The 60,948-nt window shown below is 47.7% G+C and overlaps 1 protein-coding gene across 1 annotated transcript; it reads right to left on the bottom strand.

Annotated features, from left to right (window-relative positions):
- Window positions 1-231: 231 nt before the first annotated feature.
- LOC146007304 (transient receptor potential cation channel subfamily V member 6-like) lies at window positions 232-46,793 on the bottom strand. Its single transcript, XM_083145650.1, has 14 exons — window positions 46,780-46,793; window positions 43,757-43,854; window positions 42,223-42,345; window positions 41,331-41,471; window positions 38,062-38,160; window positions 37,809-37,981; window positions 35,158-35,304; window positions 26,879-27,091; window positions 26,003-26,089; window positions 22,670-22,746; window positions 21,988-22,153; window positions 17,563-17,629; window positions 3,223-3,491; window positions 232-342 (listed from the first exon to the last, which is right to left on the bottom strand). The coding sequence occupies exons 2-14, from the start codon at window positions 43,842-43,844 to the stop codon at window positions 232-234; spliced, it is 1,761 nt and encodes a 586-aa protein (XP_083001776.1). The 5' UTR covers window positions 43,845-43,854; window positions 46,780-46,793.
- Between the last annotated feature and the right edge of the window lie 14,155 nt (window positions 46,794-60,948).

Below are 60,948 nucleotides of genomic sequence, written 5' to 3'. Positions count from 1 at the left end.
GCTCCAGGTCCTACATGTGGAATGGTCCTACATGCTCCAGGTCCTACATGTGGAATAGAGCACCACCTGCCACCCGTGGGACATCAAAGCTGCTGCTGATAGCATCCCCCACCCCTAGGAGGGGAGAATGGGTAAGGGCCCCAGTGCATTGCTTTGCCCAGGGGCCCACACTGCTGTTAAGACGGCCCTGCTTCCACCAACTAAATGCAGGTGCAGTTAAACGTAGAGTACTCACCTTAAGTACCAATGGTTACCAAGGCCATATTTTGATCCATAAATACCAAGACGAGGCCAAAAGCATTGTGGAATCCTGCTCTCCAACATCACAGTAGTTGCCGCTAACTGGATTGAAAAAAAAAAAAAAAAAAAGAAACATTTAATAGTTCTTAAGTGGACTGGAAAGCACCATGCTAGTACATGCACATGTGTGTTTGTCATCGATACTAGAGCAGGGGTTCTCAACCAGAGCCCTCAGGGCATGCTAGCAGACCAGGTTTTACGTATAGCCAAACTTGAGCACAGATGACTTAACACAGTTATTTTGATTGACACCATCTGTGTCCAAGCACACTAAAACCTGGACTGTTAATTGAAAGTCATCATGTCAACACTGTAATGTTGAATGGTTCTGAGTATCAACATTCAGGACGTTGATAACTTTATTGACGTTTGAAAAATGTGGACAATATGCATGTTGGCATTATGACCATGTAGGGTGAGATAGTGTTGGTCGGTATTCTCAACATGCACAATGTTGACAAGTTAAACATTGGGACATTATGTCAGTGTCGACAGTGAATGCTGACTTGTAGACCCTATCAACAATCATGTCATATCATTATCAATGTTGAAGTGGTATACCAGGGTATCTGAATGTTAAGGTCAACAGTGCCTAGGTTTACAGTAAATGGGAATGGAAATGTATGATGAGCAAAATGAGCCACACAAGGGCACTTGGGAAAAATATAAATTGACATGAAAAGCTCATGACGATGGTTTCAAGTGTTGAGTAATGTTTGTTGACCTTTCATCTGTATCAACCTTGTGTCTGTTGACCGTTTTATTGTCAACCTTATATACCATTTCCATATATCAACCCCCCCCCCCCCCCCCCAAAAAACAAAAACAAAAAAAACAATGCTTTAGAAATCCTATGGGAATCATTATCAAACATGTTTTCATGTTTTGCATCAGAAAATGATAGAAGGTTGCCCAACAGGCCTGTGCTTGTGGTCATTTTCCAACCAAACTAATGGGTACCTGTAATAATGAAATGTTCAATATATATTGGCCATGAAGCCAACATGTCCATCTGGCCTCTTAAATGTGACCAAATTGGACATTTATCTAGTCTACAAGAACTCAATGTGAGATCCACCCACATTCAGTTGGCTTCACTTATCAGTTCCTTCAATTATGTAGAAGTAGAAGAAGAAAGAAGAAAAAAAAGAAAGATGATGATAAAGAAGATGAAGACGAAGAAAGATGATGATGATTATGATGATGAAGAAGAAAAGAGAAAGATAAAGAAGAAGATGAAGAAGTAGCAGACGATGAAGAAGAAGAAGTAGAAGAAGAAGAAGAAGAAGAAGAGGAAAGATAATAAAGTAGAAGAAAAAAGCAAGATAAGAAAGAAGACAAAAAAGAAAAAGATGATGATGAAGTATAAAGAAGAAGAGGAAGAAAAAAGAAGAAGAAACAGAAAGATAATTAATAACAATACGAAATGCTCATATAACAGGCAAGCTCTGGTTATATTCAGGTATGGCCCTGTTTGTACAAATGGAGCCACCTATATTCATCCTGCGGATGAGCCATGTCTTTTCGTCTCCCCGTCTCGGAAAACGGAAAGTCACGGCGCGCCTGCGGGATCAACGAATGTGGCTCCATCTGTAATGTGCTGCACTATAGATGATGGTCTATATTCATTTGCTATAACAAGTACAGATTGAGTCTCCCATATCCAAACTGCTTGGGATCTGAATTATTTGGGGTTTTGGATTTTTCCATATTTCTGAAGTTTTTTTTCTACCATAATTAGAATGAAATAGGACCCAGGTCTAAACAAAGGACGCATTTATGTTTCATATACACCTTATACACAAAGGGCCTGATTGTCGTTGGCTTGCATAGTTAACTGCTTTGTGAGCCATGTAATGCCGCTCATCGGGAGTGCAAATGACCTTTGAATGATTTGTATAGCGCTCGCTAATCTAACTCATCCGGTAACGTCAGCCGCCCACGTCCGGAAGGCAGGTGCCCCCCATTTGCATGGGGATGCCCAGCGTTTTCCTGGGCACACCCAGCGTTTTCGGTGGTAGGCCAGGAAATGCTCCCTGAACGAACGTAGGAAGGAATTGGCTAATCAAAATCACCTCCAAAGCCTGAAATCATTTTATATAATACTTGAAATGATTTTGTATATTAAACAAAGTTTTGGTGTACATTGACCCATCTGAAAGCAGAGGGGTCACTATAGAATCTCAGTCATGCTAAAAAAAAATCTGTGTTGGAAAAAAATTTGAACTACGGATGTGGGAGACCCAACCTGTATTATAATGTAAGGTGCTAGTACGAATGACACTTTACGAATGAATGTGCTGAAAGATGTGGGGAGAAAATAACTCACAGCTAAATCTCCCAATGCTAAATAGGGAGAAGCAAAAAATTGCCTTCTCTCCAGATAAAATGGGAGGAAAATGCAGTTTTTAGCTTTACTGAGCAGAACCCTTAGATTGATATAACAAGCAGTGACATGAGTGGAGAAGTGGGCCAATGGAGAAGTTTCCAATAAGCGACCCATCATCTGCCTATCACTTTAAAAAATGTTCTCGATAAATTTTACTTCGATACCAAGTGGTTACTTTGGTCATGTCTTCCTTTGGTCCACATCTCCACAGTTTTCACTGCTTGATACATTTCCTCAATAGTTAGATGAAGCCTTAGACCAGTGTTTGGCAATAAGCGGCCCTCCAGCTGCTGAGGAACTACACATCCCAGCATGCCTTGCTTTAGTTTTGCTATTTGACCATGCTGCAACTGATGCAAGGCATGCTGGGTTGTGTAGTTACTCAACAGCTGGAGGGCCGCATATTGATCACCCCTGCCTTAGACTAAAAATGCTCATTGCTATTTCGTCATTTCATTCAAGTAAAGTGTGTCTGTTCCTCTAGACCTCACACTACATAGCAGAGAGAGGCAGGATCACTCATTGCGTCTTACCTGAGCCCGCCAAACCTCATCCCTCTCCTGGGCCACCCGCCAATGGGTGTCTCCCATCATGCCAATTAGCAGGTTCAACATTAAGAGGTTTGCGATGATAGCAAAGGGGAAGTAGGCCAAAGCGTAGCTTAATGGGAGGTAGACGCTGTAGTTGGCCGGAGAGTTGATGACGTTGACGAAGAGTTGGTACGTGCTGTAGAGGGATGTGGAATAACTGGCAAATATCCCAAACTGTGTAGAGTCCTGAGTCATGAACACTACATATAGGGCTGAAATGAAAATGAGAAAAGGTTATTAAGGTTGTGATGAGGAATATCACTATCCAGGATTGTGTCTGGAATCATTCACACTACGGGGAAGAGCCATTAATCTGAAGTTCATCATCTTCACAGAATAATTTTACCACCAAAGAAAGGTCTCTGTGCTACCTCCTCATGCCAGACCCCCTGCTGTCTATTTTGAAGGCTGGATGATCTTTACAAATTGTTTTATTAATTGTGAACAAACTGTCTGTTGTTCTAATAAAATAAACAAGCAAAAAATGGCATGTACATACACAATATAAAATACAACAAATATAATAAAATATGTTAAAACACTCTGCCTGCTGGATCTTTATATATTAACTTTGGATGAAAGAATGGTTATTTATTTGAATGTCTGGTATAGTTACCACTCCTTGGATGCTGATGTATAGCACTGGACTCAGTGGTTGTCCTGTCGTGGGAAAGGTGGAACGTGCAGTACCCGATAAATCGAAATGTTGCTCCCAATTCTGGGGGAGTGGAGGGAAGCTGTATTGTGGGAAGCAGCGAAAAGCGTTGGGGACCCCACCACCATTTGGACTCTGCCTTGCTGGACACTGTCCCAATCCTTGGACCTACCCCAAAATCACACCATATTGGGAACCATCAGGAACCATTCCTCCCCAGGGACCGTGGACCATATTTCAACTGTCCGAAACGGTGACCCTCAGTGAGGACTCTTCCCCCCCCCCCTTCACCAGCAATTTGGGAGGCATTTCACCCTCCAAGCCCAGACGGGCCCTTCACCAGGCTGATCAGGAGCCACCATTTTCCCCCTTCCATCGGGATCATATTTCACAGCCCAAACATCTACCAGTGACAAGTATCGCTTGGAAACACCTCCAGTGGCCACGGAACTTTTCCCATCATTCCAGGCTACCCACTAGAGAGGATTCACCATCATTGGCTGTGTGCTCCCACCATCATCTACCACCAGCCCACTGGGGCCCCACCAACCAAACCCTTCCCCCTCACTCCCCCAGAATTGGGAGCAACATTCCGATTTATCGGAATACTGCACGTTCCACCTTTCCCACGACAGGACAACCACTGAGTCCAGTGCTATACATCAGCATCCAAGGAGTGGTAACTATACCAGACATTCAAATAAATAACCATTCTTTCATCCAAAGTTAATACATAAAGATCCAGCAGGCAGAGTGTTTTAACACATTTTATTATATTTGTTGTATTTTATATTGTGTATGTACATGCCATTTTTTGCTTGTTTTTTTTATTAGAACAACAGACAGTTTGTTCACAATTAATAAAACAATTTGTAAAGATCATCCAATCTTTTAAATAATTTTTTCCCCACTGTTCCAATCAAGCGATGCCACAGAACTTTGTTCCGACCCCCTGTTTTTCTTGTTTCCATCGGGCCTAACTAACCCGTTAGTGCAGCTGCCTTTGCTCATTTCAGCGCCCCTTGGAGGACACTCCCACACAGTGCCCACCTACCCTTGTCCCTATTTTGAAGGCTGTAGGCATGGTTGAAGTCTTATTTTGAGGGGCGAAAACACATTGGACCCATTATAAATACATGCGGCATTGCTTGCATTAGCCATTATGGCGCCATATAACTTCCCCATGCAAAGCATGTAACAGCATCCATATTTTGAAGAACACTGTGGGGAACGGCACTGCAAAACAAATTTGAATATGCTAATGAGTGTATAAAGGGTATTTTACATGACTTTCACCATTATATTGCTCCTGGACAGGCCATTGGACCATATAAGCTACTGTACGTTGCCTTTTAATTTAGTAATGATATAAAAAGCTGCTGAAACATACTGTATACTGTATATAAAACACTGTCAGTGTCAGACTGGACCAAATAGGGCCCAGGCTTAGGGGTGTGGCTAGCTACCAGAGGGGGTGTGGCTCTCCACCACAGAGACTTGTATAGAGAGTGCACCCCTTGATAAATAAATACAGTAAATACTGCTAGTGCATGCATGACAATATATAAAATTATTAACATCAATGCACTGTAGAAAAATACACCATAGTCCCTCTCTGCTGCACTGACAGCAGCCTGCTGGCCCAGAATTAGTGGCGGTCTGGGCCGGGGGGCAGGGTGCTATGGCGGCTTTATTGATTAAGGTAGTAAGTAAGTGCAAGTAAGGGCATCCGGCATCCCCTGCCAAATTTGTCACGCGCACCTCCGGCACCCTCCGCTGCTGAGAGACGAGTAGAACAGCGGCGTGCAGTGCCACAGGCTTACCCCACCCCCCCCCGGCGGCTCTCGGCCAATTCAAATACGGCACACCTCCTGAACCAATAAGAGCTCTCATACCAGCAACCCTGGCGATTGGCTGCCGGGCACGAGCTCCGACTGGCTCACGATTCGGGGCCATATTTGAAATGGCCGAGAACCTGATGCTGCCGCTGCATGGTGCTCTGCCTCCTGCTCCTCTGTAACACAGAGCAGATGTTGCTCCTAACTACCACCCACATTCAACAGTGCTGTGCGGGTTCCACCTAACTGACTGATTGCAGAAAGCTTCAGCTGGATAGTGGCAGGGGCGGCACTTTGATGTCACTCTGCCTTTCCACAGACCATTATTCCGTCCACCCCCTGCCCATATCCAGCCTCTCATCTCCTCCTACTCATACGGGGCTGCGGCTGCCCATCTCCTCCTGCTTATACCCAGCCTCCAATCTCCTGCTGCCCATACCCAGCCTACCATCTCCTTCCCATACCCAGCTTCCAATCTCCTGCCCATACCCAGCCTCCCATCTCCTCCTGCTCATACCTAGTCTCCCATCTCCTCCTGCTCATACCCAGCCTCCCATCTCCTGCTCATACCCAGCTGCCAAGGAGGAGGAGCAGCCGTGCCCAACCAGAGAGAGGGAGGAGCAGCAGCACCCAGCTGGTTAGAGGGGGAGCAGCAGCGGCACCCAGCTGTGTAGAAGAGCAGCAGTAGCTCCCATCCAGGAAGATGGAGGAGCAGCAGTGGCACCCAACCAGAGAGACGGGGGGCAGTGGCACCCAGCCAGGAGATGGAGGCCTGTCCATGCTGGTAAAAGGAGACCTCCTCCACCCCCCCCCCCCCTCAACTCACCCCGTCATCTCACCCTCTCTCACCCCCTGTTACTACTCCCCCTCTTGCCCCCCATTACACTTTCACCTCTCACCACCCATCACCTCACCCCCTCTCGCGCCCCATCACCTCACCTCTCTCCCACTGTCACCTGGCCACCTCTCACCCGCCATCACCTCTCCCCCATCACCTTGCCCCAACACCACACCAAGACTCACCCTCGTCACCACACCACTATCATCTCATCATGTCACCTACGTCATCTCACCACATCACCTCGCCCCCCCCATCATCTCACTCCCTTGTCATCTCTCCCACTCAGTCTCTTTCCTTTTTTTTTTGCTCTCTCTCAGTCCCCTTTTCTCTTTCCTCTGCTCTATCTCTGTCATTCTCTCGCCCTTGCTGATCCTCCTCTTTCTCTCTTCCCCTTTGCCTCCCTCTCCTATCTTTCTCACTCCCCTCCTCTTTTTCTACCCCACAATAGGGGGTGTTGTCGGATTGGGGAGTTTCAGTCACTACCATTGATTAACACCTTGGACTGGTGCTGGTCTCAAGAGCTTTCTTTGCCATCCCTTAGACAAATAGGGGTCATACCATTACAATAAATATTTATGACCTGTTTAAACTTAGCAGTGGTTGTCCATGTTGTTATTTATAGAATAAGGTGTGTTGTGTGAGTTATTTCTAGGAAATTAACAGTTAAGTAAAGGTATAGGCCAAACAGCATAATTCATTAGGCGCCTTAGTGCTGTACAGATTAATATTACAGTAATATCTGGTGCCACCAAGCGTAGTTAGTGCTGTATAGATAAATATTACAGTAATATCTGGTGCCACCAAGCATAGTTAGTGCTGTATAGGTAAATATTACAGTAGTATCTGGTGCCACCAAGGGTAGTTAGTGCTGTACAGGTAAATATTACAGTAATATCTGGTGCCACCAAGCGTAGTTAGTGCTGTACAGGTAAATATTACAGTAATATCTGTTGCCACCAAGCGTAGTTAGTGCTGTACAGGTAAATATTACAGTAATATCTGTTGCCACCAAGCCTAGTTAGTGCTGTACAGGTAAATATTACAGTATTATTTGGTGCCACCAAGCGTAGTTAGTGCTGTACAGGTAAATATTACAGTATTATCTGGTGCCACCAAGCGTAGTTAGTGCTGAACAGGTAAATATTACAGTATTATCTGGTGCCACAAGCGTAGTTAGTGCTGTACATGTAAATATTACAGTATTATCTGGTACCACCAAACGTAGTTAGTGCTGTACAGGTAAATATTACAGTATAATCTGTTGCCACCAAGCGTAGTTAGTGCTGTACAGCAGGGCCGAAACAAGGGTTTTCGGCGCCCGGGGCAAGGCAGTCTTTTGGTGCCCCCCCCCCCCTTGTCATGCTGCTGCGCGCCGTAGGTGCGCCGAAATTTTCGGGGGGGGGGGGGGGGGGCGCCCGGTGCGCGTGACCCCCCAGCCCCCCCCTAGTTACGGCCCTGTTTACAGGTAAATATTACAGTATTGTCTGGTGCCACCAAGCGTAGTTAGCGCTGTACAGGTAAATATTACAGTAATATCTGGTGCCACCAAGCGTAGTTAGTGCTGTACAGGTAAATATTACAGTATAATCTGTTGCCACCAAGCGTAGTTAGTGCTGTACAGGTAAATATTACAGTATTGTCTGGTGCCACCAAGCGTAGTTAGTGCTGAACAGGTAAATATTACAGTAATATCTGGTGCCACCAAGTGTAGTTAGTGCTGTACAGGTAAATATTACAGTATAATCTGGTGCCACCAAGCGTAGTTAGTGCTGTACAGGTAAATATTACAGTATTATCTGGTGCCACCAAGCGTAGATAGCGCTGAACAGGTAAATATTACAGTATTATCTGGTGCCACCAAGCGTAGTTAGTGCTGTATAGGTAAATATTACAGTAATATCTGGTGCCACCAAGCGTAGTTAGTGCTGTACAGGTAAATATTACAGTATTATCTGGTGCCACCAAGCGTAGTTAGTGCTGTACAGGTAAATATTACAGTATTATCTGGTGCCACCAAGCGTAGTTAGTGCTGTACAGGTAAATATTACAGTATTATCTGGTGCCACCAAGCGTAGTTAGTGCTGTACAGGTAAATATTACAGTATTATCTGGTGCCACCAAGCGTAGTTAGTGCTGTACAGGTAAATATTACAGTAATATCTGGTGCCACCAAGCGTAGTTAGCGATGTACAGATAAATATTACAGTAATATCTGGTGCCACCAAGCGTAGTTAGCGCTGAACAGGTAAATATTACAGTAATATCTGGTGCCACCAAGCGTAGTTAGTGCTGTACAGGTAAATATTACAGTAATATCTGGTGCCACCAAGCGTAGTTAGTGCTGTATAGGTAAATATTACAGTAACTAGGTGATTCATCGCGCCCTACGGGCGCTCTTCACACCGTCGTAAGGGGCTGCGTCCCCTTAATTTGTGAACGTTTGTATATGAGAAATATGGTTAGAATTGTATGAAAGATGCCTGTATTGCAACTTAGGTGTCCGCGAATCGCGGGAGGGGGGGTCGCGGAGGGTGCCGCGAATTGCAGGAGGGGGGGTCGCGGGGGGTGCCGCGAATTGCAGGAGGGGGGAAGGGTTGTGGGGGGTGGATGCTGCAAATCGCGGGAGGGGAGGGATTGCAGAGAATCGCGGGGGGGGGGTCGCGGAGTGGGTTGCCGCAAATCGCGGGAGGGGGGTTACGGGGGCGGGGGTTGCGGCGAATCATGGTAAGGGGGGTCGCGGGGGGTGTGCCGTGAATCACGGGAGGGGGGGTCACGGGGTGGGGTGCCGAGAATCGCGGGGGTGTGTGTGTGTGCCGTGAATCGCGGGAGTGGGGGTTGCGGGGGGGGTGGGGGGGTGTGACGCGAATCGCCACAAGAAAAAATCAACACAGAAAGGTCAACACATGTAAATGTTGACATAAGTGTGGCACTTCATTGGTGTCCATGTCGACACATGAGAATGAATATGAAAACATTCAAAAAATGAAAAAAAAAACTTCAAAAACTCATGTCAACCTTTTTCATTGTCGACCATAGCCATGTCAGTGTTTTCCATGTGCAATTTAATTCTGGAGCTGCCGCGAATCGCGGGGGGGTGCCGCGAATTGCGGGAGGGGGGGTCGCGGGGTTGGGTGCCACGAATCGCGGGAGGGCGGGGTTCACAGGGGTTCCGGTGGGGGGTTGCCGCGAATTGCGGGAGGTGGGGGGTCACGGGGGGTGCCGCGAATCGCGGGAGGGGGGGTTGCGGGGGGGTGTGACGCGAATCGCCACAAGAAAAAATCAACACAGAAAGGTCAACACATGTAAATGTTGACATAAGTGTGCCACTTCATTGGTGTCCATGTTGACACATGACAATGAATATGAAAACATTCAAAAAATGAAATAAATCTTCAAAAACTCATGTCAACCTTTTTCATTGTCGACCATAGCCGTGCCAGTGTTTTGCATGTGCCATTTAATCCTGGGGTTGCCGCGAATTGCGGGAGGGGGGGGTCGCGTGGGGGGTGCCGGGAATCGCCGGAGGGGGGGTTGCGGGGGGTGTGACGCAAATCGCCACAAGAAAAAAATCAACACAGAAAGGTGAACACATGTAAATGTTGACATAAGTGTGGCACTTCATTGGTGTCCATGTCGACACATGAGAATGAATATGAAAATATTCAAAAAATGACAAAAAAATGACAAAAACTCATGTCAACCTTTTTCATTGTCGACCATAGCCATGTCAGTGTTTTCCATGTGCAATTTTAGTCTGGAGCTGCCGCGAATCACGGGGGGGGGGTGCCGCGAATTGCGGGAGGGGTGTCGCGGGGGTGGGTGTCGCGAATCGCGGGAGGGCGGGGTTCACAGGGGTTCCGGTGGGGGGTTGCCGCGAATTGCGGGAGGTGGGGGGTCACGGGGGGTGCCGCGAATCGCGGGAGGGGGGGTTGCGGGGGGTGTGACGCGAATCGCCACAAGAAAAAATCAACACAGAAAGGTCAACACATGTAAATGTTGACATAAGTGTGCCACTTCATTGGTGTCCATGTCGACACATGACAATGAATATGAAAAAATTAAAAAAATTAAAAATAAATCTTCAAAAACTCATGTCAACCTTTTTCATTGTCGACCATAGCCATGTCAGTGTTTTGCATGTGCCATTTAATCCTGGGGCTGCTGCGAATTGCGGGGGGGGGGTGCCGCGAATTGCGGGAGGGGGGTCGCAGGGGGGGTGCCGCCAATCGTGCAAGGGGGGGTCGCGGGGGGTTTTTTTTTGCCGCGAATCGCGGGAGGGAGGTCGCGGGGGGGGGTTCCGCGAATCGGGGGGGGGGTCACGGGGGAGGGTTTGCCGCGATTCGCGGGAGGAGGGGGGGGTCGCGGGGTGGTGGTTATGCCGCGAATTGCGGGAGGGGTCGTGGGGGGGTTCTTTTTGCAGCGAATCGCGGGAGGGGGGGTCGCGGGGGTGTTTTTGCTGCGAATCGCGGTAGGGGGGGTCGCGGGGGAGCGGGTGTTTTTGCCGCGAATCGCGGGAGGGGGGGGGGCGCGGGGGGGGGAGGTTTTGCCGCAAATCGCGGGAGGGGGGCGCTCACCTGGTGGCTGTGGAGTAGTAGTGCTGGGCAACATGGGAAGGCAGTGGGTGTCTGGCACTGTCTGTGGGCTCACTGGGCTGGTTCTCTGTCACATACCTCCCAACATGACCCTCTCCAGGAGGGACACAATGCTCTTGTTTCTAGACTTCCCCTTAATGTATGATTGCCATCACCTGTTTTAAACAGGTTAATTTCTCAGAAAGGTGTTCAGCACAGATGAAGGCAATCACACATTAAGAGGAAAGTCCAGGAACAGAGCGTTATAGACACAGACACCCACTTTGAGTGACAGATGTAGCCAAATATATAGGAGATATCTTGTGCCACCAAGCGTAGTTAGTGCTGTACAGGTAAATATTACAGTAATATCTGGTGCCACCAAGCGTAGTTAGTGCTGTACAGGTAAATATTACAGTATTGTCTGGTGCCACCAAGCGTAGTTAGTGCTGAACAGGTAAATATTACAGTATTATCTGGTGCCACCAAGCGTAGTTAGTGCTGTACAGGTAAATATTACAGTATTATCTGGTGCCATCAAGCGTAGTTAGCGCTGTACAGGTAAATATTACAGTAATATCTGGTGCCACCAAGCGTAGTTAGCGCTGTACAGGTAAATATTACAGTATTATCTGGTGCCACCAAGCGTAGTTAGTGCTGTACAGGTAAATATTACAGTATTATCTGGTGCCACCAAGCGTAGTTAGTGCTGTACAGGTAAATATTACAGTAATATCTGGTGCCACCAAGCGTAGTTAGCGCTGTACAGGTAAATATTACAGTATTATCTGGTGCCACCAAGCGTAGTTAGTGCTGTACAGGTAAATATTACAGTATTATCTGGTGCCACCAAGCGTAGTTAGAGCTGTACAGGTAAATATTACAGTAATATCTGGTGCCACCAAGCGTAGTTAGCGCTGTACAGGTAAATATTACAGTACTAGGTGATTCATCGCGCCCTACGGGCGCTCTTCACACCGTCGTAAGGGGCTGCGCCCCCTTAATTTGTGAACATTTGTATATGAGAAAGATGGTTAGAATTGTATGAAAGATGGCCTGTATTGCAACTTGAGTTATAGGTGAAATGTGTTAAATAGAGAGCATATGATTTGGAAGGGGGTGTGTATTGTTTTGTTTAATTAAAAAGCAGTTACAGAGTACATTGATAGTGTGGATGGTACAGTGACATTTGTGGGTGTGTGGGGGGGTGTGTGTGCATGTTGTTTAGGTGTGTGTGTGTGCAATAGTATAGTAGGGTGTTTTTGAGTCAGCGGCTCCCCACTGGCGGAGGTCACGACACAGGAAAACAGGAGGCTGGGTAGTGATAGGGGTGTGTGGACATAAGGGGGACTAAAGAGGAGGGTGGGAGATACTGTGCAGCTTCTGCCAGTGGGTGAGGGTCCAGTGTGGCAGTACAGGAGTACAGGATGGTGGCCCTGAGTCAGTGTCTCCTCCTACTGGGTGGGAGTTAGGGTACATGAGAGCAGGAGGCTGGGCTATGAGGCATGATAGGGGCATGTGGGCAAAACAGCGTCAGCGACTCCCCAGTGGTGGAAGTTACGGTTCAGGAGAGCAGGAAGCTGGGTAGTGATAGGGGTGTGTGAGTATACGGGGACTAAAGAGGGGCTTAGGGGTGCCGTGAATTGTGGGAGGGGCATGGGGGGTGCCGTGAATCAAAGGAGGGAGGGGGCGCAGGTGTCCGCGAATCGCGGGAGAGGGCGGGGGTCCGCAAAGCGTGGGAGGGGGCGTGAGTTGCGGGAGGGGGGGGTTGCGAATTGCGGGAGGGGGGGTGTGCGGGGGGTGACGTGAATCGTGGGAGGGGGCATGAATCGTGGGGGGGTGTGCGGGGGGTCCGTGAATTGCGGGAGGGGGGGGAACGGGGCGCGATAAATCACCTAGTTGGTTATATATTCTTGTAGAAGGATGGTAGGATGTTGCTGTCATTCAGAATGCATTTACATAAACAGTAATAGTAGCAGTAAAAGATCTGACTTAAAACACCTACAGTAAAACAGAACAGGTGTTATATATTATACTAAGAATTGGTTGATGATGTGTAGGTTGACGTGCACATAGTTGTCACATAGTTGTCACTGTAAAAAAATTGCTACAAGAAAAAATCAACACAGAAAGGTCAACACATGTAAATGTTGACATAAGTGTGGCACTTCATTGGTGTCCATGTCGACACATGAGAATGAATATGAAAACATTCAAAAAAGAAAAATAAATCTTCAAAAACTCATGTCAACCTTTTTCATTGTCGACCAAAGCCGGGGTTGCCGTGAATCGCGAGCGGGGGTGGGGGGGAGAGGGAGGAGGTGAGGTGTGTCCGCGAATCACGGGAGGAGGGGTCGTGGGTGGATGCCGTGAATTGCGGGAGGGGGGGTAGCGGGGAGGGGTGTGGGTGCCGTGAATCGTGGGAGGGGGGGACGCGGGGGGTTGCAGTGAATCGTGGGAGGGTGGGTCGCAGGGGCGGGGGGTTGCCGCAATGACGGGGGGGGATCGCGGTAGGGGGGGTCGCGGGGGGTGGGGGGTACCGCGAGGAAGGGGGGGCCTGGGGGGTTGGCACAAATCGTGGGAGGGGGGGTCGCGGGGTGCCACGAATCGCAGGAGGGGGTGTATCACGGGGTGGGGCCGCAAATCGCGGGAGTCGCCGCGAATTGGGGGGGGGGGGTGTGCTGTGAATCGCGGGAGGGGGGTCGCCGGGGGTGCCGCGAATCGCCACAAGAAAAAATCAACACAGAAAGGTCAACACATGTAAATGTTGACATAAGTGTGGCACTTCATTGGTGTCCATGTCGACACATGAGAATGAATATGAAAACATTGAAAAAGTAAAAAATAAATCTTCAAAAACTCATGTCAACCTTTTTCATTGTCGACCATAGCCATGTCAGTGTTTTGCATGTGCCATTTAATCATGGGGTTGCCGTGAATGGGGGGGGGGTGGAGGGACACATTGCTCTGTTTCTGGACTTTCTTCTTAATTTATGGATTACCATCACCTGTGCTTAAACACCTTTCTTATCAATTACCCTGTTTAAAACAGGTGATGACAATCATAAATTAAGATGGAAGTCCACAAACAGAGCATTCTGTCCCTCCTGGAGAGGGTCATGTTGGGAGGTATGGAGGTGTGGGGCGCTCACCTGGTGTGTCTGGTGAGTAGCTGTGTCTTTGCTGTGTAACATGGAGAGGCAGAGGGTGTCTGTCTGGCACTGTGGGCTCACTGGGCTGGTTCTCTGTCGTGTGAGTCAGTCATGTGAGTCAGAGGCTCCACCCAGCGTTACAGCTTCAGACACACTTTGAGTGACAGATGTAGCCAAATATATAAGATATTATCTGGTGCCACCAAGCGTAGTTACTGCTGTACAGGTAAATATTACAGTAATATCTGGTGCCACCAAGCATAGTTAGTGCTGTACAGGTAAATATTACAGTATAATCTGGTGCCATCAAGCGTAATTAGTGCTGTACAGGTAAATATTACAGTATGAAATATATTATTATTATTATTATTATTATTATATAGTGCTGCCGAGTGTCCTTAGTGCTGTAGAGGTGAATATTACAGTATAAAAATTATTATTATAATATTACAGTAAAATACAAACAAACCATACAAAACAGAAACTTAAGGGGGTTATTCTGATTCACTCGGAAAGGCACAATCACTCTCTAATGTACAAAACCATGTGCACTGCAGGTGGGGCTGATGTAACATGTGCAGAGAGAGTTAGATTTGGGTGGGGGGTGTACAGGGCCGAAGCTACCACTAGGCAGCATTAGGCAGCTGCCTAGGGCGCTGGCCGCTGGAGGGCGCCACTTATATATCATTTAAATGAAGCAGAGCCAGCTGGTCCCAGGAGCGGCCGACACTTTTCTCTCATCATCATTAAAAAAAACTTCTGCGGTTACCTTGATTTGCGGAAGGCAGGAGGGGGACCTGTGGCTGCGGCGCTGTAATACAACTGGCGCCTCAATTAGACACCAGCCGCCCGCCCAGCCTTCCCTCACAACACCGACCACCCCTGCCTCTCAGAGTCAGCGCACAACATTGCCGCTGTGGAGCCCGCAGAACAAGCAGGGAGCAGGGTCTCCCTGTCAGCCGCAGTGGCATTCCATCCGCAGGAGGGGAAACCCGCGGTGCTGTACTAGAACTAGCGCCTCAATCAGACACCAGCCGCCCGCTACATCATTCCCTCACAACACCGACCGCCCCTGCCTCTAAGAATCAGAGCACAACATCGGCGCTGGGGACCCATGCAGAACAAACAGGGAGCAGCGTCCCTGCCAGCAGCAGTAGCATCCCATCCAGCTGAACAGTAAGACACGGCCCCCACACAAACAGTAAGCTAACTTTCGATGTAGAGATGTGGTCCTCGCAGTAGTGGCCCGTGACTGCCTGTGGGGGTGGGTTAAAATCTATGTGTCTATAATGAGTCACTGAATGGCTGTATGTATATATATATGTATATAAATGTATGTGCGCGTGTGTATGTACATGCACACACTCGATTAGTAATGCTTCCTGTATGTCTTTTTCCATTACCCCTTCACCCTTCCATTTTCTATTGGTGCCCTCACGGAATAAATAAATAATTGGGGGGGCGGCTGGCGTGAGGTTTTGCCTAGGGTGCCAAAGACCCTTGCACCGGCCCTGGGGGTGTACTTCAAACTGATATTTGTCATTGCAGTGTCAAATAAAGCAACCAGTAACCAATAAAACACCCAAATCCTCTCTCTGCACATGTTACATCAGCCCCACCTGCACTGCACATGGTTTTGTACATTAGAGAGTGATTGTGCCTTTCCGAGTGAATCAGAATAACCACCTAAATCTCAAGGGGTGAATCAACCTATGTCCTATGCTTGTGTGGCACCCCAGCCTAGCCCTAGTCCCAGCAGCGGGACCTTAGGGGTTTATCCCTAGATCAGTGTGGGCGCGAGAAAACGCCCCCAGGCTGAGTGACAGCACTGGGGACGTATGAGAAGAGGAAGTGCGTGGAGAGAGGGGATGGGGCAGCACGAGGACGGGGGAAGAGAAGGTGCAGCGTGGAGGAAGGAGCTGTGAAGGGGAGACTGAGCGGCGGCGCGGTGATCAGCGCGTGACCCCCGCCGACCCCCAGACACCCGCGGGATCAGGGACGCGGCGCATGAAGCGCACGACCCCCGCCGACCCCCAGACGAACAGGAGAGGAGGGGAACGACGGGGAGAGACAGGAGAGAAGGAGCCCAGCAGCGCGGAGTGGCTGGCTGAGTGAGGCAACGCTGCACTAGCAGCGCCCCCACTAGCGTGCCCTCCTGAAGAAGAGGACCATCAGCAGTCATGCCAGATGACCGGGGACTCGATCGTGACGGGCAGGAGCCTGCACCCAGTAGCTGACGCCAGGTACCCCACTTGCTGGTGACCCCAGATTCTGCCTCCAAGTACCCACTCCCTGCCACCAACGTCAGGGGACACTAAGCAGGCAGACCCTCACTGTGCCCAGCACCCAGCCAAGACCCCGCTGTGCCCAATGTCTTGGACACATTACCCTCCCCTAACACTTGGGTAGCCCTGCCTCTATTTGGGCCCGTTCGGAACTGCCCTCTAACAACCAGCGTGGGACCCTGTTACACGGCCGCCCCACTAAGCAGGGGAGTTAGCCCCCTAATTGTATCCGGATCTGGAAGTTTCTCTTAAGTTAAATGGACCCTGCTGTTCTGCATTGGCAGTAGAGAGGGATCACACTGCCATCCTGTGGCCTATGTTCATATTGCCAGGAGCCAATTCATATCCTTATTCAAAGGTACGAAATTCACCCTTTATCCCGGGAACAGTGTCCTAGAGTGTACACCTAGGAGGGACTCGTTCAGGACAGTATTAATTAGATACGTTTATGGTTACATCGTGTGTCTTGTACTGCTTGTACTTTGTCTACATTATATGTCATGTATACCGTTATCCCATTTATTAGGGGGCTAGACCCACATAAGGTTTGTAGCATTGCCGAGTGAAGGCATCCGCTTCCCCGAGCCTGAGTCCTGGCCTGCAGGAAGTGTGCCTACACTCTCCAGTGACGCGGAAGCTCCGCAGCTTATTCGAATGAGAGAGTTTGTCCAGTTGAAGTAGTAACCTGCTAGGCGGGCGTAATGTCGATAGTGTAGAGCTAGGCTGATTAGGCCGATTATAAGTTGAGGTACAGTGATGATTGTTTACTCCTTTATTTTCTCTAAATAAAACATAAGTAGTTGTACCTATTGGGCGCCTTGCTTGAGTCCCTGGGGCGGTGTGTTCTCTACGGCCGACACAGCGAAGAACCGGCGTGGAACCAAGAGTATCCAGCGACTCAAGGTATTTATCTACCCCCACCCGCGGCGTATCACACTTACCCGTTCCAAAGCCTAAAATCACCACGATCATAAGCCAGATAAACCGCAGGAGGTCTCCAAACATCATCTGAAAAACAGAAACAAAAAACACTCAATAATGCTGCAAACCTACCGGTATATACAGAGAAGGAAAATCATCCAGAAAAGCCCTGCTCTAAGTATTCATGAATTAAGAAAGCGCATAGTCACAAAACCAGCCAGTACCCCGATACGCTCTAACCTTAGAGGGTGACCGTATGTCCTGTGTACAGTCCCTGCAGTAAAAAGTCCCCCTGAATATTCTCTGTATTGACCATTAATGTATTTGTTTATAGTAATCAGTGGCGGTTATTACCTATGGGTTGCAAGACTGCAGCTCCCCCCCCAGGTAAAATCCGCCACTGTTCCCTAAATAAGTGCAGCCCGGTGTAGTCTGTGAGACTGCACTGGCTTCACTGTGACTCACAGTGACTTCCTACTGGAAGTCTGACCTGCCAGTCACCCAAGGTCATCCCAGTGGGAGGTTTTCCCTCCCTCCGGGATTCCTCTATGGGCTGCTACGGCTGCAGCCCATAGAATCTGGGGTATGCGCATGAGCAGTACCGAGGCTGATTCTGCACATGCGCTGGTGCCTGTCATCTGCAGTGTACAGGTGTCGGGACCGTGATTAGACGTCTATGGGCAGCGCATGTCCAGTACCGAGGATGTGACTGCGCATCGACCACGGCGGGGACAGCAGCAGCAGGGACCGGAGGAGGCAGGGATCAGCAGTAGTGGCATCGTGGCCAGCGGAAACCTCCATCATGCACTGAGGTAGGAGCCGCCACTGATTGCATCGCAATCTTCGGCGGTGCTAGGCTTCCCCGGTAGCTCAGGGACTTCGGCGGGGCCAGATCTGCCCCCCTTGCATGACAGTGGTGGCCCGGGCACACCCCCTTTAGTGACGCGGCAGCCAGGGCCTGCCCCCTTTAGTGATGCGGTGGCCCGGGCACGCCCCATTTAGTGATGCGGTGGGCCGGGCACACCCTTTTAGAGATGTCGGCGTCCTGGGACCGCCTACAACGGTGACGTCCGCCCCCAATGCGCCCTGCCCCCAAAAATTCCTAGAGGGAACACTATAAGTCATACCCTTTATCAATTTTGTTGCTCTTCTCTGAACCCTTTCTAGTTCTAGTCTTTTATATGGAGCGGTGCCCAGAACTGTGCACTGTATTTAAGATGAGGCCATGCCAATGATTTATATAATGGCAAAATTAGCTTGTTCCTGCCTCTATGCCCCTTTTTATGCATACTAATACTTTATTGGGTCTTGCAGCTGCTTCTTGACAATGTGCACTATTGCTAAGTCTAAAGTGAATGAGCACCCCAAATCCTTCTTCATTAAATATTCCTTACATTTACCCCATTTCATTTATAGATTGGATGCTTGGTTTTGGTTCCTAAATGCATAACCTTATATACTTCATCTTCCATTTGGTCTCCCAATCATTCAAGTCCCTCTGTATAGATATTACATCCTGCTCTCATTTTATTACCTTACATAGTTTAATGTCATCTGCAAAAAATGGAAACTTGCTCCCTAAACCATCACCAAGGTCATTAATAAATATAGTAAAAAGCAGTGGACCCAACACAGAACTTTGAGGAACGCCACTTAAAAACTTTGACCAATTTGAAAATGTTCCATTTACCACAACTCTCTGTTCCCTATTCTCCAAAGCTAATGACCAAAGTACAAATGTTGATTCCTAGACCCAGCTCCCTTATTTTGAAGAACAACCTCATGTGTGGCACAGTATCAACGGCCTTTGCAAAATCTAAGTAGACCACATCTACTGTGCTGCCTCGGTCTAAGTTCCCATTAACTTAATCATAGAAGCCAATACAATTAGTTTGACATGACCTGTCCCTCACAAATACATTCTGATTACCACTATTAATCTTACTGCACACCAAGTAGTCCACTATCCCTTACTACACCCTCCAGTAGTTTCCCCACTATCGATGTCAGGCTTACAGGTCTATACTGTAATTTCCTGGTTGTGATTTACTTCCCTTTTTAAACAACGGCACCACATCTGCTAATCGCCATTCCCTTGGTACTGAGCCCGATGAATTTGAATCTATGAAAATAGATAACGGTCTATCTATTTCTGAGTTTAGCTGCATAAGAACCCATGGGTGTATGCTTCTGGAACTGGAGCTTCATTTATCTTAATTATAATTAGACATCTTTGGACTTCTTCTACTGTCAATCAAGTACTAAAATAACGGTACGTCAGCATTTCCATCTTTATGTATTATTCCTACCATTTGTTCCTCTCTAGAAAAAATACTAAAGAAAAGAAAATATTTAATACAGGTGAAGCCACTCCGGCTCTCGTGTCTCTGTTACGCCTGCACGCCTTATTCATGGCAATGGACGCACAAGTCTTTGAGATGCTCACGTGTCCACATTTACCAGTGCGCCAGCCGCCAGGAATCTACTGCCGGTGCGCTGAGGAACTACATAAAGGCAGCTCCATCTGTACCTCTGCTTTTTCCTTATTGTCATTAGATACATTTCTACTGTCGGGAAATATCAGCACCGATTAAATACCCCCTTAAAGTTCAAACAAAGTAGATAGATAGATAGATAGATAGATAACCACTCAGAAAAGTCTTAACTATTTATGGGCCAGTTGCATCAAAGGGAGATGTGGCTGCTAAATGAGCGTCTGATGTTGGGATTCACAATCCGGTAGATTCTACCCATAAGCTGCAGCACAGAACCTAGATCACCTACAGGAAACAGACCAGTCATTTAAATGACAGCAATCCCGAGCAGTACCTTGACACACATGTTAGATATTAATGGTTTGCATGAGTGTAAGGGGACTATAGGCAAATCTCATAAAAATGACGTGTTACTAAAACATTTCCAGATATGTTCTTTAATTAAGTTAGACTCTCTCCGACCCTGCAAAGCCTCAAACTTATACTGCATGTAGTGGCCGCTGGTAACTTCCAGGTAACTGGACCACCCCCTGCATTTGCCTATGTTTATGGTTCCACTGGCCCTGGCAGGTCACGTGCTGGTAAATACAAAAACTGGGGGACCCCTTGCGAATAATCACTTGTATTACTCTGTCTCTGTTAAATACGCAGTAACTATCCTTACCATGCAAAGCAGGAAGAGTCTAATTTGGGAGAGCTCAAGTGCAGCCTCCTACGGCGGTGCCCCCTTCTCTCTGCCGGGGCATGCTGCGCTCACCACGCTTTGGGCTCGGTGGCTCTCTGCGCTTGCCACACTTTATAAAATCAACTGCACGCCGACGTGGATAGGGGGGTATAAACAAGTTGAAAGGACGTGTACCGTGGTCCCTCACGCGCTACCGAACCCCTAACCCTGTCCCTCTCCCTGATGCAGACACAGGCAGGGTTGCCGTACCCTGCAGCAATAATTACTGAGACACACAATATGGAGTGCTTCTCCGCCGGCGCCCGCATGATCCCCTCTCCGCCAGCGTCCGCCAGCGCAGGGGATCTGGCGGTTACCGGCGCTGTGTGAGAGGCACTCACTAGGCTTGCCAGGGACACAGGGGACAGAGCTGCAGCTCCCGGGGACAGTACAGTGACTACGCTGCCTGACGGGGACACTACGCTGACTACGCAGGGCTGCCGCAGAGTCACTACGCTGACTACGCTAGGCAGCCATTGGGCTACGCTGAAAACGTAGCATAGTGGGGCTCCGTGAAACTACACAAGTACCCGTATGCCCTTGTGGGTTCGCTCCACGTGCCACTTGTAATCCATGTGGATGGTAAATCAGGCAAAAGCAGAAAAACACGTGGAAAGAAACCCCTAGAAAAACGTGGGATTTTTTAACTTTTTGAACCTGTCAACCTTAAGCACCATCTACCTTTTAAATGTCGACCTTTTGACCCAACCGACTTAACATATGTCGTCCAAATGGTGTTGACCTGTCGACTGTCTAATAGACACTTTTGGGGTAAATTTACTAAGATGGGAGTTCTACTGAAGATCTTCTCTATTATCTTCCAGAAGGTGCTAAATACATCTTCATTAAAACTCCCATCTTAGTAAATGTTCGCCTTTCTATCTATCTGGATTAGAGATGTGCAGGCTCTGATTTACTCTGATTTCAAAGCAGGATCTTATTGGCTATCAACTGTCAACAACTGTCATGTGATTTGGGATGGCCAATAAGATACCCATCATAGTTATAGCTGCTCACATGTTCAACCAATAGCACAGGGAGAAACACTAGAACTCCTAGGTTTATGCAGAATGCAACCAATCAGGGCAACAGCTGCTTGGCTAAATCCTAAACATCCCCCACACAGATTATGTATAGGGGGGATTATAAGGCAAACTCGCTGCTCCCCACAAGTCCCAGGTTGTCTCACGGTCTCGTCATGGTTCTGCTGCACTGCCGACACTAACCTTGTAAATCATGACGGTGAAAGGTCCCAACATCTCAAATCCACGAGCAAAATATATAGCATAGCACCAGCCGAACACCAAGGCTATACACATGGGGACCACTTCTCCATTCGTGTTGGTGAGCCTGAAGGCGAGGGTGAGCAGGACTGAGCAGCAGAAGATGACCCTGTAAACATGGCCGACACACGAGCAAGTCATGCAGTCAATGCAAACTCAAACAGAGAATGACCGTAGGGTTGGGTACAAGAAGTTACGGCAAAAATTTACTCCCTCTTCCAAAACCATAGCCTCCTCCCACACACCGCGACGGCTCTCATTTGGGGTTCAGTGTCTTTCTCACAGATGTCTCTATATCATAGTATACTGCTTACTCAGCAAACGTGGTGCAATCCACAAAATGGCTGCCTCCATATCGGGAACCAATTGAGGGGGTAATTCAGACCTGCATATATTCACTGCCTAACAAGCACTGCCTAAAATCCTGAACAGCATTTGATGCCACATATTGTGGTCCCGAGCATTTCGGTTTACGGATACTCAACCTGTATATACAGTATAAATGCAAGCATTGTTCAAGTACAACCCAAGGATAACATTGCTCCATGATGTCGCTGTAAACTGATAATGACACAATATACAGTACAATAGGAGAAGGGTAAATTCATTGAATAACAATACTCACAGAATGAAGTGAAATAACCCCCCTGACACCATGTCCTGGAGCAAGGAGATGATCCGGGAACTTATCAGTACCGGGATCTAAGGAACACAATAATCAATGTTAGAGTTATCATTTCTCAGCAGGTTCCGGATCATACTGTACAGTCAAGAGGGCGTCAAGTCAAGAGGGCGACCCCACGTGGTCAACATGTGGTTACAGGAGGTTTTTTTCAACTTTTTCATCATTTATTGTCCATTTGGCTACAATTCTGAATAGTAACCTGTGCCAAACGCAATGGTAGTAGAGCGAGGCACCTTTCCCGAAACGTTCCAGAAGAGGGGACACGGTACACTCATGGGGTCATGTGGTTTAACATTTTAAAAAACATTTTGACCATTTTTATGTTCACCATTCCCATGTTGACATTTTTATTGCGTCGATATTTCGTAGCTGTTGACCTTTTGACCATTGCATGTCCACCATATGAGGTCAAATTATTGACTGTTGACCTAATTATGGTCGGCCCAATTGTCCACATCCTTCTAAACCTTGGGGAGGGCATTTCAGTAGCGTTCAGTGGCAGTGACCCATCAGCTCTGCTCCATTAATTGGAAAACCACTGAAGTTGGCTAAGCATCGATGGTCAACCCTAGTTGACATCTGGTAGGCTGGTCTTCTTTTCGAGGAGTACTGTCCAATAAGATAAGAGAGTTCTTGCAACTCCCAGAGGAAACAGCTGTTTCAAAATCCTTCCTATGCTGTCCGCAACTGGGGTAATTTTTCAGAACGATACTCATTGAAGATAGGATGTTGCCCATAGCAACCAATCACAATCGAATTCTTATTTATTTTGCACCTTCTAGAAGATAATAGATAGATCCTGAATGGTTGCCCATAGCAACATCCCATGTTCAATAGAACTCACATCTTAGTAAATGCCTTGCGCATATGTTGTGATAATTTTGTGATGTCGATAGCAGAAAGGATTTGGGAGGTTATTCAGAAATGATCTCTGGGCTGCTAAATTTTTGAATTACCTGCGATCAGGTATACGCCGCACGCCAGAACTAAATCCTGCCCCCATGCAAGCAGTTCACTATTGAATGATTTTTCCACTGTGTGCAGTCTCTGTGTAGCCCAGGACTTACTTGGCGGCTCCATCTGTATCAGTCGGATCGGAGGCGGAGCTGACATCACAAGAATCCCAGTAAACACCTGGGTCCCTGCTGCCTCCCCCGTCACCGGTCCCCCTCGCCACCCCGACCCCCCCTAACCCCACCCCGCAGCCGAGAGACTGGGATGCGCGTGCGTGTAAGACGCATGCGCTTCCCAGTTTAACAGGGACGTGCAATCAGGGGAGGCAGGGGAGGCAGAGCCTCCCCTGTCATAATGATGAAAATAATAAAAAGAAGATATTTATATATCTTTCATTTCTACCTCTCCGGCTGCCTCCCACCTTCTTACACTGCTGCATGTGAGGGTGAGAGGCAGTGGGAGAGGTGCCTCCCGCTGTTAACATTAAAACTCGGGGCAGCGTGGGGCGGGTAGGGGTGGGCAGGGGGCAGGGTGCAGCAATGGGCTGTAAAAGCCCATTGAAAATAAATGGGGAAGCGGCACTTATACTGATGCCGCAATGACAGGGGCACCAGTATAAACGCACGCCCCCAGATGTGATTGGGCCAGCAGATCCAGTGCTGGATCCGCTGTCCATTCACATACATGCAGGGCCATGGAGAGGATGCAGCAGCGCGGGCAGCGGGGAGTTCGGCGCCGCAGGGAGAAAGCCGATGTCACTCACCCGTCTCACCGCCGAGAGGACTGGCTGCCGCCACTGCCGAGGACAGGTAAGTCCGCTGGGTGGTGGGAGGGGAGGGGGGGCGCATGTACCGGCGGCCGCTGCATATGTAGCACCGCCATGTCCAGGGGGGGGTTGGGGGGTGGTGGTGGTGTGGCCAGTGCCTCCCCAGGCAATGACCTCACCGCACGTCACTGCAGTTTAATGGCGTCCTTGTCCCTCCCTTGCAGCACCTGGGGGGCATTACTGATTTGATTGAGCAGCTCTCACATGTTTGTTTTTATATGCAAGAGGCATTTGTTGGGACTTGCATTTGGAGGGCATGCTGGTTCCTGTAGTGCCACAAGGAGGATTTAGGGGTAACTTCTGATAGGCTGGCTCTCAACTTAGATATATCGGTAAGTGCTGTTATCATGTAGCCTTACAATAGACAATTACTGTATTTGGCCCAGAATGGGTGCTGTTATCATGCAGTGTAGGACTTCCGGTATCAGAGAAGCCTTGACGAGCCCTGGAAGCTTATCATATCTTTTGCAAAATATATGTAACTAAGATCTCTGAATTGCCTTCTAGGTACTTGTTTCCTAGAACGGCGCCCAAGATTTTCTGTCGTATGGCATCTTATGCATTGTATCGCATCGTATGCCATATAGCCGCATGCGATGTAATGCAATGCGATGTGATTTAAGCACCCTATATGCGTATTACTTTACATGTATTCCGCGTCCCCTCGTGGGGCACGCTGCGCTCGCCACGCTTTGGGCTCGGTGGCTCGCTGCGCTCGCCACACTATCTAAAATCAACTCCGCGCCGACGTGGATGGTGGGGGTATGAAAAGGTTGGAGGACCCATACCACCACCCCTCATGGGGTGGAGTGGGGGTGCTTTTAACATTGTAAGCACCACTTACGGTTACGGTGCTTATACAATTAATAATCTTATAGGGGGGCCATTTAACATTGAAAACACCCATTAGGGTGCTTATACAATTTTAAATCGTATACCATTGTATATGGCATACAATGTGATGGTATACGATTTAAAATTGTATAACATCGGCTGCCATCGCGTAACATCGCATCGCATACCATTGTATGGCTTATGGTATACGATGCGATGGGCGCCGTGCTAGGAAACAAGTACCGCCTTCTATTAGATTGGTTATTGAAATCTTATTACTAATGCCCTTTGGTGTGCTGGGGGTTAAATCCCCCTCCCTTGCAGCACCTGGGGGGCATTACTGATTTGATTGAGCAGCGGTCACATGTTTGGTCACATGGTAACTCAGAAGGTTGATGTTCATCTGTTGAGCATCCAGTAGTTGCATCTTCCTACACAGCTGCGGCTTTTGCCTAATTGCATACAGTCACTGTACAAATATTGCAACTGCGGCGACATTTGTGTCCACCTCGGATTTCGGCCCACAGGCATCTTTTTATTCTCACTTTTTACAGATATTTGTCATTTACAGGATGAAACTAACATGGCTCCTATTGCCATATACAGTAGATGAGTCAAACAAGACAAACCAATTACAGTCTCCATTTTCCCTTAATTACCTCCATGAGTAACATTGCCAGCGCCCCAATAACGGAAATCAATTCTCCGACCAATCTCAGCTCATCCGCTGGTGTGGTGTAAGCCTCCTGAATAAAAACACACAAGAACTTTACTGAAACTAGATCGTAAACTCACACAAACCCTCTTAAAACACCAATAAAAACCGACTCATCATTGATTCAGCAATCAGGACTGCTGGGGACTATGGGGTTGGGTTAGTACTACGTAATGTGATTTGGGCCAGGATGCGGGCAAAAATGTACCATGCTTCGGAATGCGTGAATGTGTTAAGAAATGCCATCTGGAGATGGCGTTACCCAATAGAAGCCTATGGGCAGGGGCATTTTATCAGAGGAAGGGCCCATGTGCAGACTCTGGGTGGGCCCGCTCCTCTGCTATCATGCTAGAGCCCAATGCGCATACATAGGTCTCTGGAAACATGGTACCTGCCATGTTCCGGAGACAAAATTCCTACTGCGCATGCAAGGTGGCCATTTTTCCAGTGAGTTTTTGCTGCAGCTCTGTTGCAGGACTCTGGAAAGTTAGGTAACAAAACATGGGCGGAGTGTGTGAAGTGTTGGGCCCCCCCTGGATCCACATTGCACCCATCATAGAAACGCCTATGTCTGTGGGCTTCTCTTCGCATTTCCTTCTTGGAGGGATCCATTGAGTCCTAAACCCAGAAGTCCTACTATGGCCAAGGACACCTCTTACCAGTAGAATAGCGGTTGAATACCACGGCCTAGACCTCCAATTGAGCAAATGCTATTTGGTCAGTAAAGAAAATGTATATTCTATGGTGAATAAGTGAAAGAAAGATGCCTCCAGCAAATCGTTATCTTCCATATATACACCAGGCCCAGAGAATATCCTACCAGAAGATTCTTTTGCCGTAGCACTGTTATGTCCCGGGGGTTGGTTGGAAGGGTCTCTAGAGGTTGGAGAGGTCGGTTAGCACAGCACAAAGATACACAAATCATGTACAGCACGTAGACAGTAGCCAGGAACCAGAAATATGGCCGCCCGAACTTCTGCCATTTCTCCTGCACCAACTCTTTTACTGGGGAAAGGTCCAGAATCCGTCGAGCCTTGGAAAGAAAGAGAATGGTATCAGGGGATCCTTGATGACGTGGAAGAAAAATAAGGGTTCAGGAGAGTTGATAAAGGGTCTAATTTATGTTTGTACATGATGGCCGATGTTTACGCAACAGCAATAATCGTCAGACTGCGGATGTGCTGTGATCGCAGTGGGCATGCTCCAAGGGGCCGATGTGATCCTGCTTGCATGGAGGACCAGTCTGGAGGTCCTAAAGGGAAGTTTACAGAGAGTGGTTGGAAAAATGCAGGCACGTCATGGACGTTATTGGGGCCTACATCTGTTGTCGGCTGCTAGCTCGTACATGCAAAATACATGATATCGGGGGAAATTTACTAAAGGTAATTTGTAAAAAATAGGTGTATTTGTATCCAGAAATACACTTAGTTTTGACATTTACTATCCCGAAAATACAGCAATTCGTATTGGTATTGATAGCACATCAATACGAATACGAATTGCCGTATTTTCGGGATAGTAAATGTCAAAACTAAGTGTATTTCTGGATACAAATACACCTATTTTTTTACAAATTTCCTTTAGTAAATTTCCCCCGATGTGTCCAATCTGTGTGGCCATAGGCCAACCCTTAGACGCGATGGTCCTCATTTTTGTGCATAGGCTGCAAATGCGCAAGAATGAGTTTCCAATGGTTCTGGTGGGCTTGATTTTATTTGTGGGTGGCAGCTGCACTTGCTAATATTAGCAGCTCCACAGCCGAGAGAATCGCAAGTACATTTGTGTATAAACATGAATTAGGCCAGAAGATAGGTAGGGAAAAGCATATTTTTAGTTAGAAGTTGTGAAAAATTGGGAGAAGCATCCCGTATATGTTTATAACCTTTAGACAATAGATCAAGCTGTCATGAGCAGACTTTTATCATAAATATAGATGGTGCTGAGATGTTCTAAGCACAAGAAAAGACGTGCAGCCCATTACTAGACTCACCATGCTCCAGACTTAAAGTCACCACTTCGAGTCGAAGCCTTAAGTTCTTGGCCATTTACCATGTATTATGTATTTTGGCGTGATGGGATTTACTGGCTCAGCTAAATCTGCCTAGTGACTGATAGAGTATAGTAACATGATTAAGGGGCGGTTCTACAATCTAGAACTGCCCTAGTACTGCATGATGGGGCAGATGTAACAGTAGTTGCAGGATGCCGGACGATCTTGAACCAACTGGGTTTCGCCTTGTAAATATTTACCACTTTTTAAAAAATTGTCCAGGATCGGCCAGTATCCCGAATCTCTGGCAAATTCTGACCCTGTCACATATGCCTCCTGTGTGTGAAATGGACCTAACTTTGGATATTTTTATATTTGGATCTAGATGATATATCATATCATTTCACACATTCTACCATATACTGTAAGAGTTTTGCTTGGGGCAATGATGTTTTCTAGGGGCCTCACCAAATCCATACCAATTAATTCAAAGAGAACCTGTACCAAGGGTAGTGGAACAAGAGAGGCCCGGAATGAGGGTTTAGGGTGGGTTCTCTCATGGATAGGGCAATATCTATTCCGGCCATGTGCACCCCCAGATGATAAACCCTAAGCAGGACTCTCCTTCTTTATCCCCATACACACACTAGGTGATATTGTTTACACTCCATATCGTAAACGATGCGTTCTCCCAATCATCATTAACGACCCACTCCCTCTTCTGAACATGTTCCGACGAGGAAGTCCTCGTTAATAATGGTCATGCTGCAGCCACAGCATGACGCCGGGGTCCCAGTCGCTGCTAAAATTGGCACTGGGGGTGACTCACAAATTTGGGCCAGTCCCCTAGCCATGGGGCTACTCAAAGCCTCCCACTTACCTACATCACTGTCTTAAAGGTTCCAGGTTGTTCCAGGGTAGCATAACCAGGGCCGCCGAGAGGTATGCCGGGGCCCAGTAAAATTTTGGGGTGCGTGGCCTAATTGTGGGAGGCATGGCCACCTCCCGCGATTAGGCCACGCCCCCAAAATGTTTAGAGGGGGTGAAACAAAACTCTAAAGTTGAAGGGGGTGTTATTGTCCATCCGTCTGTCCCCCCTCAGCAGCAGCAGCAGCAGCAGCACACACCTGCAGCATGTGCTGTGCTGACAGCAGGCTCATCAGCATGATCTCTCACGCTGTCAGGGAGACGCTCATGCTGAGCCTGCTGTCAGCACACCACATGTTGTAGAGGTGTGTGCTGCTGCTGTCTGGGAGCGACAGAGGGGAAAGAGGGGGGGTCAGACCACGGCCCCCACTGTGCCCCTCCAGCAAACCCGGGCCTGGGTAATTAGTAACCCCCCCCCCCCCTCAGCAGCCCTTAACATAACTAACTTGGTCAAACACAAAATCCTGTAACGAAAAAGTCTCAGCATCAGTGACCACTTTGTGACCTTATTTGGCCCTGGGATGAGCTCATCTGTTTCCATGCTGCCTGTGGTTGCTGGAGCAGCTTCCTGCAATGGTGACTCCATTGTCTGAGTCGGCAGTGGCGGATTCAGGGGGGGGGGCACCCGGGCACGTGCCCCCCCTGTCATTCTTTTTGTAGCTGAGGACCAGGGCTTTCCAACGAGCCCAGCCCTGTGTCTCTAGCCCCCCGGGAACCAGAGATATCGCCTGGCAAAGCTGTAACGTTTTTTCCCCATAGGATAATATGGGACCCGTCAATTCCGACCCCACCCGGTTCCGACGGCTGCCAGTTTCCCCCCCCTGGCATCACAGAAGCTTGTGGTTGATCTCATTCAATTCCAAATCGCTGGGCCTTCAATATAATACCAGGCTGGTCCATATCGGTCAATCGTTTCCAGAGATATTACGTGTAAACTAATTTTTTTATTTTTGAAATGTAATTTCATGGCTGTTCTTGTTCTTTGAGGGCAGATTACTCTGGAACCAAACGATCCAGTTTCACTGGACCAAAATCATTCAAAGCCCACTCAAAAGTTCTTCAATATAATACTTGTCTCATGTAAATGAATCAGTTGGTTCCGAAGATATAGCCGGTTAAATAAGATAACTGGTTAAAGGGGGGGAGGAGGGGTGGTTTTCTCTCCCCCTCACACCAGAAAATGAAGGGACTAGGCTGGTGTAAAAGGGGCCAACCTGGGAATGCATTTTCTGGTGTGAAAGGGGTATTATTTCAAATAGCCGGGACCTGCAGTGCTCTGAATACAGCCAGGCTCTGCCACTGTCAGTGGCTATCACTTCTGCCTGAGGCTGTCCCCCATTTACCGCGAGCATGTATTCCCCTTGGCAATGAGCATGTAATCCCACATGGTAATGATCATGGAACCTCTGGCAATGAGCATGGAACCCTTGGCAATGAGCATGTAGATAAGCAGCACTTGTGTAGCATAATTTTTAATAGGCATTATGGTGTTTGACATAATACATAATGGACATAATGGCGTGTAACTTAACGTGTAATGGACATTATGGTGTAAATGTTTAATGTGCGCCTTTGGTGGACAATGTTCCTGTTTATGAAACGTATTGTGAATTTTGGCTTAATCTGTGTGGCATTATGTGAATTCTGGCTCAATCCGTGTGGCATTATGTGAATTTTGGCTCAATCCGTGTGGCATTATGTGAATTTTGTCACAATCCGTGTGGCATTATGTGAATTTTGGCTCAATATGTGTGGCATTATGTGAATTTTGTCTCAATCCGTGTGGCATTATGTGAATTTTGGCTCAATCCATGTGGCATTATGTGAATTTTGACACAATCCATATGGCATTATGTTTATTTTGACACAATCCATGTGGCATTATTTGAATTTTGGCTCAATCCGTGTGGCATTATGTGAATTTTGGCTCATTCCATTTGGCATCATGTGTAAGGGGCAAGTATAATGGGGTCTAGTATTTTGTTGCATAATGTGTAGAAGTTGTATATGGTGTTGTACACTACACTCAAGGACACGCCCCCTGTTGAGTGGCCACACCCCATTTTCCAGAGCGCGCCTTCGGCGCGCGCACAACTACATCCTTCACTTTTGTCACCATGGTGGGCCTGCGTACTTTAAATGCCAGGGCCTATTTTTAATCCCATTCCCACCCTCTCTCTGCCACTCTCTTAGCATGTACACTGGCGCCACTAACACCGCCCCTCCCCCACCTAAACCCTCTTTTATCATGGTACCCCCCCTGTCATTTTATCCTGGATCCGCCCCTGTGTGTCGGTCTTGTTTTTCCATGGAAATTTCCATTAAGACCAAGTCCCGGCCAGTTGCCTATATATCCAGCTGGACTTGATCTAAATAACCTCCTGGAATCAAGGGAAGACACATACCAAGATGGGTGAGTACAACAGCTTCGCAGCTATCAATGCCACGGTCCATGCCGTCTGGCTCCCGAGGGTGACCGGCTGGAGGGTGCCCTTGGGTTCTTCAGATGTATGCACATTACCTGTACTTTTGGTAAACTTGGTGCTGGAACCAGTGAACCAGAAACCAAAGTATGCTTACTACTGGTGTGCACTAAGGCCAGGACAACATTCTGGTCAACAAGTATCGTTATCCAAAACAATCCAATGCCCTTTTTGGGTACACACATGGTACAGAAGCTTTGGTACATTGGCCCCGCCTTCTGGGCTAGGAACCAGTCCATAGACTTCTGAAGTCTTGGCCAGCCTTGGGTACAACTCTTTATCCACAGGGCTCTTCACTGTCAACCTAGGTCCATGCCAGGATAACCCAATGAATTTGGTTAGAAAGGTGCATAGACAAGTGGATGATAAATATTAATAGATACCACAATGGAGGTAAAGAAATGATGAAAATGGGTAATATTGTCACAATTTATTTAAATGGGCTAACTACACAATAAATGCTGTCACGTATAGAGTAGCAGAAAATAACACAATATCAATAAATGAATGGAAACCCCCAAAAAAACGGCAATAAAAATGAGGATTGGAGGAGTAAGTCTCTATGATAACTATTACAGGGAATACAGATGAATGATAAAAATCGATGAGGTAGCTCACGAATGTTTTGATCAAATCTCCGTCATCTAACTCTGTTCAAAGTATTCCACTTGTGTGGATATCTGTGGTGACTGTCCTGCGGTCAGAGAGCCAAGACAAAGGACCAAGTTGAAATGGTCTCAGGATAAAGGCTACAATCATTTGGCACCTGGTGGAGCTGGCCGTTCAATGGTTATGGTACAGTATCTTATGGTCGACAGGGTCAAAAGCTCAACAGGGTCAAAAGGTCAAGATCATGGTTTTATTTTTGGTGTCTATGTCAACATAGGTTGGTATAGACACTGTCTTATTGTACTGCATCCGTCACATGGCTCACTACGCTCGCCATGCTTCGGGCACGGTGCCTTGTTGCACACTATTATATTCTGGCTCCACGCCATTTTTTTTAACTCAAATTTACCTTTTCCATGTCGACCTTTTGACTGTCTGCCTTTTGACCCTGTTGAACATTTTGACCCTGTTGAACATTTGACTGTCGACCAATAGGGGTAGACCTTATGACTGTAGACCTAGAGTCAATCTATCATGAGTCCGGATACCCCGTTTAATGGGGTGATGGTGGCCATTGACTGTGGAGTGTCAGATGGCTGGAAGTCTCCCTTTGTTGCCTGGCACTGGTTTTGGAACAAATTTTAGAGGCTTGGCCATTTGCTGTGATGCATTCTGCACAGACAGGAAATAGAGGGTTCTCTACACCAAAGTGGGTACATCCTTGTATGTTTGGGGGTCTACCTGACTCTAATCCACTTCCTCAGCATTGCACTGAGGGCGACCTGGTAACTACATTATGAGCTAGTATTTTATTTATTTATTACCAGTTATTTATATAGTCAATTTTGTTGGGAGCCAAGTATATTTTTGGATTATGAAAGGAAACCGGAGTACTCGGAGGAAACCCACGCAAGTACGTGGAGAATATAAAAACTCCACACAGTTAGGACTGTGGTGGGATTTGAACCCATGACCTCAGTGCTGTGAGGAAGTAATACTAACCATTACACCATCCGTACTGCCCCGTATATATAACACATGGTGGGGATAGAACCCATGACCTCAGTGCTGTGAGGCAGTAATGTAACCATTACACCATCCGTACTGCCCCTTATATATAACACATGGTGGGGATAGAACCCATGACCTCAGCGCTGTGAGGCAGTAATGTAACCATTACACCGTCCGTACTGCCCCGTATATATAACACATGGTGGGGATAGAACCCATGACCTCAGTGCTGTGAGGCAGTAATGTAACCATTACAACATCCGTACTGCCCTGTATATATAACACATGGTGGGGATAGAACCCATGACCTCAGTGCTGTGAGGCAGTAATGCTAACCATTACACCATCCGTACTGCCCTGTATATATAACACATGGTGGGGATAGAACCCATGACCTCAGCGCTGTGAGGCAGTAATGTAACCATTACACCATCCGTACTGCCCCGTATATATAACACATGGTGGGGATAGAACCCATGACCTCAGTGCTGTGAGGCAGTAATGCTAACCATCACACCGTCCGTACTGCCCGTATATATAACACATGGTGGGGATAGAACCCATGCCCTCAGTGCTGTGAGGCAGTAATGTAACCATTACACCATCCGTAGTGCCCCGTATATATAACACATGGTGGGGATAGAACCCATGACCTCAGCGCTGTGAGGCAGTAATGCTAACCATTACACCATCCGTAGTGCCCCGTATATATAACACATGGTGGGGATAGAACCCATGACCTCAGTGCTGTGAGGCAGTAATACTAACCATTACACCATCCGTAGTGCCCCGTATATATAACACATGGTGGGGATAGAACCCATGACCTCAGTGCTGTGAGGCAGTAATGTAACCATTACACCATCCGTAGTGCCCCGTATATATAACACATGGTGGGGATAGAACCCATGACCTCAGCGCTGTGAGGCAGTAATGCTAACCATTACACCATCCGTAGTGCCCCGTATATATAACACATGGTGGGGATAGAACCCATGACCTCAGCGCTGTGAGGCAGTAATGCAAACCATTACACCGTCCGTACTGCCCTGTATATATAACACATGGTGGGGATAGAACCCATGACCTCAGCGCTGTGAGGCAGTAATACTAACCATCACACCATCCGTGCTGCCCAGCTAGTGCTCTAAGGTCTAGTACACTCTTCTAAAGGTCCATATAACCCCTCCGGGCCTTCCCAGTCAAGTACACTATGGCATCAGCTTCTGTGTCACGACTAGGGTTTAACAACAGGATCATGCAGGATTAACCAGGTCTGTGACAATCTGTATCAACTGCTGCTGGAATCTCTGCTGCTGACTTTCAGGATTTGGGCTGTTTTGTAGGTTTGGAAATGGAAACTTCCCCTAGCACCTTCTTCACTGCCACCACTTGTGATAATGATATAGTGGAAGTACCCGATGACTCCGGATTTATTCCCTATATCTTTATATTATCAGGATGACCGCAGACCAGCCACCGTTACACAGTAAACTGTTCATGGGAGCATAGAAGCTGGAACAGAGGTGGCAAGAGAGCAGCTTGCCCCCACAAATATTTAAGAGGTGTCAGTCAAAGAACTGGGTAGAAGGGCGCAGTACAGCCACCATCCATAGTTATTATGGGCAAAGGGGATGGAGATAATACCCTTTTATATAGATAGATTATAGCTAGATCGATATCTCTGTCATTGGGTTCTGTAAGTTGAGTTACCCCTGAGGGGGTGACATTCAGCAATATAGGGATGACAGATTTCTATTATATCTTATAACCAAAAAGGTTGTGGTGCCCCTGCATGGCAGTGTCTATTCACTCCCACCTTCCCTTTAAAAGGGAACTCTTCACAGCTGCTCTGTTTGAGTTATCACATGCTTTCAGCTGCCCCAGGCTGGAGAGGAGAACTACACTAAAATGAATCCAGAAGGTAAGACATGCATTTCCTATCCTCCAAATGCATGATTTGCCTGGGTTTAACAGATAAACCACACTGACCCTATTGCTAGAATGATAGATAGATAGATAGATAGATAGATAGATAGATAGATAGATAGATAGATATGAAAGCAATGTAATATGTACCTCAGGCTTCTTAGAGGAAACAAGCAGATGGAGAACAGAACATGGAGACCCCCAGGAATCAATCTCAGTCAGGTCATATAGAGCGTAAGATTTTGGACCCATAGAATTCACGGTTTTGATGCCCTTCTTCAGGATGTGCTGGAACATCTACAGATAGACATAAAGGGTGGCAGTAATGAAGTATTTGTTTTCAAACCTCTTATAGCAAGTGATCCCATTATGGAGATTTATTAACAACAACTTTTGAGATTTTTTTTTTTCGTTAACCAGCTTTTTTTTTTTAGAAAAATCGGTTCCTCATCTTTGTAGCCACCGCTTACACTATGGAACTTACGTAGCGGACAGCACACCACCCTGGGTCCATGCCACCCTCCTGTGTCCATTTCACTATCTATTACCTTTAGTAAAGTTGTGGTGAGAGAAGCGGAGCGAGCAAACGATGACGCTATTCTAAAAGCGGCTAACGTAAGTGGCGTAAGCGGTGGCCGCAAAGATGAGGAAGTATCGCGCATCTCTCCTACACCTTACTGTGCATCCTTGTGACTGGGCCGTCCGCCAATTAGAGCTTGCGGGCCGGCAGCCAATCTGGAGCCGGCCCGCAAGCTTTGATTGGTGGACGGCCCCATCACAGGGAAGTGAGGCGGGACTGTCTGCAGGCAGAGAGGCCGCTGAACTCGCCTCGCTGGAAGAGTGTCGCCTGGGGGGGATACTGAGGCTCTCTGCAGAACCCGAGCAGCAGGAAGCAGACCTGGAGTTAACCAGAGAGAGAGAAGGGAAAGCGTGACTTCCCTGCCAGCAACGTGCAGTGTCAGCTTCCCCCGCAGAGATACTGCACTGTGTGTGCCAGGCGGCAAGGGGGTTAAACAATGGTGCAATAATGGTGAGTGCTGCTGCTGGGAATTTTGCACAAGATGCTCGCCATCGAATTAAATTTTCAGTCTGTGCAGTCTGTGCACAGTCCAAGACATACAGTACTCATCGGCTGTGTTAGAAACAGGCTGATCGGGACTGGAGCTGATGTCACACGCCTTCCCTACAAATGCCTGGGCACACCTGCGTTTTTCCTGACACTCCCACAAAACAGCAGGTTACCACCCCCAAATGCCAGTCACCTGTCAATCAACTTGAGAACAGTCAACGATGATAAAAGTAGCAGAATTTTATCGCACAACGGCCTCGTAAAGGAATACTATGAGCTGTACCCATGCGCAGTCTATTGATTATCGCCCAATCTATCAAACCTTCTAAGATGCAAATAAGTGGACAACTTGAGAAGTTGCCAACAGAAACCCATAAGCCTCCAGTTACCATTTATCATATACATGATTGGTAGAAGTTGTTTGGTTGCTATAGGCAGCTTCTCCGTCATTTAGGGCCTTATTCTAGTTCACTCTTAGAGCCAAATTCCTTCTCAAATGGACAAAACCATACGCACTGCAGGTGGGGTAGATGTAACTTATGCAGAGAGAATTAGATTTGGGCGGGGTTTTCTTCAAAGTGAGATCTATATTGCATTGTAAAAATAAATCAGTCAGTATTTTACCTGCACAGAAACAAAATAACTCACCCAAATCTAATTCTATCTGCACCTGTTACATCTTCCCCCCTGCAGTGCACATGGTTTTGTCCATCTGAGAAGGAATTTGCCTCTAAGAGTGAACTAGAATAAGGCCCTTAGAATCCTTGCTACATCTCCCCAGGGGAAGATGTATCAAACCTTCAAAATAGATAAGTTTGAAAAATTGTCAATAGCAACAAACTGGCTTTGAAGTCTTATTTTAGACTCTGTTAGATAATTTGTGCCTACAAGTCTTACCTCCCAAACTGTCTCAATTACAGCAGGACAGTTCCACTAAGTAAAGATTGTCCGTCTGCCCCTCCCACAGGTCGCGGTGTTGGGGGTTGGGGGGAGCTGGAGATCACTGCTACTCTGCATCCAGGGGCTATCCCTGAAAAGATGCCGTACGCATGTGCTTGGCATCTCCAGTGCAGGAAAGGAGCAGAGTGGGGGCTGCCCAGCTGCTCGGGAGCACTGGGCACGTCCCCAAAGTGCTGAAAATGTAGTTGCAGTGTTAGGTCACACCCCTTTACTCTCGACCATGCCTGTCTGTACATTAGCTCCACACCCTTTTCAGGCCATCATTTGGCATGGCAGGTCCCCATTTAGAAAGAACAAAGTTGGGTGATATGCTAAAAGTGGATTAGTTGCTATGACCAACTTTATCTGTCTTGAGAGTTTGATGCATATCTCCTCCTAACTTTCTTAATTGTCAAATCGGGACCTGCTGCCCTAAAAAGGGGTGGAGCTTGGGGGCTGGTTGGCGTGGCCATGGATATAGTGGGTGTGGCCTAGCACCTCAACTCCCTTAGTGACTGGGCAGCCCACAGCTCCCTCCATGTCCTTCTTGCAGAGCAGAGCAGCATTGATCTCCAGCTCCCCCCAACTGCCCCCAGCCCGTGGAACATTTCCACCCATGGGAGGGACAGAGGGATATTCTCCAAACAGTGAGACTGCCCCGCTGTAATCGGGACAGTTGGGATGTATGCAGTCTTACAGTATATTAATTAATGCCCAATTGGGGGCTTACTTGTTTGTTGAATATAATTGTCCACTATTGTCACCATAAAATAAGTGTGGATAATACCCTCACATCTATGTTGCCTTCTGCAGCAGCCATCTTGAGCGGGGTGAGGCCCTGGTGATTCTGAACCTTGTCCAGGCGAGGGGACTTCTTATCTGAGTCTAGAGACAGGAGGAGATCGTACATCTGACAGGACAGGGACTTGGTGGGCTGCAGAGCCAGAATATGGAGAACCGTGTTTCCTGCAAGTAGGGAGAAGCCAGTCTGACAATGACAACACAACCTTCATTGTTGTAAGTAGTATTACTTTATTGTCTCTCACCCCAACAGTCCTGAGCACGAAGGTTGGCCCCATTCTCCACAAGCATCTTCACAATGTTCACATTTCCCACGCAAGCAGCAAAGCTTAAAATATGTTCCCCTGAAGAATAACAAAGACAATATATTAATATATTATGCAGCCGGACAGAATATTATAATGAAGACTTAGTTGCCTACCCTCCCAGAGTGGCCGGGAGGCTCACAAAAATTGGGCCCTACTCCGGGCCCCCTGAGAAGGGTGGGCAAGCCTCCTGCATTTCCTTCACATTCTCACCCACTTTTTCTTACTTTGCCGATCAAATACTGGCATTCGTTGGTGTACACTGAGGGGGCGGGTCTAAAATGATGCAAACTGTCATTTAAGCCCCACCTCCTCCACGTACACAAATCACGGTATTTCCTGCAATGGGGGTGGGGCTTTAGGATGCAAAGCTCCATCCACACACCCCTGAGCGCCGCTGAAAGTCTCCTTGCTGGGCGTCTCCCAGAGAGGAGACATGAAACCAACCATAGAATGTATCTATTATTTTCTAAAAGGTGCTAAGTAAATATGAAATTGAACCTAATTAGTTGCTATGGGCAACATCCTATCTTCAATAGAACTTCAATCTTTGTAAATTTACCCCTGAGTAGTTGGAGGTTGATGAGTTCATAAAGTCAGCCACCCATGTGCCTCAGTGACCAACTGGAAGACAACATGGTGACTCACAGTCTACGTAGCAAGCCAGCAGAAGCGTGACCAGACAGGAGTGGTAAATAAATGTTGTTCTGATAACCCAACAAGTCTCCCGATGGTGGAACAAATCTCCCATTGCCATGGAGATGAACCACGTTGCGCCACTTATGGGAGGTTCCCAGCATAGACGCCCATGTTAAATTCATAACATGGGCATCTAAGGAGCAGTGCAGAGCCAAGTAGCCACAAGCTCCTCTGGAGTCTGCTTCTGATTGGCTGAATGAGGACCCATTGAATGAAATCACCATGGAACCCCTAGTCTCTGGGAGGATCTGCTAGTGTAAACACACTTGCCGATCTTCATGTCTGTTTGGTGGGTCAGTGGTTTGTTATGTTTTACACCCGTGGATGCCTACTATGGAACGAAAAAGGACGTGATCTCCGCTGGATGGGATGGTGAGTATCATTTTATTTCCCAGGTACCCCTACGGATTTCTGCTGGATATGAGGACAGGCCTACGGGGGACCCTATAGGTAAGTATGTATGTGTGGGGTGTGTATTAAAGTTTTATATTTTTAGGTGTCAATGTATTTTTATTGGGATATTGGTTCTGTTGTACAACTACAAGACCCAGCAGGCCTAATAATGCCCCGCATGCAGGGCTTTGTGGTTCGCCAAGTCCCTGCATGCGGGGGAGGCTGGCTGGGACTTGTAGTTCTACAACAGAATCCGATAGTTTATTCTCCTTTTTACAGTTTTATAGCCATCAGCCCGGTGCCCACAGTCATTTATTGAAGGCTTCCACACTCCCCCAGGGTCCCATCCAGGGCTGACCAGCAGTACGAATGATTGTACAATTGCCGATATGGCCATATGTGGTCGTGTTCTATCTATGGTGTATTGATTCATAAAGCCAAATTTGTCTGATTGTAAATCTGCCGGGAACAAGGTCCCGGCCGTATGTCACATTGCATGGGTACAAATGGGGAGGGGGGGTCTATCCGGCGCTCACCACCCACTCCATCACTCCACCGGGGGGGGGGGGGGTGGAGAGGTTCCACTCACCACCATCCACGGGGACCTGCTCCTAACTGCCACCCTGCAGTGGCCGGTGCCCTAGGCAAATGCTTAGGCAAATACCTAAAGCTGCCTAGTGGTGGCACTGGCCCTGTTCATACCCATTCAATCTTAGTCACTTTACCCATACCTCCCAACTGTCCCAGTTACCACGGGAACGTCCTGGTATTTGGGTACGTTCCCGCAGCCCGCCCGGGCCTCGCAGTGTCCCACATGGGGGGGGGGGGGGGGGCAGTTGGAAGTCCCCCCTGTCACCTGTGAATAGATGCTTTGCACAGCGTCTATTCATGCCCCACGGCGCCGAAAATGGGGCGTGGCCTCACAGGAGGAATCACGAGTATAGGCCATGCCCCCTGAAGCTAGGCCATGCCCCAAAATTTTGGCGCATGTACCAGCGTCCCTCCGCTGGGTCCCTTAAAGTTGGGAGGTATGTCTGTGGACGCTGATATACTGCTTGGTGGGTCTATAGACAATCGGCCGCACTATTGATATTTGCACCAGCCCTATGGTAGATGCAAACTCTCCAACTGGTCCCCTGCAAGAGCATCGAATGCCACCAGTATTAGCGGCATGCCTTCAACACTCCCATTCCATGAGATGCAACATTGCTTCACTGCACCAGTGGGCTGGATGTAATGCAGCCTGAGTTTGGTGGCCGTGCAGGATGCCGGACGAACTCTCACCTTTTTTAAAAGGGTCAATTACTTACAAGGCAAAACTATGCCTTGTAAGTGGTTGCCCCTTTAGAAAAAACTCTGAGTTCGTCCGGCATTCCCTACAGTCTCCGAACTTCGGGCGGCATTACATCCAGCCCTGTGTTTTTATTGGTATATACTTTGGGGATTATGCAGTGTAGATAGTGTCACGTTCTGTGCACTGGCCCTTGGCCCCTGTGCACGATTTGTGGCAAAATCCCCATGTCTGTATGCTTCACAGTTCAATGTCCAATCCTTGCTGCTGATAAATGCAGCGTTTTTTGTCTCAGTCTAGTTAATTGGTTATACGCTGTTTGCGGCGTCCCGTCAAACAGCTGTATTACAATGTGCTCAAAATCTTCGGTTACCTTTTTGTCTTTGAAAACTTCTTATGCTGGTTTTCGGGGGGTTGTTATATATAGTTGTAACTATAGCCCCGCAAATCAGCGCCCACAGCCCCTCAGCGCTTTCCCGCCACCGCGGGGGCTGCGGGGCTATAGTTACGCCACTGCACGGAACGTGACACTGTCTACACTGCATGTATCACAAAATCACTGTTAAAACTTTTTAAGTAAAATACGTTTAGATTAACAGTGTGTTATATTCATTTATTCATACATTCCACTCACTTATTTAGTGTCAACTACAGTACTGTACATCAGATTGAGCGCGGCACTATCCCCAAAGTATATACCATATTGAATTTTTGAGATTCCAGTCAGATCCCACAGTGCTACTGCAGCTCATCGAATTCACCATTCAGTGGGCAGGTATTATCAAAAATTGCAAACTGTGTTTTTATTGGACAGATGGAACTATACCGAAATAGAAGAGATTTTTAGGCCTCAAAGTGAAAAAGCTGCCAGTGGCCCTGGGAGTACAGACGTCGGCTCCTCTCTGTATAAGCATCTTCACCAGATTCATGTTCTGATTGACGGCAGCAATGTGCAGCGCAGTCTGTCCTGTTTCAAAGGAGAATTGGGGGTAACAAGAAGACAATGAGTGAGTTGGTAGCAAGAGAAAGGGCATGTGATGCTAACAAGTTCTTGGAATCCGCTATGCACACCCAACTCTAAGATTTCGTATACATTTTTTCAAGATGAATGAGGCTTTTTTAGCACTATGCATAGGTAAACGCAGGGGGTTTTCCGGTTGCCCAGAAACCCCCCTCCTTTTGGCAAGTGCCTTCATTTATGACAACAATAGCACTGGTATATACTGTAATATGATCAATAGAGCTTCCACCACATCATGCAGTGTAAGGGACAGAGCAGAGCTGGCACCACATCATGCAGTGTAAAGGACAGAGCAGAGCTGCCACCACATCATGAAGTGTAAGGGACAGAGCAGAGCTGCTGCACATGCCCAGTGTACCAACTTCTTCTACCACATTTACTGTATTTGTGGGTCTGAGCCTGGACCAGAGAGCAGCTGCCAGGAGGAAGAGACAGGAGCCCTACCATAAAGTGGGAGATTGTGAGCTTGCAGTACAGGGTCTATTATGAGACTTTGGATTGCAATTGGAAACCCCACTCTACAAATCCTGCGTTTGCCAATGCTATGTAACTATCGGGGACTGTGTGACTAATGATCTTGGGGGTTTTACAATGTGCACTAATTAATATGGGAGTAAAGAGCTACACACGGTAGCTAGACATCTACAACAGCCCCTACTAGTAGACTAAGTATACAGAAATAATAGTTTGAATTAACCTTGGTAGACATCAGAGGTCATGGGCAGGTTGAGCAGGAATGGAGCTTCTGTTAGCAGGAGCTCCACCACCTCCAGGTTGTCATACATCGCTGCCACGTGAAGGGCCGTTTCTCCTAATGCTCCTGTTGCAAGTAAGTGAAACATAGATACATACAGTAAACACTGGGACAGACTACATTATACAGAACATCAGTGGTGCGATCTTAATTATAATGTCCTTTTAATGTCATAAGAAAAATGTAATTGCCACAGGAGTCTATGCATTATTGCACACATTCAAACCATATGGTGAAATATCTGGACCAGTCTAAAGCAGGTACATAGTCTACGAGCTGGATGAAGGCCTCCATTGCAGCTTCCTGTGACCCAAACAATCCCAATGTGGATGACAACCTCCTGTACGTGTCTATGGGCCAGACAATCCACCGCTTCCCCGGGCAGGTATATTGTCATTATGAAGAAAGGCTCAAGTTAGATCTTCCATCTGGGGTCCAATGATCAAAATGTGGTTGGTCTTAAATTTGAAACTGTATATACAAAATTCATCCCCACTAATGATATCCCAGACAGATTGGACAACAACCATTAAACCTGGCCAGTATGTTGGGTCACCAAGTCCCCAGAGCCTCCTTCTGCTCTCGAGTCAATGGATGGGGCACCCAACATTCAGATATTTTGCTCAGGCCAAGCTTTTCTAGAATATCAAGTGGATGAATTCAGATGTGTTGCCTACTGTATCTCCTTCTCTAACTGCATACCTCCCAACTTTTGGAGGTGCCTGGCCGGGACAGGGTGCGCGCCGGAGGCGCGCGGTGATTTTTCGGGGGGCGTGGCCTATCGGGAAGGGGGCGTGGTCTATAATCGCGGCGCTGACGCGAGGCCACGCCCCCATTTTCGCCGCTCGTCGGCGCTGAATAGACGCTGTGCGCATGCGCACAGCGTCTATTCTTGGCAGGCTGGGGGGGCTCCCAACTGTCCCCCCCCCACCGCGGGACAATGGCGGCCCCGGGCGGGACGCGGGAACGTCCCCGAATATCGGGACTTTCCCGCGGAAATCGGGACAGTTGGGAGGTATGTCTAACTGGGCCACAGTTTCCCTGGTGTCCACCTGAACTATAGATTGCACAGCAGCAACATTGTCCTAGATGATAGACACAAATCAGCTGCAATGCTCTTCACTTCCAGGGACCGTATCCTACACAAGACTACTGCAGACCACTTAAACATAGTGGTTTGGGATGATACTTACTCCCCCAAAGCAGCTCGCAATATGTCAAAACTCTCCTGCTGTCTTAGACCACTGTTATAGACCATGGCTCTCCAGTAGCATTGGTTTGTGAAAGAATGCTGATTAATTCTGTAACAAATGGTTCTGTGCCTTGGCATTTCACAAGAACTTTAGTTAGAGATTACAGTTCACAACCAGACAGTCAGACTGTGGTAAATCAACTGTTGACACAATCAACTACTGTAGATCTAGGACCATATATGACCAGGTAGATGTTTCAAGCAGTAATAACTTTTTGTACTTGCCTCTCTGGAAAGGATCACATTTATCTGATGCAAAGATATCTCTCAGCATATGAACATTGTTTTCCTTGGCTGCCTTCAGGATGGGCATCTCCTGGATCCTGAAATCCAAATGCACTAGCCTTTAGACCTATTGAAGTGCACTGTGAAATGGTCATTTTTCAACAACAATTTAAACCCGAGAGATCTTTTCTTAGTTGACTATTGACCCCACCCCAGTTAAGTCTGCCACAACACTAGCTACATTGTGGTTGCCAGTGACTTCTTATTGGAACTTCTGCCAGTCAGTGACAGACACTGCAGGCAGTCCCATTGAGAGGTGTTCTCACCATCTGGGACTGCCAGACCGGACTGCGATTAGCAGAGAACTGTTTTTTATGTAAGAAGCCAGGATCTATGGGCTGCAAACGATGCAGTCCAAGGAAACCAGTGCTAGAGTATGCACAGTGTGTCCACCATTTGTGTCACAGCAACTTGCCAGATCCATTGCGCAGGGGTCCAAATCTTAGAATGTCCCTAGAGACCCATATACCCAGGTACTGAAATTCATCCACCCATTTTAAGAGAGTATGCATATTCTGTACCAACTTTTTAATGGTAATTACTAATTTGCATGATTTACTTCAGTTAGTCCTCAGGCCTGAATTCTCTCTGAAAGTATTAATTATAACCATGACCTCGGGCATCACCCTGGAGTAATCATGCAGAAACAGTAGGACATCCTCCGCATACAAAGCTATGCGGTCTTCCCTTTCTCCAATTCTCAACCCTTGATTCGTCTGGTTTTCCCTTGTCAAGCACGCAAGTGGTTCCATCGCAATTGCGAATAGGCCTGGTGACAATGGGCAGCCTTGTCTGGTGCCCCTCTCAACCCTGAAGGTGGGGGAGATATAGTTGTTAACCGACACCCTGGCCATGGGGGATGTATAAAGTAATTTTAACCCAATTGATAAACCCAGCCCACACCAGAGCTTCCCATAAAAATCCCCATTTAATAGTGTCAAATGCCTTAGCTGCATCTAATGAAATTACCACTGGTTGGCAGGAGGTGGCAATATAATCTTCTTAAGTTGGTAATGGTTGTCCTCCCAGGCATAAAGCCGGTTTGGTTCGGGTGGATAATTTCACCTATAGCCCTATTTAATCTATTCGACAAGACTTTGGCCAAGATCTTGACATTGTCAGTTAACAGGGAGATGGGTCTGTATAAGTCCATTGATCTGGGGTCCTTATTTTTTTGTAAGAAGTATTATTATTAATGCTTCTGCCATAGAGGTTGGTAGCACCTTCTTCTCATATAGCTCACCAAATAAATTAAGGAGCTTTTGGGAGAAAAAATGACTATGCTCTTTATATATTTCTTAAGGGACGCCATCCAGCTATGGTGCCTTGCCCCCAGGAACTGGCAAGATTACTTCTTCTGTTGGGTCAGTGGGGCATCCAATATGTTTCTAGCCTCCATTGATAGCCTTGGTTGTTTTATAGTTAGAAGAAATGAACTAATTCTGTTTGGAGAATACGTTTTTTGATATGTATAAAGCTGCTGGTAATACTGCCTAAATCTCTCTGCTATTTCTGGGGACTGCTGGGCTAATTTGCCACCTAGATCCTGTATCTCCATCACTGTACTAGCTGGTCTATCTGATCTTGCGAGGTGTGCCAGAAGGCTGCCGGGCCTACCCCCATCTGCATATCTGGCATGACCCGCAAACAGTTCTCTGTACATTACCTTCTCTGAGAGGTGTCCCCTCCATTCCCTTTGGCTCTTAACCAGGCATTTTTGCTGTAGTCTAACTTTTCTGTACTTGTTTAGTTTCACAGCGGCACTTCCCAGCAGATCGCATTGTATGCAAATTGTATGCAAATTGTATGCAAATATTGCACGTGATTTGCATACGATTCAATCCGTGGGAGCCCATTGCAGGGCCACACCCCTTGAGCACCCACCGGCAAAAACGCAAATCGGCGCCCCTGTATAGCTATTTAGCTAAAAGTAACTAATTAGCTAGCTACAAAGACTGAGGCCCTTATTTTGATCTGAGCGGTACGGCCCGCGTGCGGCCGTACCGCCGATGTTTACACTCTGCACATGCGCAGAGGTCACTCTGCGCATGTGCAGGGGAATTCGCCGAGTAAAAAATTTGGACGCCGCAAAGGGGGCGTATAGGGGTGTGAGGGGCTTAATAGCCTCATTACCCTATGTATACGCCCAGCGTTTCATGGGCGTTCCCATGCAAACGCGGGGCGTATGCATGGTAATGAGGCTATGACGCCAGTGATGGGGGCGGAAAGCTGACATCGCCGGATGTCAGCTGCCCGCCCCAATACAAGCTTTCACACGGACGATTGTCCGTGTGCTCTAAGCTTGCGTGAGCGGGGGGAGCGTGCGGCCCTGCCTTCGATGGTCATCGACCATCGAATGCAGGGGGCAGCTCCCAACATGGTGGAGGCGTACGCCCCGCCATTTTCATGCGGATCGGCAGCCGTCCGTGTACGGACGGCCGTGCCGATCCGTCTTGTAGGCGGGGATTCGTCTGGTGCGGTCGGAGCCGCATATGCGGCTCGACCGCACCAACCAGAATAAGGGCCTGAGTGATTCTCATGACACAGAGTTGTTGCGCAGCCGCAGCGCAAGTAAGTAAATCGAGTATTATCCCAGTATTATTAACCCTTTGAGTGCCAAGGGAGTTTGCCAAAATAGGTGTGAAAATTGGCAAGCAAATCTTTTTATTAAACCCTGTGTGTGCCAAAGTTGCTGTCAGAGATCCTCAAAATATCTGTTAAAAATGCCAGCGCCGCTCACAGCAACTGTTTTTTTGGGTGCAATATTTAACTTAACTCCAATGAATTTTAGTCACAGAAAAACCTTTGTCAGCGAAATTAACACTGGCTGGGCGCAACTGCAAGTTGCTGATTTTATGGGGGGGGGGGGGGGTGGCATCTTTCTTTATTGCTCTCCATCTCTGAATGGGGTCAAGAGCAAAGTGTCAAGCTCACATGAATGTTAGAAGGTGGAAAGATGTTACCTTTTTTGCTGCAGCAAGTCTATATGGACTTCTTCGTTCATCCATCCTAAGTCACCTACACAGGAACACAGTCCTTGGGCAAGCGTCTTCATTGTGATATCCTATCTACAACATGAAGAGGAGACATGTAGTCTGAGTATGTACCATACAAGGGCCCTTATTCTGGTTGGTGCGGTAATATCCGCGTGCGTTCGTGCCGCCGATGTTTTGTGTCTGCGCATGTGCAGAGGCGTCTCTGCGCATGTGCGAGCGGGACGCACGGCCACATTCCGCATGAAATGTGTACACTACGGAGAGGGGCGTGAAGGGCTGTTTGGGCTCATTACCATATGTTTACACCCCGCGTTTCATGGGCGTTCCCATGCAAACGCTGGGCGTACGTATGGTAATGTGGCCGTGAGGCACGTGTAGGGGGCGGACATATGACATTGCCGGATGTCAGCTGCCCGCCCAGATCCCTGCTTTTGCACGGAGAAATGCCCATGTGGTCTGAGGTTGCGGGAGCTGCCTGGCCACTCGGTCCTGCATTCGATGGTCTGTGACCATCGAATGATGGGGGAGGTTCCCTGAGATGGAGGAGGTGTATTCATGAGAAATACACGTGCGGTCCGTTCGGACAGCTTCTTACCGCGTACGGACGGAGTTGGCGATCCGTATGGAAGGCGGGGTTTAGGACACACGGTGCTGGCCGCATATTCGGATCCGGCCGCACCGATCAGAATAAGGGCCAAGGAGTGGGGGACATTCTGCAAACGTGCTAAAACACTCAGAAATGTAAAACGTGCTGCCACGTTCCCCCATGTTACTCAGTACATGACCTCCTCATAAGGTGACCGAGTTGTTCTACCATGGCATGACCTCATCCTAAGGTGACCAGGAGTCTTTCATGATAACCTGAGCGCACATGAAAGTACAGTGGCAGCAAGACAATATAAAGTTACAATAAACTGTAATCTCAAAAATCTATTAACAGGGATTTCCACATTATTATGAACATTAACTAATCCCCACCTCTACCAATACTTTTGGTCCTTTGCGAAGATACCCCAGAAGGATTCGGGATTCTCAGTCATATGTAGTCATGTCCGTAAGTATATTATTATTTCAAATGCAGAGCAGCGAAGAAACGCAATCTCCGGGAGAGGGCAGCCGGCTCAGTGAGGTGTGTGTGTGTGGGGGGGGGGGGTAAGCGGAACCGCCACGGTTAGTGAAAAAAGGGTGGGTGAGGAGGAGCCACCGGGGAATATTGTCTTATGGACGTAGGCAGAGCATTCACACCATTTAGCCACGCCCACCACTGTGTAATGCAGGTATTTCAGGCTAAAATAATGCAATTCGCGTCATTTGAACCACGGACCCCTCGCCGTTTGCGGGAGTCAGACAGCTCTCCAGTAGGGTTGCCCCCTGATTTCCAGACCATTTAGGGAGGGTAGGCAGCCCTGATACAGATATACAAGTGTCACATATCACATCTCTCAGCCCAGTCTGCTTTGTATATAGACTAAGGGGCCCAGAATATTACCGCCCCCAGGATCGCATTGCATTGGTGGTGGTGCAGGGGGGATCGCAGCAGGGATCATTTAGCGCAGTTTGCTCCGTATACAGACTAAGCCACACACAGATTTAAGTGTCACATATCACATCACTCAGTGCATTCTGCTCCATATACAGACTAGGGCATGATTCTGGTTGACGTTCGCAGCGATGCCTGTAATTTTTAGGCTGCCCGCTGCTCGCACATGCTGCTGCGCCCCCTTCACAGGGCGCATTCACCTGCACAGCTGCGATTGGATGTTTTGCAGAAACCTATGGGCCGACACCCACATCATTTGATGGTCGCCGACCATCGAATGATATAGTGCGCACATGCAAATCTAATGCTGGCCACACATCAGACCATCTTTCCTCCAACCACCCAACTAGTTGGTTGGATGGAATAAAAACCTGGAACTGGATGGGAGCAAATGTCATTTGTAATTAAGTCATTTGTTTCCCAAATCGGAAAATGGACAACAGCCGTCACTCAGACAATGTACTGTAGCTGGACCTATTTGATTTAAACAATTTCAACAAATGTTTTTGTCCATCCTCCTGAGTTTGTGAGAAAATTGCTCATTGGCATTTGCCCCCATACAGTACCAGATTTTCAGTCCAACCAACCAACTAGTTGGACGGTTGGAGGAAAGTTGGTCTGATGTGTGGCCAGCATAAGACAGGTGTCTTAGGCTTGCGTGTGTCCTGACCGACGACAGGGCACACATGTCACTGGGACATCACCATGGAAACGACCAGCGTTTTCACAGGAACACCCATGAAACGCTGGGCGTTCTGATTGGGCGAGACTACCCACCACCGCCCCACGCCTGCACTGGCACTGGCCCGCACACTATTTTGCCGTAGATGGTCGCCCCCGGCGTATGCACATGTGCAGTAAGAAAACATTGCGTACCATTGCGAATTCAAGAAAGATCGACACCCCTTAGGTCGACACTGGTAGGTCGACAGGCAGAAGATCGACAGGGACTGAAGATCGACGTCCTTAGGTTGACCTGTTGAAGGTCGACAATGCAGAAGGTCAACGCATAGTTTTTAGGCGTCTAGATCTAGACGTCTAGTTCTGGACCCTGTCTAAGTGTAGTGGATGGTAGGGCATGACCTACCGCCTGTTCTGGAACCACAGTGGGGAAAAAAAATCAAAAATCCTGTGTTGACCTTCTGCATTGTCGACCTTCCACCGGTCGACCGTTCTTGTGCCGACCTAACGACTGCATCCTGAATTCACAATGATGAGCATAGACCTGAATAAGGTCCTATGTCACACACAGATGTACAAGTGTCACCTATCGCATCACTCAGCTCACACGTCCATTGCTACGAATGGAGTGCGCGGGGGTCTTACACACAGGTGCATCCCGATCTCAGCGTGCTCCGGCGATCGGCGCACCGAGGCAGGCAGCAGGCTGGCTGGATAAGTGCGGCTCCTTCTGTAACAGTCATTTATTACTGACATGTACTTATATATCCCCATCTTTATCGAGATGGTAAATTGACAATGTCTATGTCGACAGTGAGTAGGTCGACGTGGTCACAATATCGAATTAGACTTTTATTACCGAAGGGGAGAGAAATCATCCGGTTGGTGTGTGACCATCGAATAATAATTTCTCTCCCATTCAGCCACATGGGAGGGGGTGTGTTAGGGAACACATCCCCTCGCAGGCTAGCGACAGTATTCTGGCACCGTGGGGGGGGGGGGGGGGCAGACGGTCGGCTGGGCAGCGTTTATCTGTGCACTAGGCTGCAGCCTAACAAACAGGACTGAACTCTGCCCTCAGTTCACTGATATATTTTTCTATTACTGTCTTCTGTCTGTAAAAGCGAGACATCTGGGCACAGATTTATTAAGCCTGGTGATGTGATCAAGTGGCCAATGAGAACACAGCAGCTTACAGGCTGGGTTTGAAAAATGACAGTTATGTGCCGATTGGCTGCTGTGTTATTACCTTCCCCTTTATCATGTCACCAGACTTAGTAAACCTGCCCCCCCCCGTAATTAATAAACACAAGAGGAGCCAATTTGGTGAGTGTGTTGGGGTGTTAATAATGCGCCTTGCGAATGGTGAGCCGGCGTGCCACCATTCGCAAGGCGTGGTTAGGTCGACTCGCAAGGATGCGAATTCGCAACTGAGCAAATCAACCAGAATATCCTCCTGAATGTTGTCTCATCGAATCGCTTACCTCACTTCGTACAAACACGACATCCACACATTCTAATGAAACATGATCGCAGGTAAGAGACACTCACCTGTGCTCAGGCAGGAGAGGTCGTTTGTATTGGTTACATGGCATCCAGTAAGGTCGTTTGTGCTCAGTCGGTGAGGACCCCTCTTGCAGCCTCCAGTTCCATCCCTGAGTTTCGTTACACACAGAGAAGGACACAGGGTTGTATATCTACACCATGTACTAAATGCCTGATCACTGACATCCCAACACAGGAGCCACTGCTCTGCAGGATCCTAATCTGTATGTGGGGTGGAACATTTGTGTTGTGTCATCAGGAATGTGGTGAGACCTGACCAGGGACTTGTGTCAGCAGATAGATAACTCACTGTAGTTACTGTACACGGCCCACTCACATGCCGCAGTCAGTCCACATATTTACATGCACTTGGAGCATTTGCGAGTTCACACATGGTATGTAAGGAGCTACGTCCGGGTGTACTACATACAGGTGCGGATCATTAGGTCAACACCATTAGGTCGACATGCATTTAGGTCAATATGAGTCTAGGTTGACACGCAGGAAGGTAGACATAAGTCTAGGTCGACATGGGTGATGTCGACAGGGTCATTATGTCGACAGGGTCAAAAGGTTGACATGGGTTGGGTCGAGAGTCAAAAGGTCAACATGGGTTTAAAAAAAAGAAATTGTCCCGAATGTCGACATGGACACTGAAACGTAGCTACGCTTAACATACTATTTTATTCGCCTTAGTGGTGTGGTTGGGAGAATAACGCCTGTCGGCACATGTCGGCTCAAATTTTTTGGTAAAAACCCCATGCCGACCATTTGACTGTCCCGTTGCAGCCGACATATTACTATTTGATTGTAAGTGTTAACGCGTGTAAATAGCGCTCAGCTCTGAAATATCCGCTTTTGCGTGCTCCGATTTTCAGGGAATGTGCAATGTGAATTCACACATAATTTGCTCCACAACAATCATATATTCATTTATTTATGGTTTTTAACACTTTTACACACAGTAGCACTGCACCGATTCCCCTGATCTGAGGGGTGTTTCTGCAGACACACTGCTGAGAAGGTCATCTATTTTACTAGCTTCCATTCCCGATTGCAGGACTTTCTTTGGGCTGCACCCACTCTGTGGAATGCCCTCCCAAGCAAAATGAGACTCTCCTCCAGTCTCCAAACCTACAAGCGTTCCCTGAGAACTCACCTCTTCAGGCAGCTTATCAGATTCCAGAACCAGCCAGAACTTTCATATACTGTTCCTATTTAATCACATCCCCACTCTACAGGCCACACCTATCCTCTGTCCTATCCAATCACATCCCCACTGTACAGACCACACATATCCTCTCCTATCTAATCACATCCCCACTGTACAGACCACGCATATCCTCTGTCCTATCCAATCACATCCCCACTGTACAGACCACACATATCCTCTCCTATCTAATCACATCCCCACTGTACAGACCACACATATCCTCTCCTATCTAATCACATCCCCACTGTACAGGCCACACATATCCTCTCCTATCCAATCACATCCCCACTGTACAGACCACACATATCCTCTCCTATCCAATCACATCCGCACTGTACAGACCACACATATCCTCTCCTATCCAATCACACCCCCACTGTACAGACCACACATATCCTCTCCTATCCAATCACATCCCCACTGTACAGGCCACACACATCCTCTCCTATCCAATCACATCCCCACTGTACAGTACACACATATCCTCTGTCCTATCCAATCACATCCCCACTGTACAGACCACACATATCCTCTCCTATCTAATCACATCCCCACTGTACAGACCACACATATCCTCTCCTATCTAATCACATCCCCACTGTACAGACCACACATATCCTCTCCTATCTAATCACATCCCCACTGTACAGACCACACATATCCTCTCCTATCTAATCACATCCCCACTCTACAGGCCACACACGTCCTCTCTATTTTTCACATTTTGCATCCTCCTGACCCCTGACCAAACTGCTGGGTCACCGTATCATACAGCACACCAGGAACCTTTGCATTCTGGTGGAATTAATGCAACAAAGAATATCTCTCCTTGTGTATCAATGCCTATTTCCCTACAGATTGTAAGCTTGCGAGCAGGGCCCTCATACAGATGGAGCCATCCCCATCTAGCCCTTTAATAGGATTAAGTGAGCCACAGCTGTCGGACTTAATCTCCTACTGTACTGTTCTATGTATTGTATTGCAGCTGAGAACAATAGATGATAATAAGCCTTGGTGAGCCATGACTCTCCAGAGAAGGCTAGGTGAGGAAGGCTCCGTCTGTACCTTTGACTGTCTGTAAATACCCTGTTTGTTGTATCATTGTCACCTACTGTAAAGCGCAACTGAATATGCTGCGCTATATAAGACACTGTTAATAAATAAAGTGTATTTTGGTTTGAGTTTGTTCCGTTTTTGTAAACACAATTGTTAGTAAATGACCGTGTTTTATTGTTTTCTACTAAAAGTACTTGTGAGTTGGTTTAATTGTGTACTACTGACCCCTGCATAGTAATAAAAGTTATACAATGACATGCACAGTTTAACCAATCAAGCACTTCAGAGACAGGGACTGACACTTTTGTGGCTGAAGTGCTTGGTTTGCTTGGGCCTCACAAAACTCTTTGTTGTAGCCAGGGACTACCTTCAACCATCAATGAGGAGGGCTATGATGAGGGTGTTAATTACAAAAAATTATTATAATTTTGTAAAATAAATGTCATGAAGCAAATTACATAACAGGGACGAGGTGCCTAGATGGTTATTGCCCTACCTCTACTAAATGTGGCCTCACTAATGCAGAAGGTTCCTTCACAGACATTGTCTGGATTTGGGAAATATTAATCCCACCAAGAGGATTTTTTTTTTGGTTTATGCCCACCTTTCTCCTTATTGTGGCCAAGACATGCTGCCACTGGTTGCTAACCTACAAAAAAAATCAACATCCTCAGTAGCGTCAGTTGTACACAAATATCAATTTAATCCTGTTCCACATCCACAATAGCATCCTCAGTTTCTATTATGTTATCATCATCACCCTCGTTACTTGTCCTTCTCATCCATACTTTTGCAGATAGTGCAGAACTGGTGGAATGAGGCTTCTCTATGAGCACATTGTGAGAAATGTCAGACTCAGATATAACTGATGTGGACCTGTAGACTATCCTTAATGGTTTTTTTTGGACAATTATCTGTCAATTTTCAACTTAACACCTCCACCCCTTTTTAACAGTGTAAATATTGTGATCACAGGTGCCCTTTCCTCATGGATCAGCTTTACTAGATGTTGCAATACTATCATGACTGGCAAGAACCACAATACTAGTACTTGGTTGCTGCTCCTGCTCTTCTTTTGACTAATCCTGATCCATATTAACTCAAAGATTATATTTATGTGAATACAGTGAGTGTCAGCAAAAGCTAGTGGTACTAGAAATACATATATTGTATAATAGTCCCAATGTCTACCGCATTATCACGGTTATATCTGCAGTATTGCCTTAAAGTGTAATCATAACTTATTGTATATCCAATTCTTAATCTGTGTAGTTAAGCCAAGATGGTATTCACTTTTCAGCTGCAATGGTAGGTCACATCTATGCCCTTGAATAACACATTTCACCACCTGCTCTGGTGGTTTCAGCAGAAAGATCCAGGTATTCTTAGGATGAAAGTATTTGCATTTCTCTAGCCATCCGATGCATTGTTTAGTGACCAAGAAACATACTATAGGTGCCCCAAATAAAACACATGTATGCTAAACTATAAACACTGTTGTGGGAATTTCCAAGCAGGTATTGCTAGACCAAACAATCTTACTATATAAAATAACACATAACTGGAGGAAATGGCTGTTGGGCTTATTTACACATACACACACACACACACATCAAGAGGCGCAATCATGCTGGTACTTGTAGTCATGGCTGCATTAAATTATAATAAGCTCTTGAGCTCATTGAGCAATATCGAGGTTCTTGCTATATCTATTGGCCAAGAAATAGTAGCCCACCAACCAACGTCTAGGTGACCCTGTCTGGTGGGTGAGAAACTAAAGTATATAGTGAATTAATAAGAAAGAAGCAAATGCTAGTGGTTCATTTTTCTGCTGATTGCAGGAGGCGTTGGTAGAGTACCTTGGTGCGTGCACAGTTTGTGGGACCCGCCCAAGTGTGGGCGGGTCCATGTGATGTCAGGACATCAAGCGTTAGTAGCTCAATGCTCCTCTAGGAATGTTTTGGATGGCCAATGTATCTTTATGGGGCCCCTTGGGACCTGCTGGGCCCTAAACAGGATGTTGCCTGGTGGAGAATCCACCTCTGGCAGTAGTGGATTGGTCGCTTTAGACCTACAAATTAGATTTTCCTTCTTTGTATAAGATAATAGCACTGACTTGCCCAATCTTATATTCTGGAGATTTAAACACATTGCATTAATAAACCCAAAGACGTATTTTAGCATTCTGTTACTAATGTGTAATAAAGAGCACTCAACTAAGATATACAGTAGAGCTGGTAGTTCAAATAGATTTTTCAGGACTGGTCCACTTAATAAATCCACAGAATATAAGTAATAGCTTTGGGGGGTTATTCAAACCTGATCGCATGGCTGTGAATGCGCATGCATACAGATCAGAGCATGCATGTGCCAGGCTATCCGGTAATAAAATCATGCTACTTTGTTCATTGTTGACCGTATGCAAGTTAAGTGACAGGAAGCCAGGTTTGAGGAGGCGGGTAGTAGAGATGAGCGGGTTCGGTTACAAGAGAACTGATCCATCCGGGAACTTACCCGATCCGAGGCGGCATCAGATCCAGAACGAGGCTGAACGGCATCATACCGCTCTCTGGGGTAGATTTATGTACCGGCGATCAGGGGAATCTGTGCTATCCCCGTGCGTTATAGCAGGGGATAGCGCTTCCCCTGATCTATCACACCCGCCGAGCGTTAACTCTAACGCTAGCGGTGTGGGGCAGGAGGCATAGCGCAGGGACGATATTTTGCACTGCGCCCCTGCCTCCTGCCAGATTTCTGAACGGTCAGCATCGCTGACCGTTCCACCGCCTGCAGCTGTCAACTTCGCCAGCTGCAGGCGGCGATGCCCTATACTTAACAGCAGCGCTGTCCCTGCTGCTGGCGCTGAGCTGCGCTGGGATCTTGCGAGACTAGCGAGATCCTGCGCATGCGCAGTGAGCCGGCCGGTGGGGAAGGAGACGGCGCATCAGTATTAACAGATGCGCTGTCTCCAGGAGGGACATCGCTGGAGGGGGGAGTTAGCGCTCCCCCACTCCGGCGGCAAGATCTTAATAGATCTTGTCGGTGTCCCCTCCTGCTTTGCCTCGCTAATGAGGCGAAGCAGGAATTGTTATAGCGGCGCGATAGGCGCCGCTATAATAAATCTACCCCACAGAATCTTCATGAGACCCAGAGCCCTATATAAGGCCCAGCGATCAGCACCAGTCTTCTTTGTTTCTGTGCTGTCTGCTGCAGGGGGTTGGGGGGGGGGGGCTGCAGAGAGGGCTGTGGGGGCAGCTATAGGGACCTACTATGCTGGACTACTATGTAGGATTACTATGGTGGACAACTAATGGGGATTACTGTGGGGACTACTGACGGGGACCTACTATGTGGGATTACTCTTGGGGACTACTACGGGAAATAAGAAAAAATATATATTAAAAAAAAAATAAGAATAAAAAAAAAATGTTTTATTATTTTTTACTGCAGGGGTGCTGCCAAGTGTGACGAATAATTACAGGGGTGTCGCCATATGTGTCATATAATTGAAGGGGTGCTGTCATATGTGCCGTATAGTTCCAGGGGTAAAGCCATGTGTTCCGTATAATCAGTGCTATTTTTCAGCAGGATCCAGCAGGAACTCAGTTCCTGAAACTCTAATTAAATATGACATCATCAGGAACTGGGTTCCTGAACCTGTTCTGGGCTAAAATGTACAGTACTTTCCATAAGATAAGTTTTATTGTAAAGTCCCCTGTGTGTGTCTCTGTTTCTAAATACAATATATACATCTCTCTTTCTCTCTATCTATTTTATTTAATTGATCCACCCCCAGACTCAGATCCTGGACCTATTTTTCCAGAAGACTAGTACTGCATATAATTCCAGGGGTGCTGCCATGTGTGCTGTATAATTCCAGGGGTGCCGCCATGTGTGCTGTATAATTCCAGGGGTGCTACCATGTGTGCTGTATAATTCCAGGGGTGCTACCATGTGTGCTGTATAATTCCAGGGGTGCTACCATGTGTGCTGTATAATTCATGGGGTGTTGCCATGTGTGCTGTATAATTCCAGGGGTGCTTCCATGTGTGCTGTATAATTCCAGGGGTGCTACCATGTGTGCTGTATAATTCCAGGGGTGCTTCCATGTGTGCTGTATAATGCCAGGGGTGCCGCCATGTGTGCTGTATAATTCCATCGGTGCTGCCATGTGTAAGAAAAAACAGAATTTGAACAGCGATGTGTGAAATAATAACAGGATTTATTTTATTAAAATAAGTTAATACAATGCCGGCAATTAAGACAAGACAGACAACATATATTGATTATTCCCAAAATGGGCATGCGCAAGACCGGAAATCCCTGCTATAAAGAGCGGAAAAATTTAACAGCGTACACACACCTTCTGAGGAAGCTGCTGATCTTGTTTGAGGCAGAGACACGCGTAGAGGAAGGACACTAGGGGACTGTGTTCGGCAACCTAATTCTAAGGTCCAGTTGGTAAGCTCCGTGAAAAGACCGCATAAAATTGGACTGCACCAGCGGTCGGGGCGATACACTGGAAGCCTGGAGCAGGAATCCTCCCCATACATTGCGAACCAAACCATAAGTATATAATCCAATTCTATGTGCACATAGGTGGGGACTTTCTATTTACAAACGAAAACTACGGTACTTTTTTTTAGCCCTTCAAAGACGTTTCCCGTACAATTAAAAAATCGGTCGCATCGCATTCCATTATAATGGCATGCAATGCAATGCGACGCGACCGACCCGATTTTGCCATTGGACCCAATGTTAAATTGTACCTGAGACCCGATTTTACATTGGATCCAATGTTAAATGCCCCCCAGACCCGATTTTTTATTTTATACCCACCCTGATGGTTAATTAATATGTCAAATGCCCCCCCCCCCCCATCGTTAACGCAACGCCACAATAAACGTCAGCCCAAAACGTGGCGAGCGCCGCGAGCCCGCGAGGGACGGACGTGCGCGTCCTCCGACTATTTCATACCCCCACTTTCCACGTCGGCATGGAATATATTTAATATCGTGTGGCGAGCGCAGCGAGCCACCGAGCCCGAAGCATGGTGAGCGCAGCGAGACCCGCGAGGGGACGCGTAATACCTGTGAAGTAATGCGCGTCCCCGCGCGGGGCTCGCTCGCTGCGCTCATCACACTTTGGGTTGACGTTGATCGTGGCATGCCGTTAACAATGGGGGGGCATTTGACACATCAGGGTGGGTATACAATAAAAATTGGGGTCTGGGGGGCATTTAACATTGGATCCAATGTAAAATCGGGTCTCAGGGACCATTTAACATTGGGTACAATGTAAAAATCGGGTCGGTCGCGTCGCATCGCATGCGATTTGGTCGCATTTGATGCGGCCGATTTTTCAGACCCGATGGCAATTAAAATCGTGGGCGCCGTGCTAGGAAACAGGTACCAAAACTACTAACCGGTAAAGCAAGTATTATCATTATTCAATACAAAGACATGCATGCATAGACTATGCTTACTAACCAAGAATTGACCTTTTGACGTTTGACCTTCCCATTGAGTAAATTTTTGACACAAAACAATCAGGTCGGGAAGACAGAGGGAAAGAGAAGGGGGAGGGGAAGGTATACAGTCATTAAGTCAACAATGGCAAGGTTGACATGCATTGGGTCGACCACTGAAGGTCAACATGCTTATGGTCGACATGGATGGAAGGTCAAGCATTAGGTCAACAATGGCTAGGTCAACATGGGTTTTGCACTGTTTTTTAAACCAACATGTGCCGACAGGCGGTATCTGATGCCCTACACTCCACTACGGTGTGATGGGAGAATACAATACAATAGAGCGCAAATGACATTTCAACAATTCGTTTATTGCAAAGTCGTCTAGAGTGTCATTAGTGGATATGGCGCGTGTGCGAGTTCTGGTGGGACGAAATATTTAGAGTAATGAAATAAGCAGATTACATTTCGGACGTGTTCCTGTGATCGGTGTCTGCTGCTGGCGGTCTCAGCGTTGAGCAAAAGAATACTGGTCCCTGCCTCTTTTTTTATATAATACTTGCACCGATAGACAAACCTGCTTTTAAAGGGGCAGACTAGATGGGCAAGTGGTTCTTATCTGCCGTCAAATTCTGTGTTTCTATGCTTTAATTCTATGTGTGTACTGGGAATTTCCCTGCATTTACTGTTTATGTCCCCTTTCTCCTAAGGGTACATGTATCTCAAAAATTTCTCACTGCTTAAAGTCCTTCCCCATCGTTCAGGTTTAGAAGTTTCTCTAGACATCTCCAGCCAGGTCAAAGCTCCATAATGCCAGGTCTCCGGTCCATGTCAGCTGCAGCCATGGATATGTATTCTCTATTCTCTATATTCAAACCCATGTTGGTTAATACTTATTATACTACTAGGTGATTCATCGCGCCCTACAGGCGCTCTTCACACCGGCGTAAGGGGCTACGCCCCTTAATTTGTGAACATTTGTATTGTGAGAAATATGGTTAGAATTGTATGAAAGATGCCCTGTATTGCAGCTTCTGGCAGTGGGTGAGGGTCCAGCGTGGCAGCACAGGAGTACCGGACGGTGGCCCTGAGTCAGTGTCTCCTCCTACTGGGTGGGAGTTAGGGTGCATGAGAGCAGGAGGCTGGGATATAAGGCATGATAGGGGTATGTGGGCAACACAGCGTCAGCGATTACCCAGTGGTGGAAGTTACGGTTCAGGAGAGCAGGAAGCTGGGTAGTGATAGGGGTGTGTGGGCATACGGGGGACTAAAGAGGGTGGTGGACACTGTGCAGCTTCTGCCAGTGGGTGAGGGTCCAGCGTGGCAGCACAGAAATACAGGAGTCAGTGTCTCCTCCGACTGGGTGGGAGTTAGGGTGCATGAGAGCAGGAGGCTGGGCGGTAAAGCATGATAGGGGAATGTGGGCAACACAGGGTGAGCGGGTCTCCACTGGCGGAAGTTACGGGGCAGGAGAACAGGAGGCAGGGCAGTGTCCTCCCACATTGATGGCAAAAGTATTCAACATCGGCCATAAACCATCGATTATTTGAAAATCATTGATGGTCGATGGGCATCCCTAGAACTGGAGGAGGGTGGGGGACAGTATGCAGCTCCCGGCAGTGGGTGAGCGTCTCCTCCCACTGGGAGGGAGTGAGCGTGCATGAGAGCAGGAGGCTGTATAATAGTGGTATGTGGGCAAGACATTGATAAAAGTTGTGGCGCTGGTGCAGAGGGCAGTGGGGAAACCTGCAGTGCGGCAGCCAGGGCCGGATTTCCCACCTAGGGGCGGTACCTGCTTGTGGTGGTACAGGATCCCCCATTGTCACGGGGGTACGTGAAATGCGGGAGCGGGGGCCGCGGTGGTCCGCTGGGGGGTGGAATTGTCGGAAGGGGGTCTGGGGGGTCTGCAAATTGCGGGAGGGTGGGTGGTGTGTGGGGATCCGTGGTTAGCGGGAGGGGGCGGGGGTCCGCAAATCGTGGGCAGGGGCGCGGGGGGGGCTTGAATCGTGGGAAGGGGGGTCCGCAAATTGCGGGAGGGGGGTTGTCGGGGTTAGTGAATTGCGGGAGGGGGGGTTGCGGAGGTCCGTGAATTGCGGGAGGGGCGCGTGGGGTGCCGTGAGTCAAGGGGGGGTGGTGCGGGGGTCCGTGAATCACGGGAGGGGTCATGAATCGCAGGAGGGGGGGTCATGGGGGGCTGCGAATCGCAGGAGGGGGGGTGTGGGGGGTTGCCGTGAATTGCATGAGGGGGGCGTGAATCAAGGGAGGGTGGGCGCAGGGGGGTGGTGCGGGGGTCCGTGAATCGCGGGAGGGGGCATGAATTGCGGGAGGGGGGGTCGTGGGGGGTTCCGAATCGCAGGAAGGGGGGTATGGGGTGTGCCGTGAATTGCGTGAGGGGGGCATGAATCGTGGGAGGGGGGGTCCCCGAATGTGTGAATTACGGGGCGGTGGCAAATCGCGAGAGGTGCCGAGGGAGCCCGCAAATCTCGGGAGGGGGGCGCTACGGGGGGTTTCGTGAATCGCGGGAGGGGGGGTCGTGGGGGGTTGCGAATCGCAGGAAGGGGGGTGTGGGGGGTGCCTTGAATTGCGTGAGGGGGGCATGAATCGCGGGAGGTGGGGTACCCGAATGTGTGA

Source organism: Crinia signifera, chromosome 6, assembly GCF_055691185.1.
Source record: "Crinia signifera chromosome 6, ASM5569118v1, whole genome shotgun sequence".
NCBI classification, from domain to species: Eukaryota; Metazoa; Chordata; class Amphibia; order Anura; family Myobatrachidae; genus Crinia; species Crinia signifera.
The sequence above is the reverse complement of the archived record's forward strand: the minus strand, read 5'-3'. Positions and strand labels throughout refer to the sequence as shown.

Bases quoted from the DNA above. Each gene is read 5' to 3' on its own strand.
- LOC146007304 (XM_083145650.1), bottom strand. From the start codon at position 43,844: ATGCCCATCCTGAAGGCAGCCAAGGAAAACAATGTTCATATGCTGAGA. The intron at 41,472-42,222 runs GTTAATTCAAAC...CCTTTGAAACAG, and splicing joins GACCTCTGATGTCTACCAAG to GACAGACTGCGCTGCACATT. The intron at 22,747-26,002 runs GTAATTAAGGGA...TGTGTTCCTTAG, and splicing joins TGGCAATGTTACTCATGGAG to ATCCCGGTACTGATAAGTTC.